Below are 72,089 nucleotides of genomic sequence, written 5' to 3'. Positions count from 1 at the left end.
AATCTCAACCCAATAACAGACCCTTGTGTTGCCAGATATAACCTAGCCGTGGTCTCTACATTCAAATATTTGGGGATGTATATGTCCCAAAACCAAAACAATGCTATAGAAGATAACATTGTCCCACTGCTAGAAAACGTAAAAAATAAATTCGAACGATGGTCGAAACTACCACTCTCGGTAGCCGGTCGCATAAACCTGGTAAAGATGGCCACGCAACCCAAATGTCTATATATACTGCAGCACATGCCAATATCCGTACCCAAACGGATTTTCCAAACCCTCAACTCCCTCATCAGATCCTTCATTTGGAACTCCACCCGCTCAAAGCTCAGTCTTTCGACCCTACAAAGACCTAAAGAGCAAGCTGGAATGGTGCTTCCAGACCTGCACGTATACTACCTAGCCGGGCAGCTGCGTAATGTTCGGAGCTGGTTCTTGGAACGAGAAATGCCCATCGCTGACCAATACCTGGCAAAACAAGTGAAAGGCAACAATCTTCTAAGCTTCCTGGAATTCCCAGAACATACCAATCCCTCCGATATTTTGCCACTTCACAAACTCGCCCTAAAGGTGTGGAGGGAGGCTAGGGCCATCCAACAATACAAAGGAGTGATGTGTGAACTTCCCTTGTGGAATACCCCTGGCCTTAAGGCCCTGCAGTCGGTTCCAGATCCCCAATACTGGAGATCGTTGGGGGTGGTGACGGTGGGTGATGTCTATACAGACGGGAACCTCCTCACATTCAATCAACTACGCGAAAAAATACAGTCCCCACAACTTCAACTATTTAGATATTTCCAGCTGAGACATGCCCTGAACTCCCAATTTCCACCTACCTCTACAAACATATCCAAATTCCCCACGATTGGCATCCTCAGATCCCAAGGACCTAAGGGTCTAATCTCGGCCCTTTACACACATCTCCTTTCAGCCAAAACCGACCATAACCCCCCCTCAGCTTACGATAAATGGAAAATTGCCATCCCGTCCTTATCTCCGGAGGACTGGGTAGATATATCGGAATCCCACCTCTCAGTCTCCCCGCAGTCAACAATAAACTGATTCAGCTATACATTATTCACCAAGCGTACCTTACACCCAGCCGACTATATAAAATGGGCAACTCCTCCTCTAACTCCTGCCATAGATGCCGTCAACCAGAGGCCAACTTTTGGCATTTAATCTGGGATTGCCCCCTGATAAACAGATTCTGGTCCGAGATTGTATCCTTCATAAACTCGCTACTACCATCCCCCTTTAATATTGGAATGGACCCCAAAATAACTCTGTTCGGCCTATTGGAGGAGGAGGAGTGGCCGTACCACACTCGCATTTTTCTACAGGAGACCTTGTTCTTGGCACGTAAAACAATAGCTACTCATTGGATGGCTGCGGGAACCCCAACGATCTTGGGATGGGTTCGGTTGGTAAACACAGTAATCTCATACGAGAAAATCATCTATCAAAATAGAGGATGTCCAAATAAATTTCAAAAAATATGGGATATTTGGCTGGATACCAACTCCACCTTATCCACGGACTAAATCCCCAGTCTGGCGTCCCCTGCCCTCTTTCCTCCCCCCTCCCCCCCCCCCCCCCCACTGAGGGTGCCCCGGTACCCATCCCCTTTCCAAATGGCAAGTACAGAGCCTTACCCCACAAAGAGTTTAAACAATCGACACAGACGGTCCAAGCTTATATGTTATAGTTTACTGTTAATTATATGGAAAATACACAAGGAAAATGTTGATATACCACTATGTTCAAGCAAGCTATGGCACAGCATGTATTCTATGTAACACTGAGTTTATTTCATTATGATTTTACTATGTACTGTGCAATTATCCTTAATAAAGAAAACAAATTTAAAAAAAAAAAGGGGATGCTGCTAGCAATTTTTTTTTACCATAGTTTCTATGTCAATGTTGAGTAGTGATATGGGCCTATAACTGCCATATAGTTTGGGGGTTTTCCCCTCCTTATGTCAAATGGTAATGCGTGTCTCTAGGACATGGGGATTTGGAAGGAAACCATCTAGCTATGAAAATAAGGTTCTAAGGGTTGAGCCAAGGCATTCAAATTTTTTTTATTAATAGGAAATGGGGAAACCGTCGGGGCCTGGGCTACGACCACTTGGGATAGAGTTCAATACTTTTTTGATCTCCTCAGCAGTGATCAGCAGTAAGAGATAGTTGTGCTCATCTGTCGATTATAGAGGCAAGATTAACAGAGTCTACGAAGGAACTAATTGCAGAGATTCTCTTATCTAGATCTTCAGGTTCTCTCCTGAAAGCAGATTGTATTGGTTATAATAATAAAATTAAAAACCTTGAGCTTTGTCCTTAAAGGGGTTGTCCCGCGGCAGCAAGTGGGTCTATACACTTCTGTATGGCCATAATAATGCACTTTGTAATGTACATTGTGCATTAATTATGAGCCATACAGAAGTTATAAAAAGTTTTTCACTTACCTGCTCCGCTGCTGGCGTCCTCGTCTGCATGGTTGCCGTCTAATTTTCGCCGTCTAAAATGGTCGAATGGCGAGGGGGCGTGGCCAGCGACCAACATGGAGAGTCGCATGTGAGGAGGGCTCCCCAGGGGATAACCCAAAATCCTTACAAAATCCTGGCCTCATCAGAATCCTGAGATCCAAAACGCCGCCTAAGGACCTATAGATCCTGAGAGGAGAGCTGGACCGCAGCTGGGGGCACGTTTAGTCTCCTGACACCCATAACGGGACTGCGGGCCGAGGAGGAAGAGGAGCGGCGCCAACGCCCTGTTATTTTCCCGCGCCTAGCCTGACGCCGAGCTCCCTAGCCCCTGCCTGCAAGCTCGGCTGGGACCAGTGAGTCTGCCCCCCTCGCCCGGGACCAGTGGGGCTGCCCCCCTCGCCCAGACACAGCTCACCCGGCAAGTCTCCCGGGACCCAGCCACCTCGTCTGGGCCGGACCTCTCCCCCCCCCCCCCCCGCGCTGCCTTGTCCGGTCGCGACCCAGACAGAAGGGAACCTCCCGGGCCGGACCCCAGTCAGCGGGACATTGCTATTGACCCCTGGATCGGGCCGCCGCGGCGGGCCCGGGGGGGGGGACCGCGGCCGGCCGTCCCGCCGTCTTGAGACCCCCTGCAGCCGCCTGCCTTTGTCACCCTACACTCCATAACAAGCCGCACTGGACCTGACCCCGCGGGCGAAGAAGCCCGCTCTGCAGCCCCCGACGATTACCTGCCGCGGGGCCCCGGCCGGGACCGCGGTTTGCTCTGCCACCGGTCCCCCGTGCATCCACAGGTCCTCCGCGGCTGTCGGACGCTTCATCCTTTCCCGGACGGGGCGTGCTTTTTGCCTCCTGGCCGCCGGAACTCATCCTCTGCTGTGAGGGCTGCGCGGAGGCCGCGGCTCTCCCGATCGTCCCGCCGCCTCACAACCTCTTGCCGCCGCCTGCCGGCGACACCAGACAGCCGACGGAGCGCCGACCTGAGCCCCGGGAGCCGGCGCGCTCGCGGGACGTCCCTCCATCCTGCACAGTCGCGGAGGTCACAGGCACCAGTCCGCCCGGTACCACGGTCGGCCCGACCGCACCTTCCATCACTCACCCGGGGTTCGCCCTGCGACGGCCGGGCGGGTCAATTAACGGTCCCAGGGACCCTGAATTACACAGATCCTGCCCTCCGGACCCGGCCCTGCGGAGCCGGCAGCAAAATTGTAAGTAACCAGCGGGGGCTGGGGGACAACACACCTGTCAGAAGACATTGACCCCCCTGGGACTGTATATCGGGCAAGCAGCCCATAAAGCTAGAACCTCCACCCCCCCTGGGGAAGCACCCCCTGCTGCCTATGCCACCATATAATAGCGCCTTGGAGAGTCCACGGGAGATAGACTGCCTTTACATATAGCTCCACTTAACTGACAAGCAGCAGGACCCACAAGGAACAAAGTGCTCCCTGTACTTCAATCTGCGCTTCTGGAGCGCTGGGACGGAACGTTACTGCCCTCAGCAGACAGTCGCGGCGTGGGGTCGGCGTCACCCCCCCCCCCCCCCCCCCACCTTTCTCACCATAATTAATCTCAGATCTGAACAAACCCTGCATAGATGCGGCCCGGGCTGCGGGACCTCTACCCTCTAACAGCTATTGTAACCGCATAAATACAAGGACTCTATAGTCAACAACACCTAAAACCCATAAAAGTCGCGTCAAACCGCTGGATCCACCACCCGGCTTCGGCTACAAGCAACGGCCTGGATACCTTCTATATTATACTACACTGAGCGGAACAAAGGTCGTGGCAGCGAGATTCCCGCAGTAACTAACAATTAAAGCTTCCCAGCAGAGTCCCCACAAGCTATCTGACCGGCTAACCAGACCCAAACCAAGTAACTTTCCTCAGAAACACTCATACGCTCCCACCACCCAAAAAAAAAACCCCACTTACGTCTCCAGTTAAACACGTCAACTATCTACCCGTGAACATGAGCGTACGCAAAAAAAGCGGCTCCGCGGCAGAAAGATTAAAAGAATTCTCACGCACCGAAACTCCTGACCACTCTCCTCGAGCGATGCAATCAGCCCAAACAAAGAAAACCGATGAGGTTTCCGAGCAGCCACCAGAACCAACAATGCGTCAACTCCTGGAAGCAATCAACAATTGTAAGTCCGCCCTTACAGACAAGATAGAAGAAGTCAAATCAGATGTAGTCCTCCTGAGACAAGACCTACAAAATATGCGCGGCAGGGTGCGAGAAATGGAAGACCGCATCTCGAATGTAGAGGACTCCCTGCGCCCAATCCCCGCAGCAATACAGAAAACCATAAAAACAGCGGAATACTGCCAAGCAAAAACTGACGACCTTGAAAACCGCTCGCGCCGTAACAACTTGCGCATAATCGGCCTACCTGAGAAGGCAGAAGGCTCACAACCAGAAGCGTTCACGGAGAACTGGCTAAAAACATTGCTGGGTGACGACGCTTTTTCCACCCATTTCGCCGTGGAGAGGGCCCATCGAGTCCCAGCGAAACCACCACAACCAGGAGCACCCCCGCGCCCGTTTCTAGCCAGAATTCTAAACTGCAGAGACCGTGACACTGCCCTGCGTCAGGCCAGATTAAAAGGCCCACTCAAATACAACAATTCAATAATATCCATATTCCCCGACTTCTCTGCGGACTTGCAAAAACAAAGAGCCACCTTTATGGAGGTCAAAAAGAAATTTAAAGATAGAAACATTCCTTATTCCATGGCATATCCGGCCCGCCTGCGCATAGTCGCAGAAGGAAAAGCGATATTTCTACACTCTCCCACTGAAGCTCTGGAATGGCTCAGAATGCATCCAACGTCACCAAGAGACGCTAATCCATAACATATATAAATATGCCTGCTAGCGGAAATCGGGGCTGAGGAGCTTTATTATCCCCCTGACCTACGGGTGGTGGGCCGATCGCCAACGATGCGAATTCGTAGCCCGGGACCCTTCCGTGTCTCAATGCTACCCCAACCTAACAAATTAGGTCCACTAGGTTAAACCAACCACCCATAGGCCACTGGAACTTTTTCCCCTCCAGTAACATCAGCTACCTACTTGATAGTTTGTAGCTTAAGTTTGTTCATTGTCTCCTGTCTCTAGATTTACCGGAACCCTAATTTAGGATTCCTGTGTTTATATTCAGACAGGATGTCAACAACTAAAAGTTTAATCTGTTTTGTGATAATTATGGTTATCTGTTCTGGACTGTCGATGCCGATGATCCCTATAGCTCTGTATGTGCAGAGACCTCTCCCCCCCCTTCCCCAAATTATATGTGCGCTGATTGAGCTTTACATTTACACCAACACCAATGACCTTAAAATACCTTAGTTGGAACGTACGCGGTCTCGGCTCAGCCCTTAAACGCAGAAAAGTTTTCTCCTTTATTAAACAAACCAACCCCCACATCGTGTGCTTGCAAGAGACCCACCTTACCAGTGACAGAGCGGACACTCTTAAGAGGCCGTGGGTGCAGTGGGCGGCCCACTCTTTCCACACCTCCTCCTCCAGAGGCGTTTCATTACTTATACATAGCTCCATAAGATGGAATCCCATCAACATTCGTAGAGACCCGGAGGGTAGATCAATCTTCGTACATGCCGAAATAGACTCCAAGCTTTACGTCATCCTGTGTATTTATAACCCACCTCATAATAATCTCTCTCTTCTACAAGCGGCCATGGCCTTTGCACACCAATACCCCTCAGCAGGAGTACTCTGCATGGGCGACTTTAACCAGGTAATGGACCCGACCAGAGACAAATTTCACGCCCTAACTAACACAGCCACAAACACTAGCTCCCCCCTCCGGCAGATGACTGAAAGTGTGGGCTGGGTCGACCTTTGGCGGTTGCATCACCCTGATACCCTGGAGTACACCTGCCACTCCCCCGGTCATAATGCCCTTTCAAGAATCGACTATATACTCAGCTCTGTGGAGGTCGCGGTGTACCTCTCAGATATAACACACTGCCCGCGAGGTATATCTGACCACAGCCCGGTACTCCTAACACTGAAATTCCCTCAACTCATAATCCTTCCTACCTGGAAATTACACCCGTTCTGGCTCAAACTCCTAGGCCCAGATGACCAAACCCCATTCCATATATCTCTCTTTTTAGATGCCCATAACAACAACACCCATCCGGCCCTTAGATGGGACACCCTTAAAGCATACCTCCGAGGGTTCCTCAAATCAGCCATTGCATACATCAAACAAACGACTTCCCAAGCTGACAGAGAGATAGAATCCAAGACACTTGAGACAGAAAAGACTTTTATTGATAACCCCACAGACTCTAACAAAGAAGCTTGGCTCAGTTGCTCCCGCCTCTACAAACTCCAACTTCATGCTAAGGCCAAGCGCAAGCTATTCTTTGTGAAACAATATTATTTTGAGCTGGGTAACCAATCCAGCCATCTGCTAGCCAACCTGATTAAGCACGAGAAGCACCCGAACACGATCCTTAAAATAAAAGACCAACACGGCAATGAGCTGACCGACGCCCCAGCTATCACAAATCGCTTCAAAGAATTTTACGCTGACCTGTACAGCTCACCCACAAATGCCACTAAGGCAGACGTCCTAAACTACCTGAGCGATTTGACTTTTCCAACACTGTCTGAAGAACAGGTGGAATTCCTGGAAGCCCCAATCACCCTAGACGAAATCCGGCAGACAATGCGAGACATGGCATCCAATAAAGCCCCGGGCCCGGACGGCCTCCCGATAGAGGTGTACCGGAAATACGACGAACAACTGGCCCCGTTGCTACTAGAGACAATACAACAGGCCCAACTAGATAATTCCCTCCCACCCTCGTTTTATGGAGCATCTATCATAGTCATTTTGAAGCCAGATAAAGACCCTACAGACTGTAGCTCTTATCGGCCCATTTCCCTGGTAAACGCCGACTATAAAATCCTAACAAAACTCCTGGCTACAAGGCTAAACCAAGTAATCCTATCCATTATACACCCTGACCAGACCGGATTTATGCCAGGAAAATCCACGACAATCAACATACGAAGAGTCCAGACAGCGATCCAACTGGGCAAACAATTTAACATGCCCTGGGCACTAGTCTCACTGGACATGATGAAGGCCTTTGACTCGCTGGAGTGGACCTTCCTTGAGGCCTGCCTGGCCCGTTTCGGGTTTGGCCCTCAATTCTCACAATGGATCAAAACCATTTACAAATCCCCAAGTGCCAATGTAATAGTAAACGGCATCCCATCCGCCGAGTTCCGCCTCGCAAGAGGCACCCGGCAGGGATGCCCGTTGTCCCCAGCTTTATTTGCCATGGCCATCGAAGCCATGGCAATTCGGTTGAGAAGCACCCCTGAAGTGACCGGCATTAAATGGGCAGGACTTGAAAGTAAAGTGGGCTTATACGCGGATGATACGATCCTATTTTTGTCAGACCCTATAACCTCCTTCTCCCACGCTATGTCTCAAATTGACAAATTCTCCCACCTATCTGGACTACATGTTAACTGGCCCAAGTCCACAATCCTATACACAAATCTCAACCCAATAACAGACCCTTGTGTTGCCAGATATAACCTAGCCGTGGTCTCTACATTCAAATATTTGGGGATGTATATGTCCCAAAACCAAAACAATGCTATAGAAGATAACATTGTCCCACTGCTAGAAAACGTAAAAAATAAATTCGAACGATGGTCGAAACTACCACTCTCGGTAGCCGGTCGCATAAACCTGGTAAAGATGGCCACGCAACCCAAATGTCTATATATACTGCAGCACATGCCAATATCCGTACCCAAACGGATTTTCCAAACCCTCAACTCCCTCATCAGATCCTTCATTTGGAACTCCACCCGCTCAAAGCTCAGTCTTTCGACCCTACAAAGACCTAAAGAGCAAGCTGGAATGGCGCTTCCAGACCTGCACGTATACTACCTAGCCGGGCAGCTGCGTAATGTTCGGAGCTGGTTCTTGGAACGAGAAATGCCCATCGCTGACCAATACCTGGCAAAACAAGTGAAAGGCAACAACCTTCTAAGCTTCCTGGAATTCCCAGAACATACCAATCCCTCCGATATTTTGCCACTTCACAAACTCGCCCTAAAGGTGTGGAGGGAGGCTAGGGCCATCCAACAATACAAAGGAGTGATGTGTGAACTTCCCTTGTGGAATACCCCTGGCCTTAAGGCCCTGCAGTCGGTTCCAGATCCCCAATACTGGAGATCGTTGGGGGTGGTGACGGTGGGTGATGTCTATACAGACGGGAACCTCCTCACATTCAATCAACTACGCGAAAAAATACAGTCCCCACAACTTCAACTATTTAGATATTTCCAGCTGAGACATGCCCTGAACTCCCAATTTCCACCTACCTCTACAAACATATCCAAATTCCCCACGATTGGCATCCTCAGATCCCAAGGACCTAAGGGTCTAATCTCGGCCCTTTACACACATCTCCTTTCAGCCAAAACCGACCATAACCCCCCCTCAGCTTACGACAAATGGAAAATTGCCATCCCGTCCTTATCTCCGGAGGACTGGGTAGATATATCGGAATCCCACCTCTCAGTCTCCCCCGCAGTCAACAATAAATTGATTCAGCTATACATTATTCACCAAGCGTACCTTACACCCAGCCGACTATATAAAATGGGCAACTCCTCCTCTAACTCCTGCCATAGATGCCGTCAACCAGAGGCCAACTTTTGGCATTTAATCTGGGATTGCCCCCTGATAAACAGATTCTGGTCCGAGATAGTATCCTTCATAAACTCGCTACTACCATCCCCCTTTAATATTGGAATGGACCCCAAAATAACTCTGTTCGGCCTATTGGAGGAGGAGGAGTGGCCGTACCACACTCGCATTTTTCTACAGGAGACCTTGTTCTTGGCACGTAAAACAATAGCTACTCATTGGATGGCTGCGGGAACCCCAACGATCTCGGGATGGGTTCGGTTGGTAAACACAGTAATCTCATACGAGAAAATCATCTATCAAAATAGAGGATGTCCAAATAAATTTCAAAAAATATGGGATATTTGGCTGGATACCAACTCCACCTTATCCACGGACTAAATCCCCAGTCTGGCGTCCCCTGCCCTCTTCCCCCCCCCCCCCCCCCCCACTGAGGGTGCCCCGGTACCCATCCCCTTTCCAAATGGCAAATACAGAGCCCTACCCCACAACGAGTTTAAACAATCGACACAGACGGTCCAAGTTTATATGTTATAGTTTACTGTTAATTATAGGGAAAATACACAAGGAAAATGTTGATATACCACTATGTTCAAGCAAGCTATGGCACAGCATGTATTCTATGTAACACTGAGTTTATTTCATTATGATTTTACTATGTACTGTGCAATTATCCTTAATAAAGAAAACAAATTAAAAAAAAATGGTCGAATGGCCAAATTAGACGCGCTTGCGCAGTCCGGGTCTTCTTATCTTCTCAATGGGGCTCCGTGTAGCTCCGTGTAGCTCCGCCCCGTCACGTGCCGATTCCAGCCAATCAGGAGGCTGGAATCGGCAATGGACCGCACAGAAGAGCTGCGGTCCACGGAGGGAGAGGATACCAGCGGCCATCTTCAACCGGTAAGTATAGAAGTCACCGGAGCGCGGGGATTCAGGTAAGCGCTGTGCTGTTCTTTTTTTCAGTCCCTGCATCGGGGTTGTCTCGCGCCGAACGGGGGGGGGGGGGTTGAAAAAAAAGAAAAAAACGTTTCGGCGCGGGACAACCCCTTTAAGTGTCAGTGAAAAGCATGCCCTGTGAGGACCATAGTATTTATGTTTTGATTTTATTCCATAAGGAACCATGGTGCTCCGTTTGGAATAGCAAAAGACCATTTATGCAATTTCTCTATGGCTTCATACATTTCTTTCTCACATAGGATCCCAGGGAAATGAACTTGCCTCACATGCAGACCTTATGGGCTTCTCAAATGAAGTCTTGCAAACAAAGGAGGCTGAACTTAAGTCAAAAAATGTTTGTATTTTTTCTAACAGCCTATCTAGGATGGACTGTTAATCTATAAGTGTATAATTCAGCTTTCATAACCTTTCCCGACAAGTAAAATTTGGGACAGATAGGGTTAAATACACTGGAGCAGGAGTCTAGAACATTATGTAGATAACTGTTGTTCAGCAAAAAACAGTCCGGCCTCTGATACAATTTATGTACACTAGAAAAAAAAAGTAGTCTTCTGCATCAGCATGTAGGGTGCTCCAGCATCACCAAGGCCCAAGTCTGACAATAGGTGGGTGGAGTCCCTTTAACTCTCGATATGAAAATCCCGAAAGTGAGGAGGAGAAATCAATTAGTGGATTAAATGTCCCATTTAAGTTTCCACCAATGAAAAGTAAACCTTCTCTATAACATCATTTTAAGCCAATGAATAGTGCCTTTGTTTGGCGCATACAAGTTACAGAGAGTGATTGGCAGGGTACTCAAATGGCCTTTGAGGAACAAGTATCTCCTCTCTGAAACCAATATTGTGTCCTTATGTACAAAAGGAGTATTCCTGCTAATCCCAATACTGACACCCCTAGATGTTGAGCCTGTGTGAGCATCGTGGAACCACCTATTATAGCGAGCATGACTGAGATTAAGAATATGATTAGACATAAACTGTTTCTTCTGCAGGAACAAAATATTTATTTTAACCCTATGCAACAAAAAAAAAGATATTGCTAGGATTCACAGGAGCATTACATCCCTTAACATTGGAGAAAATGTGATAGTTAGACCAGACATGGAGAGAAGAGCAGGATTAGAGCTATAATCATTTCAAACACCTGTGGAATAAAAAGTATTAAACCAAGAACAAACTAGTGTTCCCAAAAGAGGTGCCGCCTGGACATCATAATGAAGTATAATGGGTTTAAATGGAAGTGAGAGCGGTATCAACGTAGCTCAGCAACCCACAAATGATGTCTATTGGTGAGTCTGACACTGATGGCTTGGGTCAGAGGGCCCTGTGTACTCTTTCAAGGCCAATTGTTTCTTCCCGCTGACATCCCACTATGTCAGTTCAGAGGGACCTAACTCAGGAAGGCCTCTTATTCTAAAGTTTTTTCCTTCTTCTCCTGTTTTCCTGGACTTTCAGGAGGAGAAAGAACTGATTAATTTGTGAGCATTGCAAGAGCACTTGCTCTTTCATGGCTGTATTAAAGTGGATGAGTGTGTGATGGGCTTGTTCTAAGGACGTGACCACCGTTTCCAATATTGCAGATATCTACTTTGATATCAGCCAGTTCATTAGCAATGCGGGTGAGTACTTTAGTTAGTGTCTTTTTGAGAAAGCGCCTGGAGATAGAAAAAGTATCTGCAATTCCATGTAAGGAAAGGATGCTTTTTTTGCCATTATTAGCTATTTACCCTGGCATCTAATGAATTAAATGTCTGAGATTTGTGTTATCTCTGATCCCACCCACTGCAGGTGTATGTCAAATATACAAAAACTAAACAGCCGATGGAGGAAGGGGGGTGTAGAGCCTGACTATGCAAAATGGTAGAAATGTGAGACAAGGACTCCTGCTACAGAATGCCTGCAAACCCCGCTACATCAGCAGTTCAGTACCAGGAGTCCTTGGCAAAAAAACTGCATTTGAGTAGATAGAGGGAGGGGCTTACACTGTCACCCATTTAGTCGCATGTGACATGATCATGGGTTATATGGAGTTATAATGGCAGCTGGCAGTCTAACAGTGATCCGCAAGGCTGCCATCTAAACCTACCTATTATACCCTACCAAAGTCTAGACACAGGTGTAATAGAACAACAGTGACAGCACAATACGGTACATTGCAATGCAGAAGTATTACATGTTCAAGACCCATGGTATAGGACTCAAAGTGAAAAGATATATATACTTTTTTTTACATGAAAAATCTAAACAATAAAAAAAAAACATAAAAAGTATTGCTGAGACATTGAAAGTTGGAACTTTTAACCCCTTCCTGCCCTGCAATATACGATTATGGTTATTTTTGTGAAGCAACATAGTAGAAAGGTGCACTGATGGTGTGTGCTCAGTATTTGTTCCCATACTATTATTTGTATTATACAGCTGGCAATCCACACAAAAGGCCATCATCAGAGATAACTTCAATCCTGGTCATGTAACCCTTTAGATGCTGCAGCCAATGCTGAACATAGCATCTAAGTGGTTGTCAGAGAAAAACAGCCATCCCAAAGATTATCACTCTGGTTCTTTCATACAGGATTGATCACTTACTGAATGAGGGCAGAGCGCATCAGAGATATCTTCCAGCCACCTGCCTCCATTAAGAGTAAACAGGCAGTCGTTCATAGATGAATGAATGACTGCGTACAAGGGACGGTTTTCATTAGATTTTTATGTGTGCAAATGATAAATGAACTAGTAGTCATTTGTGTTTTGATCATTGGCCATGTGTCACGTCTGTCTCCATGGATCTGTGGTACTACAGATGATCTGCAGCTTTCCTGCTCAGGTGTGGGGGATTGGGCTGGCTGAGCATGTGTATATTTCCAGTCAGCCACTCACTCTAGGTTAGTACACATAAAGGTGTCTTCCCAGGTGTGGGTGTGCTCAGCCTTCTCTCTTCTCATTCACTCTCTGTGTGTGGTGTGAGCAGCTTCCATGTATGGTGGCTGCAAGAAAGGTTTGCGTCCTGTGTTTTGTTTGGTTTTGTCGCTGGACTCCTGGTTAGTGTAGGGACTAGCAGTATAGCCAGGAGCCATAAAGGGCCCACTTGCTTCCATATTTTTATCAAAATGTCAACTAATACCTGGCATTTATAGTATAAACATATGCTACTTGTTTTTGTGTATTGGCTGCTGTATGGTGTGATTCTGGCTCTGTGTGTCTTCTAACTCTGTCCAGTTGTCCCTGTCAGTGGTGGCATGTGTATGTGTCCTATTCAGGGTGCGTGGGTTCCCAGATCCGAAGACTGCTGGTCCGCCCTTTATTGGGGCGAATTTCCCGCTCAGGTAGGTCAGTGTCACCCTTGTATAAGACAGGGAGAGGTGTTAATCTGTGGCTTTCACCAGGTGTTCCCTATCTATGCTGTGGTCAGCATTGAGAGAGGTTGTCAGAGTGGTTGTCATTGAAGGCAGGTGTCAGCTGTTTCACACAGCTGAAATTTGCTTCACATCTATGGTTACCCTACTACACAAATGCATGTCTTATAGGGATAAGGGGTTAACTGCAGCCCACACTTTATTCTACAGATTTTATTATTTTGTGCAATTTATGATTTTACACATATGCAAATAAATATAGCTTTTGGAAATTATTACCTACTTTTTGACTCTGTATTAAGCAATTGTTCCAATAGGACAATCCTTGTCATATGACTTATTAGGGCAAATAAACATCATAGAAAAGGGCCCCCTACTCTGTACCCACTTCTATGAGCCAGAGCAGAAAGCTGCAAATGAGCATTAGCTCACATTCTGGCAAAATCAGGACATCCATCTATCATGTGGATGGCCCTTCATCTGGAAGGCTACCAATTAATACTTAATTTACCCTGCACCTAGCCTTGGCCACCCACCTCAAAATCAGCTTTAACCCCTTAATGACATGGCCTATTTTGGCTTTGAGGACCAAGCGATTTTTTGGTATTTTTCCATCTCCATTTTTCAAAAGCCATAACTTTTTTATTTTTCCGTGGACGCGGCCTTATAAGGGCTTGTTTTTTGCGTGGCGATCTGTAGTTTTTATCGGTGCCACTTTTGGGTACATAGACAATATCGTAAAATTTTTTTTTTTTTTTTTTTAATGATAACAGGGAGAGAAAACGCATCAATTCTGCCATAGATTTCTTTTTCTTTTTTTTTTACAGCGTTAATCATGCAGCATAAATGACACACTAAATTTTTTCTGCGGGTCGGTATGGTAACAACGATACCAAAATTGTTATTTTTTTTAGGTTTTACACTTTTTTGCAATAAAACCCCCTTTTTTTTGGAAATCTTTTTTTTTTCTCTATAGCTGCATTCAAAGTCCTGTAACTTTTTTATTTTTCTATGTACGGAGCTCTATGAGGGCTTATTTTTTGCGAGATGAGCTGTAGTTTTTATTGGTACCATTTTTGGGAATGTACGGCTTTTTTTTATCACTTTTATTGCATTTTTTGTGAGGCAAAATGCTAAAAATTAGCATTTTGCCTCTGTTTTTTAGCGGGTTTTTTTACGCTTTTTGTCGTACAAAATAAAAAGCATGTTCAACTTTTTGTACACATTGTTACGGACGCGTCAATACCCAATATGTGGGGTTTTAATTTTTTTCCCCTTTTTTTATGCTAATATTAGAAAAAGCATAAAAAAGGGGATTTTTTACATTTTTTTTTTACATTTTTCTTTTTTTTACACTTTTCGTTTCTTTTTTTTTACACAATTTGAGTCCCTCTGAGGGACTTTCATCACTGTACCGATGATCGCTGTTATAAGGCATAGCAGAGCTACTGCTCTGCCATGCCTTATCGCTTGTACAGCGATTATAGGCACAGGCAATACAGGACGCCAGTGTCTGGCATCCTGTTGCCATGGTGACAGGCCAGGCTCTCGCGATGACATCGCGAGAGCCGGCCGGAGACACAGAGGGAGCGCGATCCCTCTGTGAACTCTTTCCCTGCCACGATCTACTTAGATCGCGGCAGGGAAGGTGTTAACAGCGGGGGGCGCATCTCCGATGCCCCCCCGCTGTTGCAGCGGGATGCAGGCTGTGACTGACAGCCGTCTCCCGCTGCGGGATAGCGCGGGATCTTATGTGATCTCGCGCTATCCCCAGGACGTACCGGTACGTCCTGTTGCGAGAAGTACCAGGCTCCCTGGACGTACCGGTACGTCCTGGAGCGGGAAGGGGTTAATATTGTGGCCTCATATTATGGCTCCCATATTCAAAGGCTTGGCTGTTAAAGTATATACTAAGGCCTCATTCACACGAGCGTGTTTATGTGCGTACATACATGCGCACAAAACCCCGCATCTACGTAGAACCTTTGATTCCCTATGCTGTGTTCACATGTCGATGTTTGGCTAAATGGCTGAGCGCTGCCTGTGATTGGTTGAGCGCTCAACCGATCAGATATAGCCCTTTCAGCAGGCGGGGACTTTAAATCCCCGACTGCTGAAAGAACTTCACTACACTGCTGGGAGATGAAGCGGCTAGACCTGCCTGAGCCTCGACAGCAGCGGAGAGGCGAGTATATATTTTTTTTACACAAGCCAGGGATGATTTTCAGGGAAGGGATTATATTCAAAGCCCTTACCCAAAAATGACTGCAGGGGTTGCCGGCAGTCCATTGCTTTCACGGAGCTGCATTTACCTGTGTTTTTAAACGTACATGGGTGCACGGTTCTGTGCGCACCTATGTACGCGCGAACACACGCTCGTGTGAACGAGGCCTAAGGGAGGCTTCACACGAGCGTGTTTTTGTGCATACATATGCGCGCACAAGAACACGCTTCTATTAGAACCAATGCATTCCCTATGGTGTGTTCACATGTCCGTGTTTTACAGGTGCGTGCCTGTAAAGATAGGACATGCGTGCACCATAGGGAATGCACGCACTGCCTGCAGTGGAGCCGCGGCTGCCACCGGCGTCTCCATTGAAGGCAATGGTCTGCTGGCACCCCTGAATTGTTTTTCAGGGAAGGGCTTTACATATAACAAAAAATAATTTAAAAAAAGAATACTTACCTGTCTGCCGCTGCTGTGTCCATCATCCCTGTGAGGAAAACGAATTCTTTGCTGCACCTGCCACATCTGTGACAGATGCAGCAAAGGAATTCTTCATCCCTGCGGGAATAAAGAATCACAGCTGTCACAGGTGACAGCTACGGTAGGGGATCCAGCTGCCGGCATCCTGTAATTGTTTTTCAGGGAAGGGCTTTATATATAAGCCCTTCCCTGAAAAACAAGAAAAAATGGTCATCAAAATAAAAAAAATACTTACCTTTCTTTAGCTGTCGGGGCTCAGCCGCGTCCATCCAGCTCTTCTCCTGCACTGCTCTGAGGAGTATTCAGCAGGCGGGGATTTAAAATCCCCACCTGCTGAATGGGCTGCCTCTGATTGGCTGAGCACTGTGACCAATCAGAGGCAGCTCTTAGCTATTGAATGACAGCTGAGAGCTGCGTCTGATTGGCTGAGCGCAAGGACCAATCAGAGTCAGCTCTCAGATGTCATTCAATAGCTGAGAGCTGCCTCTGATTGGTCACAGTGCTCAGCCAATCAGAGGCAGCCCATTCAGCAGGCGGGGATTTTGAACCCCTGCCTTCTGAATACTCCTCAGAGCAGTGCAGGAGAACAGTTGGCTGGTTGCGGCTGAGCCCCGACAGCTAAAGAAAGGTGAGTTGTTTTTTTTTAATCACCATTTTTTCTTGTTTTTCAGGGAAGGGCTTATATTTAAAGCCCTTCCCTGAAAAACACTTTCAGGATGCTGTCAGCTGGATCCCCTACCGCAGCTGTCATCTATGACAGCTGTGGTAGTGAATTCTTTATTCCCCGCAGGGAGGAAGAATTACTTTCACAGATGTGGCAGGTGCAGCAGGGAATTCTTTTTCCTCACGGGGATGAAGGAGACGTCTTCCACATGTGGCATATGTGTTCTATTTCCCCGTGGGGACAAAGCAGCGGTGGACAGGTATTCTTTTTTTTTTACACTAAAATTCTTGTTTTTCAGGGAAGGGCTTATATGTAAAGCCCTTGCCTGAAAAACCATTACGGTGTGCCGGCAGACTATTGCCTTCAATGAAGCCACCGGCAGCAGCCGTGGCTCCATTGAAGGCAATGCACGGACCTTCATACACGTGTGTTTTTGCACGTACATAGGTGCGCATATATGTACGCACCTATGTAAGCACAAAAACACACTTGTATGAAGCCACCCCAAAGCAGTGCTTCCCAACTCCTGTCGTCAAGACCCCCAAAAGGTCATGATTTCAGTATATCAAATAGAGATAATACCTGTGGCTATTTCTGAGACACTAATAATAATAATTATATCACCTGCGCAATCTAAGGAAATCCTGAAAATATGATCTATTGAGCGGTCTTGAAGACTGGAGTTGGGAAACATTGCACTAAAGTGTAACTCTTATATAATTTGCTCATAACTGTATATTAGTGTTAGTTACAACTATTATTGTTAAATGTAAAATACAAATAAAATGGCCATAACTATAGCCAGCAAACCCTGTGCATCTATAAAATGGAAAGAAGATAGGATATAACACAAAGATTGCCCTTAACACTAAAGAATTTGAGGGAATGAAGTAGATAAAATGATGCATACAAATGTGAGCTTTAAATTTGTGACTTTCAACTCATATAATATGAGTGTGATGTAAAATAAAAGCACTGGAATGTTTAGCATTGGGAGACAAATGAAAAACAATAAGGTTTAAGGAATAAAACAACATGCTTACTATTAGTTGATGAAGGCATTGAGAAGAAAAGGAATTTCTAAGACCTTATTGGTGAACATATGGCAGACTCTGATTTCCTTACTAAATCAGATGATATTACTAGAACTGGGTCATTATGCACACATTGTAATCTATCGTTAAGCCCAACAAAGTAATATTTAGCAAGTGTTTTAATTGTGCTACCAGGATTTATTCCTGCTTTTCAAAATAAGAAGTCAAGTGGATGGGAGAAAAAGATGGGGTAAGTTTTGTTCTACAACAGAATTGACTGTCAATTTACATTTTTAATTTATTTTTAATGGTTTGGGAATTTACAAAAAATGTGTATAGAAAGGCAATAGTATTCAAAACCCATCAAAGATTTTAATTATTGGCATCTTAGAAACTTCATAGTGAACTGAAAACTGATAACCGTATATATTCAAAGTCCACATAAAAAGAGCTTGACATGGTAATATTTTACATTCCATGCCTGAAATTTTACACTGTGGTACTCAATACCCACATCATATGATTGATATTGACACAACTAGTATATATTGCTATAATTGATATGTTATGCCCTTCTTTCTGTGTCTTTCCCCCCACATTCCAAGAACATATTAGTTGGTTCTGACCTTAGCTCCATAATGTGTGTGGACTCATACAAGTGAATGCAATTTGTGTACAGCCCTGCAGAATATGTAATTCTATAAAAGTAATCGAGAACTATGTACATTTTAATAACAGAACTGATAGCTCAGTATGTCACTTAATTAACTTATTAATTAAAGACATCTATTTGACTCACAAGTCACACCTTACAATAATATATCAATTTACTTGATTGGAATTTATAATAAAATATCATTTGCATTTTTTAATCTAAAATCCAATTACTCTAGTAGCAAAATAAGCATAAATAAAAAATATATCACAGCTCCATTAATATCGAATATAGAATAACCTTACCAAGATTCAGCTGTATGGATAGTAGGGTGGCCCATAGAGATATGGCAAAAAATAAAGTGGCAGATATACAGCAAGACGCTTTCCCAATTTGTTACGGCTGCTAATAGTAATGTTGGGGTAAAGTTTTAGCCTTAAATTCCAACTGCAAGATGGGGCTCAAAACTGATGTATATTATGAGAAATGGCACTTAAGCATAAGATTTCCAATTACACAAGATACAGCATTAATATTAACAATTAGCTTTTGCAAAAGAACTACTATACTTTAAAACATTTGATAATGGCATTTATCCTGAAAATCTACACATTTGTGCTGTTCCTACAAAAATACCTCCAAATATATGAAACCAGTGAAAATTACGACACAAATATTTGTCAGTCAGTGCTTAAGGACTGGACAGCAAACTTCTGGGTAATCTATGTTGGAACAGCTTTGCGATTTGCTTCCATGACTTAAAGCAACAGTTGTTTTTCTTCTTCATCATTAGTAAAAAGTCTGAAAATTTAAGGTCTTTGAGCACAACCTTGTCGTAAACATAAGAACTAGAGATGAGCAAGCATACTTGCTAAGGACAATTGCTTGATCGAGCATTGTCCTTAGCGAGTATCTCACCGCTCGGAAGAAAAGGTTCGGCTGCCGGCGTGGGTGACAGGTGAGTTGCGGCCATGAGCAGAGGGGAGTGGGGGGGAGAGAGAGATCTCCCCTCCGTTCCTCCCCGCTCTCTTCCGCCGCCCCATGCCCGCTGCCAGCAGCCGAATCTTTGCTCCTGAGTGGGCTGGTACTCGCTAAGGGCAATGCTCGATCGAGCACTTGCCCTTAGCGAGTATGCTCGCTTATCTCTAATAAGAACATGAAACTCTGCCCCAAATAAAGATTTGTTGAAAAAAAGTTAGAAGGTGTCTTGCTTTGTATTGAAAGTTGAGTTTTTTTGGGCCACCTTAATGGATAGCCATTGTCAGTGGCGACCAGTCAGTATCTTACCACCCCTCAAAACGGTCCTCATATGGCACTTTTTGAAAGAATAGGATGATCACCCTGACAAGGGCAGTCCTGTGCTGGAACCTTTTCCTATTCAACATCTATACCCCCAAACGTTTCCTCTCAGGGTGGTCTGAGAGTTCTCAGGGTACATAGGGATCGGTGATGCCTAGGTACAAAAAAAGCTGCACAAGCCACATTTGTTATGCTATATAGGAAAAAATGTCCACAAAACTTTATTAATGTTCAATCACACAAGCTTAGAACATAATATATTGGAAAACTAAGATGTCATAACATAAGTAACAGTATCATATATCATAAAATAACATGCAGTTCCCTAATAATGAAAGGCACCATTTAACAATGAATTTTAATTATATAATCTCAATTTACAGTAATGCAGAGAATCCCCAATTTACATATCTTAGCTTCAAGTTTAACATGACGAAGTGGCAACTTGAAGCTCCTGGGGCACAATGCAAAATCTGTGACAGATTTATAATGCTGCCATATAGAATACTGGTGTTGTCTACTGGTGTTGGTAGAGGAGCCTTTCGACATCGTCAAGTAACAGGGCATGTGTGCAACTACAAACTTTGTATCCGCCATAGCTACTTTTCTGTAAAGTGAATATGGTGGCTATGGAAAACCTGTAATATACTTGTTGTGCGTTTTTCACTCTTTCCTATTAGTCTGAGGGCTTCTTTCTACTTAGCTGTCAATGATGCACAGAACAACTGCTGCGCCCACAGCTTTTATATAACTGATGCATGAAGATAGTGTGCTCACTAGTCAATGTACAGTGCATCACAGTGGGCCCTACCATGATAAAGAAAGATTGTGTCATTGTGTAAACTAGGAAGGTAGAAACTCTATAAGTTGAAGTGCAGAAGTACAGTTAGGGCTTTAGCCCAAATCTTCAGATTTACATGTAAAACTTTCCTGTGCAATTTTAAAACTGATAGAGGTCATTTATTATTAGAAATTTAGACTGCAAGGCATAGGTCACAGCTTATTAATGTGCACTAGAGATGAGCGAACGTACTCGTCCGAGCTTGATATTCGTGCGAATATTAGGGTGTTCGGGATGCTCGTTACTCTTAACGAGTACCACGCGGTGTTCCGGTTACTTTCACTTTCCTCTGTGAGACGTTAGCGCGCTTTTCTGGCCAATTGAAAGACAGGGAAGGCATTACAACTTCCCCCTGCAACGTTTAAGCCCTATACCACCCCCCTGCTGTGAGTGGCTGGGGAGATAAGGTGTCACCCGAGTATTGAAATCTGCCCTTCCCGCGGCTCGCTACGGATGTATTCTGACATTAGTTCAGGGAAAGTGGTATCGTGTTGGAGCTGCTATAGGGAGAGTGTTAGGTGTATTGTAGGCTTCAAGAACCCCAACGGTCCTTCTAAAGGCCATAAATCGTCTCTATATGCGCTCAGTGGGGCCGGCGGCAGCAGCGCCGACCCCATTGAGAACATATAGAAGACAAATCCTTCTTTTCTGCCACAGCTGTAACAGCTGTAGCAGAGAAGAACGATGTTTGCCCATTGAATTCAATGGAACCAGCAATACAGCAGGTTCCACTGAATGCAATGGGCTGCCGGCGATCGCAGGATGAATTGTCGGGAAGGGGTTAAATATATAACCCCTTCCCTGCAATTCATCCAGAAATGTGATACACTAAAAATATATACCGGCGTATAAGGCGACGGGGCGTATAAGACGACCCCCCAACTGTCACCTTATACGCCGGCAATACAGTGGAGCAAAGAATAAAAAGCATTACTCACTTCTTCAGACGATCTGCGCCGCTCCTGTAGACTGTCACTCCTTCCTGGTGTTCTGCGGTGCTCCTGCAGGCTCTTGCTCCCTCCTGGTTCCCGGCAGAGCATTGCTTTCTCTACGAAAGGCTTTAAATCCACGCCTCCAGAAACACACGTGCCTTCAGCCAATCACAGCCAATGACAGTGATGTCATTGAATTGCTGTGATTGGCTGTGTTTCTGGAGGCAGGGATTTCAAGCCTTTCATAGAGAAAGCTTTAGTCCGTGGACCAGGAGGGAGTGACAGTCTGTAGGAGCGGCGCAGATCGTCTGAAGAAGTAAGTAATGCTTTTTATTCTTTGCTCCACTGTATTGCCGGCGTATAAGGTGACAGTTGGGGGGTTGTCTTATACGCCCCGTCGCCTTATACGCCGGTATATATTTTTAGTGTATCACATTTCTGGATGAATTGCAGGGAAGGGGTTATATATTTAACCCCTTCCCGACCATTCATCCTGCGATCGCCGGCAGCCCATTGCATTCAGTGGAACCTGCTGTATTGCTGGTTCCATTGAATTCAATGGGCTAACATCGTTCTTCTCTGCTACAGCTGTTACAGCTGTGCCAGAGGAGAACGATCGCTGACAGTGCGGGGGGGGGGGGCCCACTCTTGCCGCTATTGTGGCTTAATAGTGGGACCTGTGAACTTGAGATGCAGCCCAACATGTAGCCCCTCGCCTGCCCTATCCGCTTCTGTGTCGTTCCCATCACTTTCTTGAATTGCCCAGATTTTCACACATGAAAACCTTAGCGAACATCGGCGACATACAAAAATGCTCCGGTCGCCCATTGACTTCAATGGGGTTCGTTACTCGAAACGAACCCTCGAGCATTGCGAAAATTTCGTGCCGAGTAACGAGCACCCGAGCATTTTGGTGTTCGCTCATCTCTAATGTGCACCACTAATTGCAAAAAAACCCTTTTGTCAGGACCGGCGGCTCGCGGGGTCTCTGTGCCCCCACCACAGGCCCTGTCACCCAGTCTGCAGCTGTGGGACGCAGGGAAGCCCCGGTTCTGGTAATCTCCCCTGCCTGTCTCCTCGCTGCCGGGTTGCTGTGGACGCTGCGGATGCCGCCCCGCGTCCTCGTCACCGAGATGACCAGGCACGCGTCTGTGGTCTCCGCCTGTCCTGCAGGGCTGGGGGCAGGTTCCCCAGTGCCTTGGTGAGTGCATTCTGCTGCTGTTAGGCTCCCCGCCCCAATCAGCTGCTGGGGCGGTGTATTGCTGCAAGGAGCAAGACTTAGTTCAGATTACGCTTTAAAGAGAGTACGACACTATAAAAGGTTTAACGATAAGAATTTATTAAAACCAAATGATAATTGAGCATAGTGGTGAATAATGGCGGGAGCTCTGACAGCATTTAAACTCCTCTGTGGCTTTTTGCTGGTGCCAGTGTTAGTTAGGTCTCTGCTGCACTCGCGTTTGGATTTGCCTGCCTACCTGTTTTTGACTATTGCTTGATCTAGACTTCGCCCTCGCCTGACCCTTTTGTACCGAGTACCGTCTCGTTGCCGACTCAGACTGTCTGACTCCCCTTTGTGTTCATCTGTTCCAGTGTTTTGTCTGTACTCGGTTCCCATGCCCGCTTCCCTAGAAAGTGTAGGGACCGTTGCTTGGGCCTAGCCCAGGAGGGCAAGCAGGTAGGGACAGGGGTTGCGGGCAGGATTAGTGACTGCCCCCTGCCCGGACCCAGTCCCTGATACCTTTTCATTTGCTATGACATATAATTTTCCACCTGTGTAAGACTGAGCTCTGAGAATCTCACCATTTGCTAGAAGTCCTTATTATAATGTACAGTAGCCTCAGCACTCCTTTTATACAGCTGAACTCGAATAGAAGACAACAAGTGTTGACAGGAACACTTAAGTAGTCAGGACCAGTTTGGATCAGTTTTTTTAAAAATTAAGAACCCTGGCCAACAAACAAAATAGCCCTCTGCCAACCCAACTGCCATTTTCAATTTCCAGTCAATTTTTTTATAGTATTGTCAATATTTATTATTTGCAGCTTACACAAGTAATACTGCCATAGCTCAATATAGTGCCAGATTAATGCCAGAATTAATTAATTCTTCCTTAAAGATCCCACATAAACTACCATAAACTACTATATTTCCTACAAAACACTGGTATTTAATTACCAAATAATAGCACCTTATATGCGAAATAATACTGGGTGGTTTTAATCTTATCTTATGGTTCTTGTTCTAGTGAGTATAATGGAGGAAGGTAGAGCAATGCAAACAAAGACAAAAAGGAGATTGTGAAGAAAATGGACTGAAGCCCTTTGTTTGGAAGGGGCGGAGTTCTTCTTTCTTTTTTTGCATATGATAGGTGTAGCCCACCTCAAGTACTGTCACCCCCTCCTGGGTGGACTTATGAATAATAGATACCAAAAATGTAAAAAAAATTGGGTATTCGGCATGACATGGACATCTATATATAATAGCACAAAGAGGATATTGCTAAGCCTCTCTGTTTATTTATAAGACCAGCCTATTCACTACGCATTTTGAAGTTAGCTGACCACTTCCTCAGTTTTTGCTGGAGACATGCGCCATGACCTGGGTGCTGACGGTTGTTCACAGAGATGTTTGGCTGAGCTTGAAACGCGTATATAAGCAGACTTTATAAATAAACAGAAATTTAGCAATACCCTCTTTGTGCAATTATATATACATGTACCATATTTTTCGCCTTTATACGATGCACCGGATGATAAGACGCACCCCTGTTTTAGAGTGGGAAAATAGGGAAAAATATTTTGAACTCACCCAGGGACAGCGCAGGGGATAGTGCCGGGCGACAGAGCAGCAGAGGTCTAAAACAGCGGAGCTCCATGTCACAGCGGCGCTTCTTCGGCAGGAGGAAGGCAAAAAAGACAATTGGTGGAGGCAGGGAAGCAACAGCAGTTCCCGCCGGCGCTCATCACCAATCAGCGGCATGTATGGATGGCAGTGGGGAAGAGAGAAAACTGGTAAGTGATTGCACATTTGTTTGTGTGATCGCGGGTTTCTTTATGCGACCACGATTTAGTTAGCACGATCACGCAAACAAATGCCAATGCCACGAATTTCAGCACATTGACTTTAAAAAGATGCAGTAACTTTTTTCCCCCTGCTTTGGGAAGAAAAAAAGTGCGTCTTATAAAGCGAAAAATATGGTATGTGTATATATATATATATATATATATATATATATATCCAGGTCACACCTTATACCCAATTTTGTAACCTTTCTGGCATCTATTGTCCTAGTAAATAGGTGCTATAGGCAATCCCCTAGTTTACCACCTCCAAAACCAACTCAGCTAGCAACTTCTCTTTTAGACCATTGACAATTCCCATCGCATCAGTGAAAATGTCTGACATGTCTCTGATATTTAACTTGTTGTCTATAACTGGAAGTATTATTTACAGTAATAAAGTATTTATTTTACAGTAAACATAAAATGTTTCTGGTAATTTGCATAATATTCTTTCAACCAGCCAGGCACATTTTCCATAGTTATTGAGTGACACCATAGTGATATAAAGTGCTTGATTACTGTATTTAACACATAGTGGTTCTTTGCCGGGCACTGCAGCCCATTCCCAATTACCTGGGATGGAACTGAGCTGCAGTACCAAACCACAGTTACTTATATGCATGAGCTGATGTGCCTCTACAAGCAATGAAGGGGCCATAGCCCTCCAAGGAGCACCCCTTCCATTCTGCTGATCATAAGAGTCACGAAGGTTTCATCCTTACAGATCAAACACCATCTTAAGTATAGCCCATCAATGTTTAAGTCCAGAAAAACACTTTTAATCATTGAACTGCAGATTATAGAGATTTACAAATCCAGTAAACATCATACTTTGTCATTTGGTTTATTGGCTTAACCTAGACTTTTCCACTGTTGACAAGAAAAACAATATGTTGAATGCTTAAGGAAAAAACACTTTCGATGCCCCGTAAGACATCTGTATCAGATTGGAATATATGCTCGAACATTATACAAAGGCACGAAGAAAGAAAATTAACATTTTAGCTTGAGATCAAAAAGGGTCTCTTGTGATGACAGTCCATATGGCTACATCAATTAAAATGAAGATGCATCTTTTTAATCTTCTGTGCTCAACAATCATCGTCAAAGTATTCCAATGTTCCTCGGTGGAAGTTAAAGCTTGGGATTTTATGATCCTCTAGATATGGTTTACTAGACTTATGTCGGCTGCGGAGGTATGTTGTGCAAAAGCAGAAGACAAAAAGATGGGCTACGATTTGCTGGGCGGAAGATAGGAAAGTTACCTAGAGCCTATCAGACTCCTCTTTGCAAAGTGTTAAGGGGGAAACTGCTCCGACAAATCCTGTATCTGTTCCTAACAGCTGGAGATAAAGAAGCACGTTTTCTTTTCTGTCAGGGTTAATAAAACAAGCAACTTATTAAATAGCATTTTGGCAAACACAGAGGATAATGAATCCCATGCTATACTTAAAGACTTTTAACAATTAAAAAGATTTATGAACAAAGCTTTGCAACACATGAGTGCCTAAGGATCAAGCCAGCTCCTGTGTAACCGAATACCATGCATCAAAAGTCAGTTTGGAGCATTAAACTGGAGGCTGAAGGAGGCCTGAGGAAGCTATATAATATCTGTGACTAAATGGTTAATTCGGTTTCGTTAGCTTTATTGTAGTATCCTGCAGTACATGTTGTCTTTTCGACAATTGAGTAGAAAATGTCCATGGAACATCTTTTAGTCTCACTACTATACACCAAAAGCAGAAGGGTAGATGTGATGCGCCCCTGATCAATCACACAAGCATATTGTCTGATATGGTCCATTGTCCCTTTGACTGACAAGTCCAGCATCTGGTTTGTCAATCAGGTAATTCATTAACTATTTGCCCAGCTATCAATGACAGGAGGGCTTACACGGACTAAGTAGCACAGATTGGGAGAGGACATCTCATTTATGTTCAACTTGATGCACTCTCATTCATCATTTCAAATGATGAAACGTGTCATCCACAAATGGAAATCAATTTCCTTAGGAAAAAAAATCTAAACCTACCAAATCATCATAGAACAGAACAAAGGTTTTAAGATTTAATTGTAATCTATTACTATACTTGAAAAATCTAATACAATATAGTACACATATTTTATTCTAGGTTTCATTTGGAATTTCTTTTATTGCGACTGTTGGGGGCAATAGCATCCTCTATCTTCCTGTTATCAGGGTATCTAATGGTTCTGATGACTAGTTGCATTAAACATGCATTCATTGCCTGATTACACATGTATGGGATGTCTGCCTTTATATGCCTGTAACGTTATTGCTGTTTTTTTTTTATTTTGTACTAATACTAAAAAAATTCTAAAAATCTGTTAACACATGGATGCGAACAGCGTTAGTGATTATGTAAAAGTATCCCATCCTACGCATTAATTGCATGGCCCTTAGTCACCTATTTTTATTATTCTTCAACCCCATGTTTAAAAGAATTGATACTGCAAAATGATACCCGAAGCTGTCATAGACATGATACTTACTATTACATATGCATGAACTTGTTTTGTAGATAACACTAACATGTTAAGGCCCAGCGGTGTACATCAATATACAGTACAAAAGAGCTCTTCTTATACTAGTATATGTCCATGCAAAATATATTAGATAGTGCAGCATGCTCATCAATCTGCTAGGAATAAGACATTTCAGGACCACTTCTTCAAGGAAAAATAAAAAATCAGCTTCTGACTAGTGTCATAAAGTTTTGTTCAGTTGAACAGCTTAATCCCAGGGATTCTTTGTTGTCTTTTTCTTGGTCTCATCGAAAGCCTGTGCTGGCTATAACAACAGAGTAGCACTATAGACTTCAGAATGAGTATAAGAAATCTACCCCAATTAAATTATCTTATTGTACAATGTTGACTACCATCCTGCAGGATACTAACACACTAAGGGCTCTTAACCACTGGTGATAGACTTTCCTGCGATGCGAGAGTGAGTGAAAACGCATGATTATGAAATCAATGATTTTCAATGATTTCATTCTCATTTGCGATGTCTTTAATCATGGCTCACAGCGCTACGAAAAATCTACGCTATGGCCCATTGCTTTCAATGGGGCTGGAGGCAGACTTATTGAAAACATGGGGAGCACATCCCGCCCCCCTTGTCACGGTGTCATTGAATGACAGCTGAGTGCTGCCTCTGATTGGTCACAGCACTCTAGAAGAGCCCAGCCGCCAGAAGACAGATGAAGACTGACAGGGATTCAAAGAAGAGCCAGATAGCTCTTCTAGGTGAGTTAATTTCTATTTTATTTTATTCTTTTTACAGGTAGGGATGATTTTTGGGGTTGGGCTTATATTTCAAGCCTCGCCCTCTAAAATCATCACTGCAGGGGATGCCTTCATCCCATTGCTTTTAATAGGGTGGCAACAGTGCCGGCCCCAATGAAAGCGAAGGCATAGCATCACAGAACTCTGCCACAGCTGTGACAGCTGTGGCAGAGGATTTCTTCATCCCTGTGGTCCCCGCGGGGATGAAGGAATCCCCTGCCATAGCTGTCACAGCTGTGTCAGGGGAGTGCAATGTACTCCCTATGTTTTCAATGGGGCCAGCGCTACTGCTGCCAGCCCCATTGTAAACAATGGAGGATAGTGCAGAATTTTCTTAGTGCTGTGAGCCTTGAGTGAAGATATTGCAAATGAGAATGAAACCATTAGTTTCATTATCATGCGTTTTCACTCACTCTCGCCTCACAGGAAAGTCTGTCACCAGTGGGTAAGAGCCCTAACAGTGATAGGGTTTGGTAATATTAAAATATACGATTAACTCATTGTTTATTATATTCTTTAAAGTTCTGCTAAATGTGAATTATACATCTCGGCCTTGCACCTACATAGCGTGAAGAATAGGCCAACGAGCACCGCAAGTAGTTGGTGAATGACTGGAGGGATGGACACATTTTTGCACATTCCAATCCATTAATATCTTTGGGAGTTACGAAAACAGCTGTGCTCAGTTGTTTTCATAACTCCAATAAAACCAAATAGAGGGAGCTGTGCATAAGCATAGTTGCCTAACCAATTTTCATCTGGCTAGAAGTGGGGGATGATGGCTAGAAGTGGGGCTCAGTGGCTAATTACATCAGAAGAAACAGGTATGAGGAGGCTTCATTATGAATTTAGGTCCCAGAGACCCATGGGTGTATATAGAAATCATGGGGCCCCTAAGAAGAATTAGAATGGACCCTCCCCCCAAAAAAGAATATTTTTGCAATTTAGTTATTATTATAACCAGGCTTCATTTGACAATTTTTGTCCTCCCTTTTCCCACTCCACAACCCATACTTTCTCCTGCACTCCACAGCATCCCCAAATTCCCCCATGCTCCACAGCTTCAAGATCAAGAACTCTGCCCAACAGAGCTTCACGACAAATGTCAAAGGCTGCGGCTCATTACAGACTTAACATGGCATGCACGGCCCACCCCACCCTCTCAGTACAGTATATGCAGCAGGAGAGGGGGAGAAAGGGGCTGTACTGTCTGTGCACAGACCACTAAGTTGTGCTGCAATGCAGCAGTGTTACATACAACAAGAGTGTGTTGTGTGTGGGGAATTATTGGGGAGGTGGGTCCTCCTGCATACAGGTCCAGTAGTGACTGTGTGGTCTGTGGACATTGTAGGCATGGCACTGCAGAGACCTGCAGAGAAATGTATGCCATATCGTATGGATGGTAATAGCCTTTAACAGAAAATAGCAGGAAGTACAAAGTGTCACTAGGTGATGGCTGATGTTTTTTCCTGCGTGTTCTTTTAAATATTTGAATCTATTCTGTTTATCGCATGTCAACATAATCAATATATTTATCTATTTTATATTCGTACAGTAAACCATCTTGTGGGCTGCATTAGTTTTTGTATTCAATGCACTTGGCACCAATGTAAAATCTGGAACCAATTTGTGCACAAATGTTGTAAAAAACGGGACAAAATTATTATTTTTATCTATTTAATTTTAGATGACAAGACCATTTTAAAACAAAGCTAAAGTAGTAAAGGCAAATAGAATGAAATGAGACAAATAGCATGGTGACCTTCTACATAACTAGGTCCAACTTATTAATATTGCGTAATATTTTCCTCATTTCTTAAAGAAGACGTCACATTGTGATGTGTCACTGCTGCGTATATAAACGTAATGGAAGCTGTCTTAACTGTCTGAAATAAATGGGTATGTGTTAGTGCAGTCCTAAAACTTTAAAATGATTGTATACCAAGGATTAATTGTCAGGTCTGGTTAGTAAATCGAATTCAGTGCTCCCAGGCCTCATTTACACAAGAGCGGATAAACTAGAAGAACAAAAAGAACACATTTAACAAAGTTGTCTTTTTAAAAATGAAATCTTTTAACGATGTGCTGTTAGCATTGTTTTATATGGTGCAACAAAGTTACATCAAGCCTGGAGGCATAACAAATTTTGATATATTCTAGCTCTCTCTGATGGTGCTTATCTCTTTGGTATTTAATTTGCTTCTTGTTATCCATTAGTCATGCTGGTTGCCAACTTCACTTCTATTTTCTATAATGTATTGTTATATTTGTATTGCAAAGGGGTCTAAAATGGAATACAAAGCTAGACACAATAAAGTCTTCTTCAAAGTTCACCTGGTTTCCATTTAAAGTATGGCTTATTTTTTCAGTTGACTGATTGTGCATAAATATTGGTGCATGCTTATAATAATTTTACATAAGTATTTTATATACTGTACCTTGGAATGGTATAAATGTAAATCATTTCTGCCTGCTGTCTATTAAACAAACTTTCTCCATAGAAGTAGAAACTGAAAATACTGAAAAGCTCCTAATTTGTTAGTTTACGTAGTATATTTTAATTTTCCATTACATTTCTAGGTTATCTTGATCTACACAGATTACTAAACACCAGGTAACATCTACTTTAACAGTGGCCATAGAAGCTGTCATCCTGCTTTTCAGAGGTCAACCCTTTTATGAAGTTACATTGATCTCTCATTTTTTTTCTGTTGTACTGTCTGTACAAATATCAAACATCGTTCTGGCAGTTCTGGCGTTCTCAATATGAGCTTGGATGACCAGGAAAAACAGTGGTATTGGCAGCTCACATTTAGTAAAACACTCTTTACATTAGGCCTCGTTCGATGAGCGCTGTTTTAGCGCAGTATAGGTGCACGAAAAAATCGTGCCTATACTGCACTAAAAATCACGTGAATAGGCAGCTGCATTTTAAAAAGTGCAACTGCTCCAGGAGCAGAGAGAGACGAAGACCAACAGGGCTTCGGGATTTCCCCATAACAGGGAGAGAGAGAGAGAGAGTGGGGCTATGACGGATTAACCCATAGCCCCGCTCGCTCTCCCTGCTATGGGTTAAGCCCCCATAGCTCTGCTCTCTCTTCCTGCTATGGGAGATTAATAGAGATGAGCGAACGTACTCGTCCGAGCTTGATATTCGTGTGAATATTAGGGTGTTCGGGATGCTCGTTACTCGTAACGAGTACCACGCGGTGTTCCGGTTACTTTCAGTTTCCTCTCTGAGACGTTAGCGCGCTTTTCTGGCCAATTGAAAGACAGGGAAGGCATTACAACTTCCCCCTGTGACGTTCAAGCCCTATACCACCCCCCTGCTGTGAGTGGCTGGGGAGATCTGATGTCACCCGAGTATAAAAATCGGCCCCTCCCGCGGCTCGGCTCAGATGCCTTGTGAGTTAGCTGAGGGACAGTGGTATCGTGCTGGAGCTGTTGTAGGGAGAGCGTTAGGAGTTAGTGTAGGCTTCAAGAACCCCAACGGTCCTTCTCAGGGCCACATCTAATAGTGTGCAGTACTGTGTTAGCACTGTATTTTTTTTTTTTTTTCAAAATTGGATCTGCAGAGCATTGCGCCCTGCAATAGGGACAGAAGTGGTGGTTAGGCAGGGAGAGTGTTAGCAGTGAGTGTAGGCTTCAAGAACCCCAACGGTCCTTTCTAGGGCCACATCTATCCGTGTGCAGTACTGTCCAGGCTGCTGTTAGCAGTGTTGCATTTTTTTTTTTTTCTCAAAACCGGCTGTGCAGAGCATTGCACCCGGCATTAATACTACAGGGATAGAATTGTGTAGGCAGGGCCAGAAGACATACATTATTCATTGAATACACGCAGTGTGGCTTGTCCTTTGAAAAACAAGGGAAAAAATTCTATTTCGCCTGCCTCTGACAGTCCTCAGGGCTCTGGGTACGTGTGTGCAGAACGTTTAAAAAAAATCAGACGCAGCCAGCTACGTTTTACTGCAGGCTTGCGCCAATTTTTTTCCTGCATGGGAAATCCCTGATCTGCTGGAGCCAATAACTTTGCATCACTGCAGTTCTCTGACACATTTGCAGGGCCACAACACAGTTATTAAACTTAGTAGTATTCATTGAATACACGCAGTGTGGCTTGTCCTTTGAAAAACAAGGAAAAAATTCTATTTTGGCTGCAGGCTTGCGCCACTTTCTTTCCTGCCTGGGAAATCAAATCACTGGTAATACACCATGCTGAGGGGTAGGGGTAGGCCTATAGGACGTGGACGCGGGCGAGGACGCGGAGGCCCAAGTCAGGGTGTGGGCACAGGCCGAGCCAGTGTGGTGGCCAGGGGTAGAGGCAGGGCCAGACCGAATAATCCACCAACTGTTTCCCAAAGCGCCCCCTCGCGCCATGCCACCCTGCACAGGTCAAGGTGCTCTACGGTGTGGCAGTTTTTCACAGAGACGCCTGACGACCGACGAACAGTGGTGTGCAACCTTTGTCGCGCCAAGATCAGCTGGGGAGGCACCACCAACAGCATGCGCAGGCATATGATGGCCAAGCACCCCACAAGGTGGGACGATGCCCGTTCACCGCCTCCGGTTTGCACCACTGCCTCTCCCCCTGTGCCCCAACCTGCCACTGAGATCCAACCCCCCTCTGAGGACACAGGCACTACCGTCTCCTGGCCTGCACCCACACCCTCACCTCCGCTGTCCTCGGCCCCATCCAGCAATGTCTCTCAGCGTAGCGTCCAGACGTCGCTAGCGCCACAGTTTGAGCGCAAGCGCAAGTACGACGCCACGCACCCGCACGCTCAAGCGTTAAACGTGCACATTGCAAAATTGATCAGCCTAGAGATGCTGCCGTATAGGCTTGTGGAAACGGAGGCTTTCAAAAGCATAATGGCGGCGGCGGCCCCGCGCTACTCAGTTCCCAGTCGCCACTACTTTTCCCGATGTGCCGTCCCAGGCCTGCACGACCACGTCTCACGCAACATTGTACGCGCCCTCACCAACGCGGTTACTGCCAAGGTCCACTTAACAACAGACACGTGGACAAGCACAGGCGGGCAGGGCCACTATATCTCCCTGACGGCACATTGGGTGAATTTAGTGGAGGCTGGGACAGAGTCAGAGCCTGGGACCGCTCACGTCCTACCCACCCCCAGAATTGCGGGCCACAGCTCGGTGGTGGTATCTGCGGCGGTGTATGCTTCCTCCACTAAAGCACCTTCCTCCTCCTCCTCCTCCAACGCAACCTCTGTCTCGCAATCAAGATGTGTCAGCAGCACGTCGCCAGCAGTCGGTGTAACGCGGCGTGGCAGCACAGCGGTGGGCAAGCGTCAGCAGGCCGTGCTGAAGCTACTCAGCTTAGGAGAGAAGAGGCACACGGCCCACGAACTGCTGCAGGGTCTGACAGAGCAGACCGACCGCTGGCTTGCGCCGCTGAGCCTCCAACCGGGCATGGTCGTGTGTGACAACGGCCGTAAGCTGGTGGCGGCTCTGCAGCTCGGCAGCCTCACGCACGTGCCATGCCTGGCCCATGTGTTTAATTTGGTGGGTCAGCGCTTTCTGAAAAGCTACCCACACTTGTCATACCTGCTCAGAAAGGTGCGCCAGCTCTGCGCACATTTCCGCAAATCCCACACGCACGCTGCCACCCTGTGGACACTGCAACATCGGTTTAATCTGCCAGTGCACCGACTGCTGTGCGACGTGCCCACACAGTGGAACTCTACGCTCCACATGTTGGCCAGACTCTATGAGCAGCGTAGAGCTATAGTGGAATACCAACTCCAACTTGCGCGGCGCAGTGTGAGTCAGCCTCCTCAATTATTTACAGAAGAGTGGCCCTGGTTGGCAGCCATCTGCCAGGTCCTTGGAAAATTTGAGGAGTCTACCCAGGTGGTGAGCGGCGATGCTGCAATCATTAGCGTCACCATTCCTCTGCTATGCATCTTGAGAAGTTCCCTGCAAAGCATAAAGGCAGACGCTTTGCGCTCGGAAACAGAGCCGGGGGAAGACAGTATGTCGCTGGATAGTCAGAGCACCCTCCTGTCTATATCTCAGCGCGTTCAGGAGGAGGAGGAGGAGCATGAGGAGGATGAGGAGGAGGGGGAAGAGACAGCTTGGCCCACTGCTGACGGTAACCATGCTGCTTGCCTGTCATCCTTTCAGCGTGTATGGCCTGAGGAGGAGGAAGAGGAGGAGGAGGAGGATCCTGAAAGTGATCTTCCTAGTGAAGACAGCCATGTGTTGCGTACAGGTACCCTGGCACACATGGCTGACTTCATGTTAGGATGCCTTTCTCGTGACCCTCGCGTTACACGCATTCTGGCCACTACGGATTACTGGGTGTACACACTGCTCGACCCACGGTATAAGGAGAGCCTTTGCACTCTCATTCCCGAAGAGGAAAGGGGTTCGAGAATGATGCAATACCACAGGGCGCTGGTGGACAAACTGATGGTAAACTTCCCATCCGACAGCGCTAGTGGCAGAAGGCGCAGTTCCGAGGGCCAGGTAGCAGGGGAGGCGCAGAGATCATGCAGCATGTACAGCGCAGGCAGGCGAACATTCTCCTAGGCCTTTGCCAGCTTTATGGCTCCCCAGCAAGACTGTGTCACGGCTCCCCAGTCACGGCTGAGTCGGCGGGAGCACTGTAAAAGGATGGTGAGGGAGTACGTAGCCGATCGCACGACCGTCCTCCGTGACGCCTCTGCCCCCTACAACTACTGGGTGTCGAAGCTGGACACGTGGCCTGAACTCGCGCTGTATGCCCTGGAGGTGCTTGCTTGTCCTGCGGCTAGCGTCTTGTCAGAGAGTGTGTTTAGTGTGGCTGGGGGAATCATCACGGATAAGCGTACCCACCTGTCAACCGACAGTGCCGACAGGCTTACACTCATCAAGATGAACAAAGCCTGGATTTCCCCAGACTTCTCTTCTGCACCAGCGGACAGCAGCGATACCTAAGCAATACGTATTATGCACCCGCGGATGGAAGCATCGTTCTCTCTCACCATCCAAAACGGGGACATTTCTGCTTCATCAATCTGTGTATAATATTCCTCCTCCTCCTCCTCCTGCTCCTCCTCCTGAAACCTCATGTAATCACGCCGAACGGGCAATTTTTCTTAGGGCCACAAGGCTCACTCATATAATTTTTCTAAACAATTTTTATACGTTTCAATGCTCTTAAAAGCGCTGAAACTTTAACTTGAACCAATTTTTCGTTAAACTGGGCTGCCTCCAGGCCTAGTTACCACTTAAGCCACATTAACCAAAGCGATTAATAGGTTTCACCTGCCCTCTTGGTTGGCCATGGCCAATTTTTTGGATGTACATTAGTACTGTTGATACAGCAATTTTTGTGGCCCCTCGCCTACAGTGTAATCATAGCAATTTCTATGTTCTTCGCCTGCACTCATGGTACAGAAAGGTATGTGGGGTTGGCCTACACTTTAGCTACATAAATGTAACTTGTGCCTTGTCTATACTGCAGCTACTGAAATGGAACGAAGACTGCGCTCCCACTATACTGCTGCTTCGGAATTGTTACTGGGGCCTGTCTTGAGTGCTACTATTACTGAAATGGAACGCATACTGTGCTCCCCCTATAATGCTGGTAGTGATATGTTAGTGGGGCCTGTCCTAATGCTACGGCTGAAATGTTACTAATTATGGGCTCTGCCTATACCGCTGCTAATGGTATGTCTCTGGGGTGTGGAAACAGAGGCTTCCCAAAGACATGATGGCAGCGAGGCCATTTCCCACCAACGCTGTTACTGTTAAGGTGCATATAACCACGGACACGTGGAGAGGACACGTAGTGCCTCAAAAACATCCCCCGCCACAGCCCACTTAATCCTGGCCGCATTCCGAAAACCAACAAAATAAAACCGCGCTACTAGGTCCGCAGTCACCAACACATTACCACCAACACGGTTACTGTTAAGGTACATATTACCAGTCTGACTGGGGCATGCAGTGTGGCCCGAAGCCCACCTGCATTAAGCACGACATTACTACCTCAGCTGTGTTGGGCAATGCAATGGGATATTTCTATGTACCGCCGGTGGCTTCCTGGCACCCACCCATGCTGTGGGTCCACAGGGAATTATAAATGCATCTGTTTCCACTTGTAAAGAACCCCAGTCTGACTGGGGCATGCAGTGTGGGCCGAAGCCCACCTGCATTAAGCACGACATTACTACCTCAGCTGTGTTGGGCAATGCAATGGGATATTTTTGTGTATCGTCGGTGGGTTCCAGGGAGCCACCCATGCTGTCGGTCGACAGGGACTTCACAATATGGAGTTGTACCTGCCTGTGTCTATGAATTAAAAAGCCCGGTCTGACTGGGGCATGCAGAGACACCTTGACAGAATGAATAGTGTGTGGCACATAGGTTCCCCATTGCTATGCCCACGTGTGCAGCTCCTGATGGAGGTGGCACAGGATTCTATTTCTCATTGCTTCTGTACAGCATTGTGGGCTATCGCCCCGCCCCTTTTAAAGAGGGTCGCTGCCTAGCCGTGCCAACCCTCTGCAGTGTGTGCCTGCGGTTCCTCGTCATGGCAGACGCACTTCTAAATAGACATGAGGGTGGTGTGGCATGAGGGCAGCTGAAGGCTGCGCAGGGACACTTTGGTGTGCGCTGTGGGGGGGAGGGGGGGGCGGTTGGGCAGCATGTAACCCAGGAGAAGTGGCAGTGGAGTGTCATGCAGGCAGTGATTGTGCTTTGTTGGAGGTAGTGTGGTGCTTAGCAAAGGTATGCCATGCTAATGAGGGCTTTTCAGAAGTAAAAGTTTTTGGAAGGGGGGGGCCCCACTCTTGCCGCTATTGTGGCTTAATAGTGGGACCTGGGAACTTGAGATGCAGCCCAACATGTAGCCCCTCGCCTGCCCTATCCGTTGCTGTGTCGTTCCCATTACTTTCTTGAATTGCCCAGATTTTCACACAAGGAAACCTTAGCGAGCATCGGCGAAATACAAAAATGCTCGGGTCGCCCATTGACTTCAATGGGGTTCGTTACTCGAAACGAACCCTCGAGCATCGCGAAAAGTTCGTCCCGAGTAACGAGCACCCGAGCATTTTGGTGCTCGCTCATCTCTAGTTAGGTCCTATCTTTTCTCGCAGCACGGACCTTAGATGTGGGCATTGTAGTAACGCACGTCTTATCTTTGATTGGTGCGAGTATTTAGCACGTCTAAAATTCCTTGATGTGAATGCTTCTATAGGAAACCATTAGTTTTTATAGAAGCGCTCTTTTCATGTGCCTCTAATGTGCGAAAACTGCACTCGTGTGAACGAGGCCTAAAATGGATTTTCCAGTTGTAAACTAGAGATGGCCTGTCCTCAAGATAAGTCATCAATAGTAGATTGGCAGAGGTCTGTCACCAGGGATGCCCACCAATCAGGTGTTCTCTGAGTCGATGCACTCGTGTACTGAGCTGATTTCTGCAGGATGCTCCAGACTGAGCGAAGAGTCATTCGGCACAGACCAGGAGAAGACAATCAGATGAAACTTTAAAAGATTTGTCTTTTCCTGGTCTGTGCTGAATGAATCTGTGTTTTTTGTTATCCCACCTGTGGAATACAGAGAATCTGAAGCCAGCAGCTGCCCATAAATTAGGTGCATTGGGTGTTGTGTACGTGTAAGGGGTGGAATGCAGGTAATGTTAGGATGGCATGGGGGTAAGCAGGCAGAGGCATTATAGGTGCAGCACAAATCAAGAACATGGTATTAACAGTTTCATTTCCTATTTGAATGTTGGAAACATATGTCACGGTACAGTCCCAAACACTGTTCTCAATAAGCTGAGCAATCTGGAACTGAACTTTGCAGACAGGTAGAGCTGTTATTGGGCTATTTGGACTCTTTCCTTTCCAGAGTGCACAACCTAGCCAAAACACTGGCCCCAAGCATTATAACTCAAATCACACATGAGCCCAGCACCCACCCCAGAAAAGAAACAAACTATAGGACTTTAAGCAGTCTCTCACCACTTTACAAACTCAGCAATACCATATCTGGAAACTAGCTCTTGGGTCACACTCAACAGAGCACAATGGTTAACAATTAGAGATGAGCGAGCACCAAAATGCTTGGGTGCTCGTTACTCGGGACGAAATTTTCGCGATGCTCGAGGGTTCGTTTCTAGTAACGAACCCTATTGAAGTCAATGGGCGACCCGAGCATTTTTGTATATCGCCGATGCTCGCTAAGGTTTCCATTTGTGAAAATCTGGGCAATTCAAGAAAGTGATGGGAACGACACAGCAACGGATAGGGCAGGCGAGGGGCTACATGTTGGGCTGCATCTCAAGTTCTCAGGTCCCACTATTAAGCCACAATAGCGGCAAGAGGGCCCCCCCCCTCCCAACAATTTTTACTTCTGAAAAGCCCTCATTAGCAATGCATACCTTAGCTAAGCACCACACTACCAACAAAGCACAATCACTGCCTGCATGACACTCCGCTGCCACTTCTCCTGGGTTACATGCTGCCCAACCCCCCCCCCCTCCCCTCCTGCACGACCCAGTGTCCACAGCGCACACCAAATTGTCCCTGCGCAGCCTTCAGCTGCCCTCATGCCACACCACCCTCATGTCTATTTATAAGTGCGTCTGCCATGAGGAGGAACCGCAGGCACACACTGCAGAGGGTTGGCATGGCTAGGCAGCGACCCTCTTTAAAAGGGGCAGGGCGATAGCCCACAATGCTGTACAGAAGCAATGAGAAATCCAATCCTGTGCCACCTCCATCAGGAGCTGCACACGTGGGCATAGCAATGGGGAACCTATGTGCCACACACTATTCATTCTGTCAAGGTGTCTGCATGCCCCAGTCAGACCGCGGTTTTTTATAAATAGTCACAGGCAGGTACAACTCCGCAATGGGAATTCCGTGTGCACCCACAACATGGGTGGCTCCCAGGAAGCCACCGGCGGTACATAAATATATCCCATTGCATTGCCCATCACAGCTGAGGTAATGTCATGTTAAATGCAGGTGGGCTTCGGCCCACACTGCATGCCCCAGTCAGACTGGGGTTCTTTAGAAGTGGACACATGCAGTTACAACTCCGTGTGGACCGACAGCATGGGTGGGTGCCAGGAAGCCACTGGCGGTACATAAATATATCCCATTGCAGTGCCCAGCACAGCTGAGGTAATGTCATGTTTAATGCAGGTGGGCTTCGGCCCACACTGCATGCCCCAGTCAGACTGGGGTTCTTTAGAAGTGGACACATGCAGTTACAACTCCGTGTGGACCAACAGCATGGGAGGGTGCCAGGAAGCCACCGGCGGTACATAAATATATCCCATTGCAGTGCCCAGCACAGCTGAGGTAATGTCATATTTAATGCAGGTGGGCTTCGGCCCACACTGCATGCCCCAGTCAGACTGGGGTTCTTTAGAAGTGGACACATGCAGTTACAACTCCGTGTGGACCGACAGCATGGGTGGGTGCCAGGAAGCCACCGGCGGTACATAAATATATCCCATTGCATTGCCCATCACAGCTGAGGTAATGTCATGTTAAATGCACGTGGGCTTCGGCCCACACTGCATGCCCCAGTCAGACTGGGGTTCTTTAGAAGTGGACACATACAGTTACAACTCCGTGTGGACCGACAGCATGGGTGGCTCCCTGGAACCCACCGGCGGTACATAAATATATCCCATTGCATTGCCCATCACAGCTGAGGTAATGTCATGTTTAATGCAGGTGGGCTTCGGCCCACACTGCATGCCCCAGTCAGACTGGGGTTCTTTAGAAGTGGACACATGCAGTTACAACTCCGTGTGGACCGACAGCATGGGTGGCTCCCTGGAACCCACCGGCGGTACATAAATATATCCCATTGCATTGCCCATCACAGCTGAGGTAATGTCGTGCTTAATGCAGGTGGGCTTCGGCCCACACTGCATACCCCAGTCAGACTGGGGTTCTTTAGAAGTGGACACATGCAGTTACAACTCCGTGTGGACCGACAGCATGGGTGGGTGCCAGAAAGCCACCGGCGGTACATAAATATATCCCATTGCAGTGCCCAACACAGCTGATGTAACATCAGCTGTAATGCAGGTGGGCTAAAAATTAATTGGATTACACTGTAGGCGAGGGCCCCCAAAAATTGGTGTACCAACAGTACTAATGTACCTCAGAAAAATTGCCCATGCCCAACCAAGAGGGCAGGTGAAACCCATTAATCGCTTTGGTTAATGTCGCTTAATTGGTAACTAGGCCTGGAGGCAGCCCAGTTAAAATAAAAATTGGTTGAGGTGAAAGTTTCAACGCTTTAATGAGCATTGAAACGTATAAAAATTGTTTAGAAAAATTATATGACTGAGCCTTGTGGGCCTAAGAAAAATTGCCCGTTCGGCGTGATTATGTGAGGTTTCAGGAGGAGGAGCAGGAGGAGGAGGAGGAATATTATACACAGATTGATGAAGCAAAAAGGTCCCCGTTTTGGATGGTGCCTGATCTCTGCGCCTCCCCTGCTACCTGACCCTCGGAACTGCGCCTTCGGCCACTAGCGCTGTCGGATGGGAAGTTTACCATCAGTTTGTCCACCACCGCCCTGTGGTATAGCATCATTCTGGAACCCCTTTCCTCTTCGGGAATGAGAGTGGAAAGGTTCTCCTTATACGTGGGTCGAGCAGTGTGTACACCCAGTAATCTGTAGTGGACAGAATGCGTGTAACGCGAGGGTCACGAGAAAGGCATCCTAACATGAAGTCAGCCATGTGTGCCAGGGTACCTGTACGCAACACATGGCTGTCCTCACTAGGAAGATCACTTTCAGGATCCTCCTCCTCCTCCTCCTCCTCCTCCTCCTCCTCCTCTGGCCATACACGCTGAAAGGATGACAGGCAAGCAGCATGTGTACCCTCAGCAGTGGGCCAAGCTGTCTCTTCCCCCTCCTCCTCATGCTCCTCCCCCTCCTCCTCCTCCTCTGGCCATACACGCTGAAAGGATGACAGGCAAGCAGCATGTGTACCCTCAGCAGTGGGCCAAGCTGTCTCTTCCCCCTCCTCCTCATGCTCCTCCCCCTCCTCCTCCTCAACGCGCTGAGATATAGACATGAGGGTGCTCTGACTATCCAGCGACATACTGTCTTCCCACGCCTCCGTTTCCGAGTGCAAAGCGTCTGCCTTTATGCTTTGCAGGGAACTTCTCAAGAGGCATAGCAGAGGAATGGTGATGCTAATGATTGCAGCATCCCCGCTCAGCATCTGGGTAGACTCCTCAAAGTTTCCAAGGACCTGGCAGATGTCTGCCAACCAGGCCCACTCTTCTGTAAAGAATTGAGGAGGCTGACTCCCACTATGCCGCCCATGTTGGAGTTGGTATTCCACAATAGCTCTACGCTGCTCATAGAGCCTGGCCAACATGTGGAGCCTAGAGTTCCACCATGTGGGCACGTCGCACAGCAATCGGTGCACTGGCAGATTAAACCGATGTTGCAGGGTCCGCAGGGTGGCAGCGTCCGTCTTGGAGTTGCGGAAATGTGCGCTGACCCGGCGCACCTTTCTGAGCAGGTATGACAAGTGTGGGTAGCTTTTCAGAAAGCTCTGAACCACCAAATTAGAGACATGGGCCAGGCTGCCAAGCTGCAGAGCCTCCACCAGATTACGGCCGTTGTCACACACGACCATGCCTGGTTGGAGGCTCAGCGGCGCAAGCCAGCGGTCGGTCTGCTCTGTCAGACCCTGCAGCAGTTCGTGGGCCACGTGCCTCTTCTCTCCTAAGCTGAGTAGTTTCAGCACGGCCTGCTGACGCTTGCCCAACGCTGTGCTGCCGTGCCGCGTGACACCGACTGCTGGTGACGTGCTGCTGCTGACACATCTTGATTGCGAGACAGAGGTTGCGGAGGAGGAGGAGGAGGGTGGTTTAGTGGAGGAAGCATACACCGCCGCAGATACCACCACCGAGCTGGGGCACGCAATTCGGGGGGTGGGTAGGACGTGAGCGGTCCCAGGCTCTGACTCTGTCCCAGCCTCCACTAAATTCACCCAATGTGCCGTCAGGGAGATATAGTGGCCCTGCCCGCCTGTGCTTGTCCACGTGTCTGTTGTTAAGTGGACCTTGGCAGTAACCGCGTTGGTGAGGGTGCGTACAATGTTGCGGGAGACGTGGTCGTGCAGGGCTGGGACGGCACATCGGGAAAAGTAGTGGAAACTGGGAACCGAGTAGCGCGGGGCCGCCGCTGCCATCATGTTTTTGAAAGCCTCCGTTTCCACAAGCCTATATGGCAGCATCTCCAGGCTGATAAATTTGGCAATGTGCACGTTTAACGCTTGAGCGTGCGGGTGCGTGGCGGCGTACTTGCGCTTGCGCTCAAACAGTGGCGCTAGCGACGCCTGGACGCTGCGCTGAGAGACATTGCTGGATGGGGCCGAGGACAGCGGAGGTGAGGGTGTGGGTGCAGGCCAGGAGACGGTAGTGCCTGTGTCCTCAGAGGGGGGTTGGATCTCAGTGGCAGGTTGGGGCACAGGGGGAGATGCAGTGGTGCAAACTGGAGGCGGTGAACGGCCTTCGTCCCACCTTGTGGGGTGCTTGGCCATCATATGCCTGCGCATGCTGGTGGTGGTGGCTCCCCAGCTGATCTTGGCGCGACAAAGGTTGCACACCACTGTTCGTCGGTCGTCAGGCGTCTCTGTGAAAAACTGCCACACCGTAGAGCACCTTGACCTCTGCAGGGTGGCATGGCGCGAGGGGACGCTTTGGGAAACAGTTGGTGGATTATTCGGTCTGGCCCTGCCTCTACCCCTGGCCACCGCACTGGCTCAGCCTGTGCCCACACCCTGACTTGGGCCTCCGCGTCCTCGCCCGCGTCCACGTCCTATAGGCCTATAGGCCTACCCCTCAGCATGGTGTATTACCAGTAGTGCAGAAACAGAACGCTGTAATTAAATGTGCCGCTTATTGGCCTGTGTTTGGAGGCTGACTTCGCTTATGGAACGCCAGGAAATAATTTTGCGCAAGCCTGCTGTAACACTTAGCTGGCTGCGTATGAATTAGGAGGACAACTACACCCAGCACAGACCCAGTACACTGAGGACAGTCACAGGCAGCCCAAATAGATTTTTTTCCCCAAATGTTTTTGGAAAGGCCCACTGCCTATATACACTGTATATGTCTTCTCTCTCTGCGTCACCACTACTGGCCCTGGAGTATGTCAAATAACTGTAGACTGTTGCACTGTGGACTGGAATACAGCGGTGATTTAACAGCCAACACAGAGCCAGGAAATAATTTTGCGCAAGCCTGCTGTAACACTTAGCTGGCTGCGTATGAATTAGGAGGACAACTACACCCAGCACAGACCCAGAACACTGAGGACAGTCACAGGCAGCCCAAATAGATTTTTCTCCCCAAATGTTTTGCAAAGGCCCACTGCCTATATTCAATAAATATGTCTTCTGTCCCTGCCTCACAATATATGTCTTCTGTCCCTGCCTCACAATATATGTCTTCTGTCTCTGCCTAACCACCACTTCTGGCCCTGGAGTATGAATAATTACTGCAAGGCGCAATGCTCTGCACGGCCGATATACAAAAAAAAAAAAATGTGCAACACTGCAAAAAGCAGCCTCCACAGTACTGCACATGGTTGGATGTGGCCCTAAGAAGGACCGTTGGGGTTCTTGAAGCCTAATGTACTCCTAACACTCTCCCTATAGCAGCTCCGGCACCAACAGCACTTTCCCTCCTCTATGTCAGAACGCATCTGTGGCGAGCCGCGGGAGGGGCCGATTTTTATACTCGGGTGACACCTGATCTCCCCAGCCACTCACTGCAGGGGGGTGGTATAGGGCTTGAACGTCGCAGGGGGAAGTTGTAATGCCTTCCCTGTCTTTCAATTGGCCAGAAAAGCGCGCTAACGTCTCAGAGATGAAAGTGAAAGTAACTTGAACATCGCGTGGTACTCGTCACGAGTAACGAGCATCTCGAACACGCTAATACTCGAACGAGTATCAAGCTCGGACGAGTACGTTCGCTCATCTCTACTGTTTACTTTTTTAAGGCCCATTTACACACAATGGTTATCTCTCAAAATTCGCTCAAAAGCCATCATTTGAGCGATAATCGTTGGGTGTAAATGCTTCCATCTTTCTCTCTTCGGCTGAACAATGATTTTTAGGTGAGCATAAAACCTTCAGCCAGAGAGAAGATAAAACAGATAATATGCTGTGTTTGCTGTCCATGGTGCTGTATTCTCCACAGGAGCTGTGCATTACATTTTATTTAGCAGAAAGCCCATGGCAGCCCATTGCAGAACAAAGGAGCTTAATGCAGAAAACAGACTGCCTGCTGTTCTCTGCATACAGCTCCTGGAGGCTCGTTTACATACAAATGAAGGTAATGAGCTGCTAATGAACATTCTTTTGAACGATTATCTTCGAGTGTAAATGGACCTTTACTGTGATAGAGGGAAATGCACTTTGTAAATTATAATTAGATCTTTGTCTCTTCAGCTATCCACTCATTATAGTAGTTGGGGGTCCCTAGTGACACATTTTCTTTAAATACTGCAAGTTGTAAAGTACAGTAGAACTACCATGGATTGGACTTGTTTTTCCAGTACATGCCACAGATGCTCAATTTGAATGAGATCTGGGAAATATGAAGGCCAAGTCACTACCTTTAAATTTTCATCATGCTCCTCATATCATTTCTAAAATTTTTGCAATGTCCCTTATCCTGCTGAAAATGGCTACTGCAATTATCGAATAGAATTTCCTAAATGGGCGTACTAGGTCAGTAGTAGAGATGAGTGAACGTACTCGGTAAGGGCGATTTCGCAATCGAGCACCGCGATTTTCGAGTACTTCACTACTCGGGTGAAAAGTACTTGGGTGCGCTGTGGGTGAGCGGGGGGGGGGAGGGGTGCAGCAGGGAGTGGGGGGGGAGAGGGAGAGAGAGAGGGCTCCCCCCTGTTCCCCGCTGCTACCCCCCACTCCCCTCTGCAACCCTCCGCCCCACAGCGCACCCGAGTACTTTTCACCCAAGTAGTAAAGTACTCGAAAATCGCGGTGCTCGATTGCGAAATCGCCCTTACCGAGTACGTTCGCTCATCTCTAGTCAGTAGCAATATTTACGTAGTGATGTAGTAGCAAGTTTTAAACCAACCATAATGTAGTACACCAAAGCTACTTGTAGTGGGTGATCATTCACAGTGAATAAGAATGGTCATGCTGTGCTGCAATAATTGTAACATCCCAGTTTAAATTTTCATTATCTATAGGTGGTTTGTGTCAAAGTCATACTTTTATGAATGTGAGGACCCTAGATTTACTTCCCATAGTACATCCTACTGCTTGGTTTTGTTTCTTCTTCGGGTAAGCAGGGCACAAGCGTCTAGCTGTCAACATGATGGAAAACAAAACATAATTTATCAGATCATTCTTCTATTGCTCCATGGTCACATTCTGATGCTCATGTTTTCCTAGTAGGTATTTTCAACATTGAAAATGGTCAGCATGGGTATTCAGACCCATAAAAAGGGAGCTGCCATGCACTGTGTGTTCCAACATTCTTTCATCATCACTAGCATTCATTTATTAAGCAATTTGTGCTACAGTACCTGAACTGTGAGATCTCAGAGATAGGTTAGTCTTTGCTTTCAAAGTGAATCAATGAGCCTTGGGTGCCCATGACCCTGTCATTAGTTCATAGGTTGTCCTTTCTTGGTTTACTTTTGGTAAGTACCAACCACTGCATATTTGAAAGACCCCACAACACTTATCATTTTGGAGATGCTTTAAACTAAGCATCCAGCTATCACAATTGGATCCTATCAAAGATGTTTAGATCCTTATTAGAGATGAGCGAGCGTACTCGCTAAGGCAAATTACTCAAGCGAGTATTGCCATTTTCAAGTACATGCCCGCTCGTCTCAAAAGATTCAGGGGCTGGCGGGAGTGAACGGTGAGTTGCAGGAGTGAGCATGGGGGAGGGGGGGGGGGGGGAGAGAGAGCGATCTCCCCCACCGTTCCCCCTGCTTTCCCCCACCGACTGACATATCAATAAAGAGAAATACATATCCGTAGAACAGATCTTCAAATCGACCAAACACAAAAAAGTGTTAAAAGGAGAGTAAGACTAGGCACAGCTAGTATGCAGGTAAGTATTACACAGCTCTGAAATAACCGAGTATCAACACAGCTGGGTATAAATGGTCAATCTAGGTTCTTTAAAGTGTGCGGTCATGGGATACAGAATGGACTGAACACCAGTTTTGGATTAAAACTGAGGTAAATCAATCAGTTGAGATTAATGAGAGTATCTATGGGTGTGAAAATAACAACTTGCCCAATATCCCCAATATCCCATTGCGGGGCATCCTTTGTAGGAAAGCGGGAGAAGCAATGAACAAAGAAATAGGAGAGAAAGGAAAGAAGAAGCAGCAGTTCAAAGGAAAGAAGGAAAAGGTATAGGGAAACAGGGGAGACGTAAAAGGCTCAGGACCTGCCCACGAAGCATGGGACAGACAAATGATTAGATGGCAACTAGGGTCAAACCAAAAGGATGTATATATCTACCTGTTAGATGAGCTGCCCAGGACTAAGATAGTCAACCCAAGGGGACTAAATCTTCATGAATTTCTCCAGTTAATTTAACAATATAGCACTTAATAACCATGTACCACGACATGTGTCCTCTTGACCTCGGAAAAGTCAAGCAAGAGTTTCCATTAGGAAGCAGGATAGGTTTGTTTTACAGTTAAGAAAAGGAACAATATAAGGGTATGAGAGCAACGAGATATAGAAGGGATTTTTCTGTGTAACAAGGCCTCACACGGCTTCTTCATTAAATTGTAGCCAGTGAGAGTGAGGAAGAGAAAATATACATATGTCCAAAGCCTGCGTACCTTGGGGCAGAGCCACCAAATGTGATACATATTCCCCATTGCCTGGCATCCTTGAAAGCAATAAGAAGAGTAGCCTGGGACTATCTTAGCTATATGAGCTGGAGTCAAATACTATCTCGAACCAACGGTATGTCAGTTACTGTTAATCTACTAGTAACCAGTTCAATACTAGTATCATAAGAAAATCAGATATTCTGCAGCAGAATTTGCATTTGCTATTTTTAATAAAATGCATAAAAATGCAGAATTGAGCCAAATCAAAATATGAATTATAAAGAAAACTAATATAGTTAACAATTTTATTAATTAAAGGCTATGCAATAATAATTTTTGACTTATTTGCAGAAATGAAGATTTCTGCGGTTTTGCTGATCTGTGAGCTATTACTTAATTTCCATCTGGTAAAACCATATGTTCTTAAGCATAACAAGTAATAAAAATATTTGTGCTTCTTTAAACATGCTTCATTTGTGGCCAAGAAAAGAAGAAAAAAAAGGAAAAAAAAGCTTAAACTTGCCATATATGTTGTCACCTGTTTGCCAGCATGTTTTAAGTTGGTTGCAATTAGGAAGTGCATTAATAACCACAGGAGAACTTTATTCAGCTGCAAAGACAGAGTAAATTGAGGGTGAAATTAGATTAAAGAAAACAGTTCCTGACAAAAAGAAAAACTTTTTGAAGTGAGCTAAATGGAAGTTTCTTTCCCTTTTCTTTTATAATTTTTTTTGTATATGCCTTTGGATTATGTGGATGATGTATGGTTAAAGTTTGTTTGAACCAGGTGCATGTAAGGGCTCATTCACACAGGAATACGCAATTTTGGTAAGTAAACAACACACCCTTTCACTGCATGTTTCTGTGCATGTTAAGTGCATTTTTGATGCTTACATGTGTTGCATGCGTGCGTTATCCATTTTCCATGTTCACAATAAACAAATGCAAGAAGGCCTAGGACTGTTACGTCTGTCACAACCATGAACTAGCGAGCTCAGAAGGAACTGCGAAACGGACTTCATACTTGCCGACAGGCAAACTCAGACGAAACTGCAGAGTTGTGAACTGGACTTGATACTCATGCATATAACTGAGAAACAAACATAAATGAAACACTGAGAACCGCTCAAAACACTCACCTGCATACGCTCCACACAAAGCCAGATGGAATACCTATAGCATGTACAAAATATTCATTCGTATTTTGGCCAAGATACTAAAGCCTGCGAGCCCACTTCAAGGGTCCTCATTGTTTTGCAGGTCCTTATTCTAAAGAGACAATAACCCCAGGAAACCTGCCTGCATGTGGGGCGATCTCCCAACAGGGAGGACCCCGTGCTGGAACCTAGGGACCTACCATGTCCTAGATAATAAAGGATCCACAGCAGTACACAGTTCACACCACATGTATGGAAACCTGCACAGACACGCAGGAACATGACACTGATCAAATCAAAACACACGCTGAACATGACCGCTCACACCTCATGTCCGGCCACATGCACAGACACACAGGAACATAACACTGATCATACTCAACAAACAGAGAAAAGACCAGCAGCCACAGCAGAAGAACTGATATATATGAGCAGCAGACCTAGGGGATTGGCTGGCTGGAGCAATCCACACTCAGCCAGCTCAATCAACCACCACCTGTGGAACCGTGCTGCTGGAAACCATGTAGTACAACCGATCCCAGCAGAATGCTCTAACAAAAAAATTCAGGGTGACTCCACCTTTAAAAGATGGCTTGGTTGGAAGAGGTCGATGGACTCTCTGGCACTCCATTCAATGGCCAAGACCATTTCTATCACACATGGAAGAAACAATATGATCTATTTAGATGTTAGTTTTTACCTGAATTTTCAATGTATAAATATGAACTAACCCTCAAGAGACAGACTGCTGCTAAGACATAATTCTCACAGCGCAATTTAGCTGCAGCTATTAATATTTTCATTTTATAGCTAAAACCGAATGTTAAAGGGGTTGTCCCGCGGCAGCAAGTGGGTCTATACACTTCTGTATGGCCATATTAATGCACTTTGTAATGTACATTGTGCAATAATTATGAGCCATACAGAAGTTATAAGAAGTTTTTCACTTACCTGCTCCGTTGCTGGCGTCCTCGTCTCCATTAAGCCGCCTAATTTTCGGCGTCTAATGGCCAAATTAGACGCGCTTGCGCAGTCCGGGTCGTCTTCTTTTCTGAATGGGGCCGCTCGTGCAGGATGCCGGCTCCGTGTATCTCCGCCCCGTCACGTGCCGATTCCAGCCAATCAGGAGGCTGGAATCGGCAATGAACCGCACAGAAGCCCTGCGGTCCACCGAAGGAGAAGATCCCGGCGGCCATCTTCAGCCGGTAAGTAAGAAGTCACCGGAGCGCGGGGATTCAGGTAAGCGCTGTGCGGATTTTTCTTTAGGTCCCTGCATCGGGGTTGTCTCACGCCGAACGGGGGGGGTTGAAAAAAAAAAAAACGTTTCGGCGCGGGACAACCCCTTTAACGGTTAAAGAAGGAGCATTATAAAGGGAAGCTTTATAACAGAGCAAATCATCAACTGGTAGGGCATACTCCAGTTTAAGGGCCCTTTCACACAGTCATTTTTAGGCACAATATGCAGAAAATAAAACCCATTGATTTCAATGGGTGTATTCTCATCACTCTTTTTTCGTGTGCATTTCACGCACGTGAAAAAAAAGGTGGCATGTTCTATTTTTATGCGCATTTGTGCACCAAAAGTCCCCATAAAAGTCAATATCCACACAATTGAGCAATATGCTGTGCAATTATGCGGGAAAAAGAACACATGTGGAACTCTTTAGGCCAAATAGCTTTTAAAATCGTGGTGCGAGTCCTCATGTGAACTGGCCGTGCGAGCACAGAAAGTACAGTAACATGCAGAAAAATGCATGCAAAAAGTGCATTGTTTACAGTGCAAATGAGCTGCACTCATGAAAACTTTTTTGTGCATATTATCGTGTAGAGCCATCCTAAGAAATGTACATGATTTCCAGCTTCAATTTGTGAAGAGTTTTTAAAAAATCCTCACAAAGATCTGGTGCTGTGTTAGCCAGTAGAGCAAAATGTGATTGTTCCTAGCAAGAGAAACCACGTAATCTTGTAGATATGATACCTTTTAATGACTAACAAAATACATGATGTTATAGAGAGCTTTCGAACCAAAGCAGGGTTCCTCCCCAGGCTTATGGACTGGATCCAAAGAGGCATGGATATCTATACACGCCAATAACATACACACTTATGACAAGGAACAGACATGGATGTGATTGGCCCGCACCCAAAAAGAATTCTGCAACAGCAAACAAACTTTATTTGTCTAGGCACTGATAGCGGAGTGAAAGTTTCATGGTCCCTAAATTACTGTTGGGGGGAGAAAAGATCGGCAGACTATAACTGCTACAAGAAGTACACAGACGTTTTTAGCTAAACACTGACAAGGGAGTGAAAGTCCATGGTCCCTGAATTACTGCTGATGGGGGTCCTATCTGTGTAATAAATGTCTCACACCTCCCATTCACGCATAAATCCTTGGGAACAATTTAACCCAGTAATCAGCATGTCAAAGGCTGCCATCAACTTATATTCCCAAATTCCTCTGTGGGAGGAACCCTGCGTTGGTTCGGAAGCTCGCTATTATTACATCATGTATTTTTGTTAGCCATTAAAAGGTATCATATCTACAAGATTACGTCGTTTCTTTTGCTGGGAACAATCACATTTAAAAATCCTCTTCACAGTAATGTAACAATTGGCCATTGCTGTATATTGCCATAGCAGCCAAAATGTATAGTGGATGGTATAAGTAAAAAATACTCCAATAATGCCAATAAATAATAGACCTAAAAAAATGACAGAAGGTATTTTCTTGGAAAGCCACTTTAGAATGGAAATGAAGAGAACTCCTTGCTACATTTCAAGAATACGTGTATTTCTGCAATTGCATTCCCTTGTTTTAAAGCCAGATTGTGTCCCATGCATTTGAATAAGAGTCCTCACTTGCTGAGTGACCCACGTTGTCTCACCTCATGTCACAATCTTTTTTTATATGTCCAGCACTATATGATTGATGAGGTTAAAGGTTAGACATCTTCTCATGAGATTCAAAATATCTCAGCTGTATTAAAGAAACAAATCTAAAACATGATTGCTGGAGATTGATCTGTTATAAAGCCTAATGTAAATATCTTGCTTGGAATAAAGGCTTCCCAAAACACATTTAAATTTTAAATGCACCACTGCTCAATGTGCCATGAAAATAGAAAATAAAAAAACACGGAAAGAGAAATAATCAGAATTATATATTTTATATATGGGTGTAATTTTACTCATGTTCAATGATTTATTTGGAAGTTAGTCAATTTTTGACAAATTTAATAGAAAATGCTGACATGCTATTTTTATGTCAGTCTATAAAAATATGACCAAAGGCCATGTGTTTTTATTTTATTGAAATTGAGTATTGAATGATATATGCAAAGAGAGATTTATTTCAACCCACAAGCCATTGTGCTTCAATTACTATAGTATTTTAATAGTGAAAAAAAACAGTATCATGATTTAATCAGACAACTAAGAAAACAGCAATTGTACATAATAATTCAAATTTATAGAAATAAACAAGACATTTTGCTGTAATTCTGTAAGTGTAGTGCAATTGGTTAACTTGGTGTAGCTTTCAAGCACTGGATGGGTGGATGGATAGATAGATAGATAGATATGAGATAGATAGATAGATAGATAGATAGATAGATAGATAGATAGATAGATAGATAGATAGATAGATAGATAGATAGATAGATAGATAGATAGATAGATAGATAGATATGAGATAGATTGATAGATAGAACAACTTGCATGCATAAAAAACATTATTCTATTTTTTTTTTAATTTATTTTTTAAGGAGTCGGATAAAAAGTGGAGTTATTATCTATAACATACAATGTTGAAGATGATATATGTTACGTGTGCTGCTCGGATCTGTAGCTCTAAGCTTCCTAGCAGCACAGCACTCACAGGGTCAATTGATTGAGCTGGCTGGGTGTGGTACTTCCTGCTAGCCAATCTCCTGGGTCTGTGCTCACATATAAACCCAGCTCCTGGTCAGTCTGAAGATGGTCTTGTACTCTTTGGATGTATCTGTGACATGGGTCCTGTTACCTGTTCTCTGTTCTGTTGCAGCTTGCTGTGTGATCTGTGCCTTGTGGTTCATGTCCTTTTGTACGTTTATTTTGTGTCAGTTTGGTCTGCTGTGTTTGTTTGCTATGTTTGCACTAGGTTGGCCCCTAGGGCCTTCTAGTAGATGTGTCATGCTAGTGTAGGGACTGCAAGATACGAGGGGCCTTGCCGGGGCTTGCAGCTTAAGTTCGTTGGCCAATGTACGAACTAACACCTCGCATTTATATTCAGCTTATCATCTGCTATTAGTGTTTGCATTGTGGCTGCTGTATGCTGTGTATTCTGGCTCTGTGTGTCCTGTGGTTCAGTCCCTGTCATGTGGCATGTGAATGCGTCCTGTTCTGGTGTGTGGCTCCTAGGATCAGCTAGGGCCCAGATCCGAAGACCGCTGGGCTGCCCTTATTGGGGCAATGTTCCTGCTTAGGTAGGACCTTGCCATCCTCCCGTGTAGAACAGGCTCAGTTTGCATGAAACCCGTGTGCGTACCCAGTCCTCTCTTGGTTACGATCGTGTGGGCCCCATGCCTAGTTTGCCCACACGATCGTAACAATATATAAATGCATTTCATTTCCATATTGCAAGAACATGGATTTTTGGAGCAAGATGAATCTTTGGAGGAAATGTATAGCAGCTTGCCTTTACTGTGGAGCATGTGCAAAATAAGGCTAACCACACAAGGTACAACTATGGTGTTTTATCTCAATATGGACCACAATTAGCTGGTATATTGGGAAAATCATGAGAGCTCCATATCATTAGAAGCACTTAGTGTTACATGAGAAGGATTTAAAAATGTATTTTAACCCTCATGCGGTACCAGTTTCAAAATGCAGGACTGCAATGAACAAGGATGGGGTCAAATAGACCCTATGATAACATACAAGGGTTAAAATCAGCAGGCAATTAACATTTTTTCTTTTCTAGAAAAAATAACAAATGCGATGTTCTCCATTTAAGAGGTCTAAGGATGGACAGTGGCCTTCAGCAGCCCATATTCTTCAGATTTTTGTCAGATGACTGCTCTTTCAACTAATGGTTCCTAAGTTACCTCTATAAAAACTCAGCAAATGTACATATTTTTTCAGTGGGGAGAATGGAAGAGGCTACTGTCAGACACCTCTGGCAGCAGCTTATCTTCTGTGGAAACAAAGTATTAGGTATGCTGATATTCAAAATGCAAGATGCTTTTTTTTTTCACTAACATCTGCCATCAGGGAGGAGTTGGGAGATCCCTACACAGATTAGGTGACTGGTCAATCTAGCCAGAAACTGAAATGTATCTATTGCATATGAGCATTTTCATTCTGCATATATGTAGTCTCTGAACTATGTCATTTTGGGGGTCCTTATTCTGTATTAAAAGGTGACTTTAATCTTACCAACAATATATTGCTCCTATGACATTCTTGTGTTATCTTGGTTCCAACATTTGCAACTCTAGGAATGGCACGTGAGGTACATAACTCTGGTCTCTTATGAGGTTCTCTGGATGTCTTGGTTGCACAATCCATTGGAATGTCATCATAATAGCATGCTATCCAAATCAAGGCATACGTTCAATATAATGAATATATTAGCAATGCTTAGATATCATCAATGCCTCAATGACCATGAAGTTCATTCATAATCATTCATGATCTTTCTGACTATTGGGTGGAATTAGGCTGACAAAAAAAGCCACAATCCCTTGGCAACTTGATATGTGAGAACAGAAGGCTACACAGTACAGCTTGTATATTTGCAAACTGTCCCTGTTTGGTGCAGTGTAATTGAATTCCCCTCACCCCATTGCTAGCTGTGTAAGGCCTGCAAATAGTTCTTAGTAGCCAGACTGGCAACTTTGAACTATTTCTGAGGCTGCTGACATGCACCGTGTGTATTTGCTGTTTCCCTGTTTGGGTTTCTTTTTGTTTTATATTAGCAAAAAATATACCGCCAACTAAATAAGCTACAATCCATAGGTGGCATGATAAGTGAGAACAGAAGGCCACACAGTTCAGCTTGTATATTTGTAAACTGTCTCTACTTTGCAAAGCGTAATTTTATTCCCCTCAACCCACTGCTAGCTGTGTTGGGCTTTTAAAATAAGTCACAGTGGCTAGAGTGGCGACTTTAGGCTATGTCTGAAGCCACTGACATGCACTGTGTGTATTTGATGTTTCCCTGTTTGGGTTTCTTTTTATTCTATATTATTATGTATAGATTTTCTTTTATAAAGAAACATGAAAAGTTAGAATTTTATAACTGACCCGAAAGATTGCAAAATATGTAAAAGTTATACAAGGTTATGCCAAGCAGATGGTGCTGTATCTTGAGTTCATTCACTCCATATGGAGTATTTACAGCCATAATTATTGGTATGAGAGACTAGGAAGTATTACGGCAATATTACAAATAAAATGCAATAATGATATCTCTGTAATACAGAATTGTTGTAAATGAAGTAACTATTAGACATCTGCCTTCGAATCTTCTCCACCAAAAATGCAATTCCCAAATGTACAATTCCCAGTGAGATAATGTAGAAACACTCAGAAAAGAAAGCGTGTGAAGTTTATACATTTTTAGAAAGAAATAAAATAATATAAACAGTCAATTAAAATGTAGATTTCTTTTAAAGTTTAGATGGATGAGTATAAATAAAATGAGATCACCATTTCCATACCAACCCAAATGTTCTCTTCTACTTGATGTTAAGAGCGGAATGACGATATCTGTAATGCTTTGAGAGAAGCTATTTTTTTATTTATAGCTTTAAAGTGTATAGTCACCATATCGCATCTTAGAGAAGTTCTTGAAAGTTAGCAAACACTTCAGAACTTTTTAAAGTTAATTTTACAGGTCACAAACAAAGCTCGATTCACAAAAAGTAAGTACAAGGGCTCCTGCACACTTGCGTTTTTCTTGCGTGTTTTTTTCACGCGATATCGCTGCCTTTTTTCACGTGACTGTCAATGGGACTTTCTAATGTTAAAACACATCACACAAAAATTGCAAAGCACAAACTTGCTATGCGTTTTCAACATTAGAAAGTCCCATTGACAATCGCGTTTAAAAAAATGCAGCGATATCGCAGCGTTAAAAAAATGCAAGTGGGTGTGAGCCCCAAGTGTGACATAACACAAATATCTCGAAAATAAGCAAAAGATGATTTAACATTATAGCACAGTGACAAATAATTCCAAACAAAAGCAATAACGTATATCCAATATACTTGTTGATAAAGGACAAAGGGAAATATAGAAAGAACATTAAACAGTAGTTAATGGAAGAGTGGGATGTAAGTTAAGGCATAGGCCCCAAACTTTATTATATTTATCAGGGCATCTCCCATGACGAAATATATTTTTCTCTAGGGTATTATAGTGTTAGTTAACTGTATCCAAAGAGAGATTAATGGTGGTTCAGTAGCCATCCAGTGCATGGCAACGGTTTACAGGCTAGTAGAAATAAAAATTCATTCATAAATATACAGGTGTGGTGTGTGCATTGTTCTTCATCTAATATACCAAAAGGGCGAGTTTAGCATCTTGAGGCCTTAGTCAGACGGGCGTTTTTTCGCGTGATTTGCGGATCGCATGACGGATGCCCATCCGCAAATCGCGCGACCGGTGCCCGAAAATCGCCCGAAAATCTGCTTCTAGCCGCGTTTCATTAGAAACGGGCCAGAGCTGTCCAGCGCATTGCATTCAATGGAGCCGGCAATACAGCCGGCTCCATTGAAAGCAATGCGCTGCGGGCGAGCGCGGGATGAATTGTCGGGAAGGGCTTAAATATATAAGCCCTTCCCTGCAATTCATCCAGAAATGTGTAAAAATAAAAAAAATATATATACTCACCTTGTCCTGGCTGACGGAGTTCAGCGCGGCCGGCCTGCAGTGGGTGTGAAGGGGGTGTGAGTCAGACCTGCCTCTGATTGGCTCAGCGCTTATTGGCTCAGGGGGCTTATATGTTTAAGCCCTTCCCGACAATTCATCCCGCGCACGCCGGCAGCCCATTACTTTCAATGGAGCCGGCTGTATTGCCGGCTCCATTGAATTCAATGGGCAAACATCGTTCTTCTCTGCCACAGCTGTTACAGCTGTGGCAGAGAAGAATGATTTGTCTTCTATATGTTCTCAATGGGGTTGGCGCTGCTGCCTCCGGCCCCATTGGGCGCATATAGAGAAGAGAACAGGAATCACAGATCGCAGATAGGTGCGATCTGCGATTTCTGTTCTATAATTTATCGGACGAGCGCATAAAAAGCGCTCATGTGTCCGATACCATTGCAAAGCAATGGTTTTTAAAAATCGCCGGACGCATGCGCAAATCGCGCGAAAAAACGCCCGTCTGACTAAGGCCTCAGGAACCATGGGGGATAGGAAATTGAAAACATCAGCCCAGAAAGTGGCAACATATGGGCATTCCCATATCAAATGCCAAAAGTCAAGTTGCAGACTATGGGTGGCTTCACACAAGCATGCATTTTGTGCGTGCATGCGCGCACACAAAAACACACTTCCATTAGAACCAATGCATTCACTATGGTATGTTCACATGTCTGTGTTTTACAGGTGTGTGCCTGTAAAGATAGGACATGCGTGCACCTTAGGGAATGCACACATTGTCTTCAATGGAGCCGCGGCTGCTGCCGGCGGCTCCACTGATGGCAATGGTCTGCTGGCACTCCTGAATTGTTTTTCAGGGAAGAGCTTTACATATAAGCCCTTTCCTGAAAAACAAGAATTTTAGTGTAAAAAAAAAATAAACAAAAAAACTTACCTGCCGCTGCCATGTCCCCGCGGTAATGAAGAACACATGAATTCATGAAGGGGTGAGTGCTGCCTCTGATTGGCTGAGCACAGAGACCAATCAGAGGCAGCTCTCAGCTGTCACTAAATAGCTGAGAGCTGCCTCTGATTGGTCACAGTGCTCAGCCAATCAGAGGCAGCCCATTCAGCAGGCGGGGATTTTAAATTCCCACCTGGGGAATACTACTGAGAACAGTGCAGGGAGAAGAGCCTTCTGGATGCAGCTGAGCCCCGGCTGCTGAAGAAAGGTGAGTATTTATCTTTTTAAATTTTTATCACCATGTTTTCTTGTTTTTCAGGGTAGGGCTTATATTTAAAGCAAAAAACAATTACAGGATGCCAGCAGCTGGATCCCCTACCGCAGCTGTCATCTGTGACAGCTGTGGTAGGGAATTCTTTATTCCCTGCAGAGATGAAGAATTCCTTTGCTGCATCTGTCACAGATGTGGCAGATGCAACAGGGAATTATTTTCCCCCGCAGGGATGAAGAAAACGGCAGACAGGTAAGGCTTTTTTTTTACATTAATTTTATTGTTTTAAAGCCCTCCCTGAAAACCAACGACCGGGTGTCGGCAGCAGGATCCTCTACCGCAGCTGTCATGTGTGACAGCTGCGGTAGGGAATTGAAGAATTCCTCTGCTGCATCTGTCATAGATGTGGCAGATGTAGCAGCAGGGAATTCTTTTTACCAGCGGGGATGAAGGAAACATCCACCGCATGTGGCAGATGTGTTCTTCACTCCCACGGGGGACACGGCAGTGGCGGAGAGGTAAGTTTATTTTTTGTTTTTTTATTTTTTTACACTATAATTATTGTTTTTTTAGGGAAGGGCTTATATGTAAAGCCATTTCATGAAAAGCAATTCAGGGGTGCCGGCAGACCATTGTTTTCAATGGAGCCGCCGGCAGCAGCCGTGGCTCCATTAAAAACAATGCAGAGCATGGGCCACCTTGAAAAATGTTCGAGTCTCCCATTGATTTCAATGGGGTTCGTTACTCGAAATGAGCTCTCGAGCATCACAAAAAGCTCGGCTCGAGTAACGAGCATTTTGGTGCTCGCTCATCTCTAGTCATTACAAATCTAGCAATACCAAATTTGTGGTGGTTTTTTTTTCACACTAATCTAGGGAAAGTTGAGTTTTTAACTTTTTTATTATTATTCATGTATTTACTTGTTTACCCTTTTTCATTTTTACTTTTGTGCCACTAGGGAACTTGAAGTTCACAACTTTTGATTGTTTATATAATAGCTACAATACTTCAGTATTGTAATGTGCTATATTTAGAGATGAGCAAGCTCGGATAAGGCAGTTATTCGAGCGAGCATCGCTCTTCTCGAGTAACTGCATTCTCGTCCGAGCAGGGGAGGGGGAGGGGGGGCAGGGGTGAGCAGGGGGCGGCAGGAGGTAGCGGGGAGGAGAGAGAGAGTTATCTCTAGTTATATTGCTTAAGAAGGTCAGAGGCTAAGCTTCATAGGCCACAATAGATGGTAAAACTGGAGGCCACCTTCAAGCCGTAGCAACTCATATGGACCTCATTATCACATTGCGGGTATCTGATGGGTGACAGATGGAGCCCCCTCAGTCTGTCTGACTTTTACATGTCGTGTCCACATTAAATTTGGTATGTACAGCGTTAGATAGCAGGGATTGTTGGTTTGTCTGGTCCCTTCTATTAGAGCACTTGTTAGGCTGTCATCAAACAGCCGGGCCCCTGCTGCTTCCAGCACCAGTGAGGCATCAGAATACGGGTGTTTTCTTCATGCAATTTGCGCATGCGCATGCGTCCGGCGATTTTATAAAACCATTGCTTTGCAATGGTATCGGACACATGAGCGCTTTTTATGCGCTCATCCGATAAATTATAGAACAGAAATCGCAGATCGCACCTATCTGCGATCTGAGATTCCTGTTCTCTTCTCTATATGCGCTCAATGGGGCCGGCGGCAGCAGCGCCGACGCCATTGAGAACATATAGTAGACAAATCATTCTCCTCTGCCACAGCTGTATTAGCTGTGGCAGAGAAAAATGATGTTTGCCCATTGAATTCAATGGATCCGGCAATACAGCCGGCTCCACTGAAAGCAATGGGCTGCCAGCGATCGCACGATGAATTTTCAGGAAGGGCTTAAAGATATAAGCCCTTCCCGGAAATTCATCCAGAAATGTGTAAAAACAAACAAAAAAATATATACTCACCTGGTCCCGGCAGACGGAGTTCAGCTCAGCCGGCCGGCAGTTCTCTTGAACTGCTCTGAGTAGTATTCAGCAGCCGGGGATTTAAAATCCCCGCCTGCTGAATGAGCTGCCTCTGATTGGTCACAGCCTGACCAATCACAGGCAGCTCTCACTTACCCATTTATGAATTCATGAATGGGTGAGTGAGTGCTGCCTCTGATTGGCTCAGCGCAGGGACCAATCAGGGGCAGCTCTCAGCTGTCATTTTAAATCCCCGGCTGCTGAATACTACTCAGAGCAGTTCAGGAGAACTGCCGGCCGGCCGCGCTGAACTCTGTCTGCCGGGACCAGGTGAGTATATATATTTTTTTTGTTTTTATACATTTCTGGATGAATTTCCGGGAAGGGCTTATATTTTTAAGCCCTTCCCGAAAATTCATCGTGAGATCGCCCGCAGCCCATAGCTTTCAATGGAGCCGGCTGTATTGCCGGCTCCATTGAATTCAATGCGCTGGACAGCTCTAGCCCATTTCTATTGAAAAGCGGCTAGGAGCAGTTTTTTTGGGCGATTTTTCGGCCCCAGTCACGCGATTTGCGGATGCGCATCCGTCATGCGATCCGCAAATCGCGGGAAAAAACGCCCGTGTGACTAAGGCCTAAAGCTCCTTAGCGACTGCAGTAAAAAAAAGTGTATGGGCGGTCATTAAGGGGTTAAAGTAGTAAAACTTTTTTTTTTTTAAATCTATAAACACAGTATTGTCATAATGGTACTGACCCATACAGTGAAGTTAACATGTCAGTTTTACCAGAACATGAATGCTGCAAAAGCAAAAATCTGTGAAAACTTTCACATTAGCGTACTTTTTCCATTTCACCTCACTTAAATTCTTTTTCAAAGTTTTCTGGTATATTATATAGTGTATTAAAAATACAACTTGTGTCTCCCCCCCCCCTCCCCAAAAAAAAACAAAAAAACAAAAACAAAACATAGCTATGTTGATGTTAAAAAAAAAGCGTTATAACTCTTGGAATGCATAGAGGAAAAAAAAGATAACCTAAAATCAGCTGGTAATTAAAGAGTTAAACTCTCCAATTCTAATGAAAAAAAATTCAGTATATTATCAAGGCATGCTAGCAAAACCCTCAAAAGGTTGCCATGCATATTGAAATCACTGAGTGGCCACATATAGACACATATGTAACCTGCAGTTACCACAAGAGGGAGACAAAAGGTTGTCCACCTGTAAGTCATAGAGGAAGTCACTGTTTCCAGGGAAGATGTTGTGTCAGGAGCAGCAGGAAGAGGAGTAGTTGTGGTTGTGTAAGACCAGTGTGTGTTCTGATACAAAGCCCTGGATCTGAGAAGTGAAAGTTTCCATTTGCAATGACACTACCTTGCTATCAGCGCTTAAAGGAACATGTTTGTGCACGTTTTTGCGCACGTGAAAATTTCTCCTGCAAAGCATGGCAAATAGAACCCATTGATTTTAATGGGTTCATTCTCATGAGCATGTTTCTTATGCAAAATTCCTGTGCACAAGAAAAAATAGGACCTGCCCTATCTTTCTGCGTTTTATACAGCAAGCTGCCATAGAAGTCTATGTCAGGTTAAAAAAAAATCAAGGGGAAGGGTGTGACAGTGCGCAAACGCAGGAAAAAGTAGACAGCTGTCCCTTATTAGGCCTTAAATAGCCATTGAATTCCCTGGAAAGGGAGTGACGCATGCCCATGTGAATTGGCTTTGTGAGCACAAAAATTACCGTACTATGCGCAGACAAGTGCATAACAGCCTGATTATTGCCATCTCCAAACCTTTTTCATGCGCCAATTTGCTCTATTGCGTCGCGCGTATTTGCGCATATGTTCATCTATCACAGCCCTATGTCATCTCTTGCAGTTTTTGGGACAAACAATTGAACTGTGTTGCAGGAGATGAATCGGCCACTGATCGGTGCAACTGCACTGAAACGGAGACGACCCAAGGTCAAAGCAATCATCCAAGAGAGGGACAATCCTTTTACCAGAGGGTCAGGTACTTCATTAATGCAGTGTGAGATTAGTAAGGCTGTGTTTACACGTAACGATGATTGTTCAGAAAACTGTTCAAACAAGCAAAACCAAACGACTGTTGGTCAGTTTAATCGCAGTCAACAACTGAACAATGAAAGAGAATCGCGTGCTTCTCATTCGCCGTTCAGTTTCAGCTGGAATAAAAATCAGGATCGGCTCAATCATTTGTCAGGCCGTTTAAATAAAGATCGTTCAGTGTTTCACATAGGAAGGACAAGTGAGCAAGAACTGTGTCATGTCGCCACTCATGGCTATCGTGACGCCACAAAGTGCTATGGTGAGCGCTAATTTTATTATTATGGCAATTAATTGTGATTTGTTTTGTTCGGACGCCAGTGCCCTTGGGAACAATTTGCAGCTGTGAGTGGTGAGGTGTGGAATAATACACGGAGCCAGATATTTAGCTTAATTTGTTGTAAAACGGGATTCTTAAATAAGGCAGTGAGATGAGGTGGTTTTCTTCATCACATTCAGTGTATAATAACTGATACACAAATTGCAACAATGTAGCCACCTGTGTCTAACTCATCCATATACCGGAGCTTACTCTGGATTTCTTTTCTCTATACTTCTTTGTATTCATATCTCTTTATTTCTTTATCTCCATCTCTTCATATTTACATCTGTTTTATTTTCCCTCTATTCACTGTCAAAGCTGTTGCTCCTCTTCTGTTACTCACGGTTTCTCAGATTTCTCTCTTTCTCTCTCTGTCACATCTGATCTCTGTCTCTTTCCACTTCTCTCTCCTGCCTGGCACTTTCTTTTCTCCTGTCGGGTGCTTCTTTTTCTGGAGCTCTCTCTCTGGCACTTGCTTTGGCTGGTGAATCTCATTCACTCACTCACTCACGCACTGGCTCAATAACCAACTGGCTCACTCACTAGCTCACTCACCAACTGACTCCTGTCACCGTTGTCTGGCTATCTATAATCTCTGTCACCTGACTAGTTTGTCTGCAGCTAATCACAGCCTATCTGGTTGCTAGACTACCTGCCTCATCTGAGTCTCTATGCATTTTTTCTATCTTGTGCAGCTGGCTAGTAAATGTCCTAACTGGTTGCTAGGTTACCTGCATCCCTTGTATAAACTGACTCAGATTAAACCCTGGGGCCGGTTATTATATTACTGGTCCCCATAACTAAACAGTGCTATGTAGTGCGTTTTTTCCAGGCAACTACAATTGCATGATTATTCATGAGAATTGTGAAGTCTAAATAGGTTGCTCAAGTGTGGACGAACTGGTAACGACATCACTACATTATTGTTCACTCAGGAAAACGGAAATCGCAAGATTCTTGGTTTGTGTAAAAAGAGTGTGAGCCAAGATACCTTGTTTAATAAACAAATAGCAAAGCAAGTACAGATACTGACCAACACAGATACTGCTATTGGCTGTTGAGTCAAATCTTGATAAAGACCTTGCCATTTTTTACAGTTAGCATCGTTCAGAGAACCTGATTTGCATTTTTGTGGCAAAATCATCAGTAAAGACATAATCTCACAGCCCTTGTCTTGGGCATATTTTCATCATTTTAAACTGGTCATCTCGCTCTTCTCATCTTGGAATATGTCAAACCAAGAGGAAAGAAAAGGTTGTTGTTGTTGCTAGCTGTTTAGTCATTCACAACCCTTGGTGACCCTAAAGGCTCCCACCCTTCATGTTTTTCCGTTGTGCACATCTTCTTTCAGTCGTGTGAAATCCATGCCAGTATCGGCTTTGACAGTATCAGCCATCATGTTCTTTGGCAGCAAGGTCTTCTTTGCCACTGATCTCTCCCAGCGTTATGGATTTTTTCTAGCAATTCTGCTCGCATTACATGGCCAAAATAAGTCTGAGCCAGGCCATCTTCCCCTCCAGCGATAGATCGGGTCTTATATCATTTTCCAGCCTTGTCAATTTTTGAACCAAGGAAGATGAAGTCTTGCATGCATTCTATGATCTCATTGTCGATTTTGATTTGAATTTTGCCATTTTCTGCAGTTGTCATAATTTAACCTTTTTTAAATTCAGATATAGGACCATTTTTACTTTCAGTTGTGATCTTCCATACCAGCAGCTTCAGACCTGCTTATGTTTCTGCAAGCAGAATTGTATCATCCGCATAATGGAGATTGTTGATGTTTGTGACACCTACTTTCACCACAATTTCCAATTTGTCTAGGTCCATTTTCTACATGATCACTTCTGCTTATAGGTTTAACAAGAAGGGTGAGAGGATGCAGCCCTGTCAGACACCTTTGCTAATCCCAAATAAATCTGTGTCCCCATACTGTGTTCTCACAGTGGTGTCTTGATGCCCAGCTCTTGTAGGGCCTGCCATAGCTTGTCATAGTTGACGCAGTCAAAGGCCTTGATGTAGTCGAAGCACTTGTAGATATTCTTTGGGTATTCTCGAGCTTTTTCCATGGTCCATCGCAGGTTTGCAATGTGGTCGCGGGTGCCAAGTCCTCGCCAGAATCCTGTCTGCACATTGGGGAGTGCCGCTTCGATTACTAATTACAGTCTTTCCTGTATAGTTATACAGGAAAGAAAAGGTAAGGATGTACAAATCTGTATCTTCTAATCCTGAGCCCCTTTAGCAAATCCCCTCTATTATATCTCCCTCTTATCACCAATCAGCTTGTAACAAACTTTTGTAGCAATTTAAATTTCAAATGCATTTGTTTTACCCAATTCCCCAATCCCGCAATCCAATACTCTATTTAGCGTACTGTACATTCTGTCTGCGACAAACTTTCCTGTATCCACAACCTTATATACTGGTCTTATTCTGAAGCCTGATGGAGTTAGGCCTCACTACATTCAATCCTCTCCAATCCATCCTGAATTTAGCAGCCAGACTCTTCTTTCCATCCAACCACTACACACTAATACCTCGACCTTCCTGCACTGGTTGCCTATCCACTATAGAATGCAATTCAAACTCTACAGATGAGCGAGCACACTCGTCCGAGCTTGATACTCGTTGAGCATTAGGCGATTCGAGATGCTCGTTACTGGAGACGAGCACCACGCGGTACTCGAGTCAATTCCATTTCCTTCCCTGAATAAACATGCAGGGAAGGCATTACCACTTCCTCCTGAGACGTGCCAGCCCTATCCCACCCCCCTGCTTTGAGTGGGTGGTGAGATCAAGTGACCGCCAAGTACTTAAAGCGGTCCCGCCCGCGGCTCGCCTCAGACACACACTGGGAGAGCATAGGGAAAGTGCTGCTGCTTATTCAGGGAAAGTGTTAGTGTAGGATCCTGTCCTCAAGAACCCCAACGGTCCTTCTTAGGGCCACATCTGACCGTGTGCATAACTGTGTGGCTGGCTGGGAGCAGTTTTGCACAATTTTTAATTTTTTTTAATCTCGGGCTGTGCAGGCTATTACAGCTATAGCGTTCTAAGTCTGCAGTCTGTAATACAGAGTATAGGGACAGTGCTGGTGAGACAGGGACAGTGGTAGTGTAGGATCCTGTCTACAAGAACCCCAACGGTCATTCTTAGGGCTACCTCTGACCATGTGCATTTTACAGGGTGTCTGGTGGGAGTTGTAGTGCTTCACTATTGCACAGCTAGGCTTGTTTGCAGCCTTTCGTATAATTTTTTTCTGGCTGCAGTTTGCGTTACAATACCGCTCTCAGCCTCAAACTGTACGCCAATAATTCCATAATTTTTTACACCGGTCTGTCTCTGCTGTGAACTTAATATAAAGCGTACGGCCACAGCCACTGATATAGGGAAAGTCATATACACACTATATAGCCTGTATTCTTTTTCAAAAAGAAAAAAAAAAGCTCCATCGGTGGGCTACCTCTGACTGTCTGAAATTTACAGGGTGTCTGGTGGGAGTTGTAGTGCATCACTATTGCACAGCTAGGCCTGTTTGCAGCCTTCCGTATATTTTTTTTCTGGCTGCAGTTTGCATTACAAAACCGCTCTCAGCCACAAAGTGTACGCCAATAATTCCATATTTTTTTACAGCAGTCTGTCTCTGCAGTAAACTTAGCGCACAGCGTACGGCCACAGCCACTAATAGAGGGAAAGTCATATACACACCATATAGCCTGTATTCTTTTAAAAAAAAAAAAAAAAAAAAAACTCCTTCGTTGGGCTACCTCTGACCGTCTGAATTTTACAGGGTGTCTGGTGGGAGTTTTAGTGCATCACTATTGCACAGCTAGACCTGTTTGTAGCCTTCCATTTTCTTTGTTTCTGCCTGGAGTTAGCGTTACAATACCGTTCTCAGAGTGAAAGTGTACGCAAATAATTCTATAATTATTTACAATGTTCTGTTTCTGCTCTATTCGTAATCAACCATGCTGAGGGGTAGGGGTCGAGGACGTGGACGTGGCCGCGGGTGAGGACGTGGAGGTCCAAGTGAGGGTGTGGGCACAGGCCGAGTTCCTGGTCCAGGTGAATCACAGCCAGCTGCTGCGGGATTAGGAGAGAGGCAAGTTTCTGGGGTCCCCAGCTTCAGTCCACAATTTATCGGTCCATGTGGTAGACCTTTATTACAAACCGAGCAGTGTGAGCAGGTCCTTTTGTGGATGGCAGAAAATGCATCCAGCAATGTATCGACCACCAAGTCATCTACGCAGTCCACTGCTGCAACTCTGAATCCTCTGGCTGCTGCTCCTCCTTCCTTCCAGCCTCCTCACATGAAAATGACACATTCTGAGGAGCAGGCAGACTCCCAGGAACTGTTCTCTGGTCCCTGCCTTGATTGGGAAAAAATGGTTCCTCTCTCACCTGAGGAGTTTGTTGTGACCGATGCCCAACCTTTGGAAAGTTCCCGGGGTCCGGGTGATGAGGCTGGGGACTTACGGCAACTGTCTCAAGAGCTTTCAGTGGGTGAGGAGGACAATGATGATGAGACACAGTTGTCTATCAGTGAGGTAGTAGTAAGGGCAGTAAGTCCGAGGGAGGAGCGCACAGAGGATTCGGAGGCAGAGCAGCTGGACGATGAGGTGACTGAACCCACCTGGTTCACTAAGCCTACTGAGGACAGGTCTTCAGAGGGGGAGGCAAGTGCAGCAGCAGGACAGGTTGAAAGAGGCAGTGTGGTGGCCATGTGTAGAGGCAGGGCCAGAGCGAAGAATCCCCCAACTGTGTCCCAAACCACCCCCTAGTGCCAAGCCACCCTCCAGAGGCCTAGGTGTTCAAAGGTGTGGATGTTTTTCAGTGAGAGCGCGGACGACCGACGAACAGTGGTTTGCAACCTGTGTCACACCAAGATCAGCAGGGGAGCCACCAGTACCAGCGCAGGCATGCGCAGGCATATGATGGCCAAGCACCCCACAAGGTGGGACGAAGGCCGTTCACCGCCTCCGGTCGCACCGCTGCCTCTTCCCCTGTGCCCCAACCTGCCACTCAGATCCAATCCCCCTCTCAGGACACAGGCACGAGCGCCTCCCGGCCTGCACCCACACCCTCACCTCCGCTGTCCTCGACCCCATCCAGCAATGAATCTCAGCGCAGCGTCCAGCTGTCGCTAGCGCAAGCGTTGGAGCGAAAGCGCAAATATGCTGCCACGCACCCGCATGCTCAAGCTTTAAATGTGCACATCGCCAAATTAGTCAGCCTGGAGAAGCTGCCGTACAGGCTTGTGGAAACGGAGGCTTTCAAAAACATGATGGCGGCAGCGGTCCCATGCTACTCGGTCCCCAGTCGCCACTAGTTTTCCTGGTGTGCCGTCCCAGCCCTACACCAGCACGTCTACCGCAACATCAATCGTGCCCTCACCAACGTGGTTACGGGGAAGGTCCACTTAACCACGGACATGTGGACAAGTACTGGCAGGCAGGGCCACTATATCTCCCTGATGGCACACTGGGTGAATTTAGTGGAGGCTGGGACCGAGTCAGAGCCTGGGACTGCACACGTCCTACCCACACCCAGAATAGCGGGTCCTTCCTCGGTTCTGGTATCTGCGGCGGTCTATGCCACCTCCTCTAAACCCTCCCCCTCCTCCTCCTTCTACGCAACCTCTACCTCTCAATTAAGAAATGTGAGCAGCACGTCGCCAGCAGTCGGTGTGGCATGGCGCGGCAGCACAGCGGTGGGCAAGCGTCAGCAGGACGTGCTGAAACTACTCAGCCTACGTGACAAGAGGCACACGGCCCCCAAACTGTTGCAGGGTCTGACAGAGCAGACCGACCTCTGGCTTTCGCTGCTGAGCCTCCAACCGGGCATGGTCGTGTGTGACAACGGCCGTAACCTGGTGGCGGCTCTGCAGCTCGGCAGCCTCACACACGTGCCATGCCTGGCCCACGTCTTCAATCTGGTGGTTCAGCGGTTTCTGAAAAACTACCCGCATTTATCTGACCTCCTCGGCAAGGTGCGCTGCATCTGCACACATTTCCGCAAGTCCACCACGGACGCTGCCACCCTGAGGACCCTGCAACATCGGTTTAATCTGCCAGAGCACAAACTGCTGTACGACGTTCCCACATGGTGGAATTCTATGCTGCACATTTTGGCCAGGCTGTATGAGCAGCGTAGAGCAATAGTGGAATACCAACCCCAACATAGGCGGCATAGTGGTAGTCAGCCTCTCCAATTCTTTACCGAGGAGTGGGCCTGGATGGCAGCCTGGTCCTCGGAAACTTTGAGGAGTCTACCCAGATGGTGAGCGGCGACGCTGCAATCATTAACATTACCACCCCGCTGCTATGCCTGCTGAGAAGCTCGCTGCAAGGCATGAAGGCCGACGCTTTGCGGTTGGAACAGGAGACGGGGGATGACAGTATGTCGCTTGATAGCCAGACCACCCTCATGTCTATATCTCAGCGCATTTTGGAGGAGGAGGAGGGGGAGGAGCAGGAGGAGGAGGGGGAAGAGACAGCTGGGCACACTGCAGAGGGTACCCATGCTCCTTGCCTCTCATCTGTTCAGCGTGTATGGCCTGTGGAGGAGGAGGATCCTGAAAGTCATCTTGCTAGTGAGGACAGCCATGTCTTGCATACTGGCACCCTGGCACACATGTCTGACTTCATGTTAGGATGCCTTTCTCATGGCCCTCGCGTTAGACGCATTCTGGCCAACACAGATTACTGGTTGTACACCCTTCTTGACCCACGGTACAAGGAGAACCTTTCCCCTCTCATTCCTGAAGAGGAAAGGGGTACGAGAGTGATGCAATACCACAGGGCCCTGGTGGACAAAGTGATGCTAAACTTCCCATACAACAGTGCTAGCGGCAGAAGGCGCAGTTCCGAGGGCCAAGTAGCAGGGGAGGCGCAGAGATCAGGCAGCATGTTCAGCGCAGGCAGGGGAACACTCTCCAAGGCCTTTTTATGGCTCCCCAGCAAGACTGCGCCACCACTCCCCAGTCCAGGCTGAGTCGGAGGGAGCACTGTAAAAATATGGTGAGGTAGTACATAGCCGATCGTACCACTGTCCTCCGTGACGCCTCTGCTCCATACAACTATTAGGTGTCAAAGCTGGACACGTGGCACGAACTTGCTCTGTACGCCCTGCAGGTGCTGGCTTGCTCTGCCGCTAGCGTCTTATCAGAAAGGGTATTTAGTGCAGCTGGGGGAATCATCACGAATAAGCGTACCCGCCTGTCAACTGCCAGTGCCGACATGCTTACACTCATAAAGATGAACAAAGCCTGGATTTCCCCAGACTTCTCTTCTCCACCGGCGGAGAGCAGCGGAACCTAAAGATTCTTTTTGCTGCAACCACAGATAAAAGCACTTTTCTCTATCACCGTAAAAACGGGGCATTTAGCTTTGTCAATCTGTCTTATATTAGTCCTCCTCCTGCTACTCCTCCTCCAGAAACAACATGTCATCGCGCTGAAATGACAATTTTTCTGCAGCCTAAAAGGCGTATCTAACAATTTTTTTACAATTTTTTTAAGTTTCAAAAGTATTGATACTTTAACATGAACCAATTTTTTTTAACAGGGCTGCCTCCAGGCTCTGTGGCAAATTAAGCAACAGCGAGCTGTATCTTTCAAAAAATATTTATGCGTTTCACATACCCTCTCGGTTGATAAATTTTTCAGAGGTACGCTTGTACTCTTGGTACACAAATTTTTCGGGCCCACGCCTACACGCTTATCCAACAAATTTTTCCGGCCTTCGCCTACAGTCATGGTACCCCAATTTTCAGGTGTTCGCCTATACTCTTGCTACAGACATGTTACAGGGGTCTGCCTATACTGTTGTTACATAAATGTTACTGGGGTCTGCCTAAACTTCTGCTACATACATGTTACTGGGGTCTGCCTAAAGTTCGGCTACATAAATGTTACAGGGGTCTGCCAATATTTCTGCTACAGAAGTGTTACAGGGGTCTGCCTATACTTCTGCTACAGAAATGTTACAGGGGTCTGCCTATACTGCTGCTACAAAATTGTTACAGGGGTCTGCCTTACTGCTGCTACAAAAATGTTACAGGGGTCTGCTTATACTTCTGCTACAGAAATGCTACAGAGGTCTGCCTATACTTCTGCCACATAAATGTTACAGGGGTCTGCCTATAATTCTGCTACATAAATGTTACAGGGGTCTGCCTATACTGCTGCTACAAAATTGTTACAGGGATCTGCCTATGATGCTGCTACAAAAATGCTAGAGGGGTCTGCCAACACTTCTGCCACAGAAATGTTACTGGGGTCTGTCTATACATTTACTACAGAAATGCTACAGGGGTCTGCCTATACTACTGCTACAAAAATGTTACAGGGGTCTGCCTATACTTCTGCTACAGAAATGTTACAGGGGTCTGCCTATACTGCTGCTACAAAATTGTTACTGGGGTCTGCCTATACTGCTGCTACAAAAACATTACAGGGGTCTGCCTATGCTTTTGCTACAGAAATGTTACTGGGGTCTGCCTATACTTCTGCTACAGAAATGTTACCGGGGTCTGCCTAAACTTCTGCTACAGAAATGTTACAGGGGTCTGCCTATACTTCTGCTACTGAAATGTTGCAGGGGTCTGCCTATACTTCTGCCACATAAATGTTACAGGGGTCTGCCTATACTGCTACTACAAAAATGTTACAGGGGTCTGCCTATACATCTGCTACAAAATTGTTGCAGGGGTCTGCCTTACTGCTGCTACAAAAATGTTACAGGGGTCTGCCAATACTTCTGCTACAGAAATGTTACTGGGGTCTGTCTATACATTTACTACAGAAATGCTACAGGGGTCTGCCTATACTCGTGCTACAGAAATGTTACTGGGGTCAGTTTATACCTTTGCTACAGGAATGTTACAGGGGTCTGCCTATGCTCATGCTACAGAAATGTTACTGGGGTCTGTTTATACCTTTGCTACAGGAATGTTACAGGGGTCTGTCTATACTATGGGTGCACTAGGTCTTCCCATCACGGTGTATTACCAATCTGGCACAAATAATACAGTGACGGACTAGGCCAGAATTGTGGGCCGAGACCAAGTTGCTAGGCGGGGTGAAACTCTCCCATGGTTCGGCACTCTGATTTCTTCCTGTGCAATACCATCTTTGTGCACCTACAGCGTAGGTGAGCTCAAGGAACTCAAATACTTCCCCTTGCAGTGTTGAGTTATCTGTGTTGGGACACATGGATTTATCATTGCTATGTAACTCACACAAGGTGCTATGGATCACACAAGGTGGAGGCTGGGACCGAGCCTGACCAAAGGCCCGCTCACATACTTCCCACACAGGCTACAGCGGGTCTTGGTCATGGCTTCTTGGCCTTGTAAGGCCACCTCCTCTTCCTGCTTGGGGCCAGGGGATCAGCACTGGGCATCATGTATTTTCTCTCGTGTTACCACAGTTATCTGAGAAACTCGTTTGCACCAAAGGAGAGGAGCGTTGCTACATTCTTGAGACGTTCACAGCTGGACTAGCATCGAAGTCCGCTTCATGCCCGCGTTTGCTCAGGGTGTGGGCTGAGGCCTATGTACTGGGGGAACTGCAACTGTGCCAGGTTGGGCCTGTGGAACTTCTTCCTGGTTAATGCAGTCTTTGGAGCGGTGAAAGAAAACGTAACTGATTTAATGAGACCTTCACAGCTGGACTAGCATCGGAGTCCCCTTCATGCTCGCGTTTGCTAAGGGTGTGGGCTGAGTCCCATGTCCCGGGGGAACTGTAACTGTGCCAGGTTGGGCCTGTGGAACTTGTTCCAGGTTAATCTAGTCTTTGGAGCGGTGAAAGTAAATGTAACTGATTTAATGAGACCTTCACAGGTGTACTAGCATCGGAGTCTGCTTCATGCCCGCGTTTGCTGAAGTTGTGTGCAGTGACCTATGTCCTCGGCGGAGTGAAAGTCTGCCATGTTTGGGCACTGTAATTTCTTCATGTTTATTACTTTCTTTTGGTTCCTTCGGCTCACCTATGCTGTAGGTGCACAAAGACTTCCCATAGCGGTGTTTTACCTGTCTGGCACAAAGACACTGACTGACTTGGGTAGGGTGCAGAGTGCAGATGGCTTTCCCCTTGCGGTGTCGATTGAGCTATCTGACAACTACACAGAATGTATAGTGTGTGGGCAAATAGATTTTCCCAGTGATATGTAATTCGTGGCACCTTGAATCCCACAAGGTGTTTGCTGGGACCGAGCCTGGCCAAGGACCCGCTCACATACTTCCCACACAGGCTACAGTGGGTTCTGGTCATGTTTTCTTGGCCTTGTAAGGCCACCTGCTCCTCCTGCTTGGGGTCAGGGGATCAGCACTGGGCATCATGTATTTTCTCTCGTGTTACCACAGTTATCTGAGACACTGGTTTGGGCCAAAGAAGACGTGTGCCTTGCTAAAGAGGGTTTGTCCGAAGTAAAAATTGTTAGGGGGGGGGGCAGACTCTTGCCCCTATTGTGGCTTAATAGTGGGACCTGGGAGCCTGAGATGCAGCCCTGCATGCTGCCCCAGCCCTGCCCTATCCGTTTCTGCGGTGTTTCCATGACTTTTGGATGTTTCCTGGTTTTTCACAAGTGAAGACCTATCCGGAGCATCGGTCATATACAAAAATGCTCGAGTCCCCCATTGACTT

Source organism: Eleutherodactylus coqui, chromosome 9, assembly GCF_035609145.1.
Source record: "Eleutherodactylus coqui strain aEleCoq1 chromosome 9, aEleCoq1.hap1, whole genome shotgun sequence".
Lineage (NCBI taxonomy): Eukaryota > Metazoa > Chordata > Amphibia > Anura > Eleutherodactylidae > Eleutherodactylus > Eleutherodactylus coqui.
Note: the sequence above shows the minus strand (reverse complement) of the source record.